General features: G+C 51.6%; 2 protein-coding genes across 2 annotated transcripts in view; one reads left to right on the plus strand and one right to left on the minus strand.

Annotated features, from left to right (window-relative positions):
• Positions 1-233: 233 nt before the first annotated feature.
• On the minus strand, positions 234-23,813 carry LOC132536394 (spectrin beta chain, non-erythrocytic 2-like). Its single transcript, XM_060184178.1, is given in 17 exon segments — positions 234-794; positions 796-1,048; positions 2,069-2,206; positions 5,342-6,180; positions 6,182-6,219; positions 6,334-6,487; positions 8,545-8,847; positions 9,323-9,481; positions 11,258-11,375; positions 12,441-12,628; positions 12,718-12,830; positions 14,235-14,350; positions 15,078-15,158; positions 15,295-15,386; positions 19,137-19,310; positions 20,280-20,431; positions 23,601-23,813. Coding segments are annotated over 17 exon segments (3,648 nt in total). The 5' UTR covers positions 23,785-23,813; the 3' UTR covers positions 234-248.
• A 37,284-nt stretch (positions 23,814-61,097) lies between these two features.
• The window catches only part of TOP6BL (TOP6B like initiator of meiotic double strand breaks), a 73,172-nt gene continuing 63,661 nt past the window's right edge, over positions 61,098-70,608 (plus strand). Inside the window, exons 1-3 of the mRNA XM_060184177.1 lie at positions 61,098-61,147; positions 65,780-65,921; positions 69,684-69,737. Coding sequence (XP_060040160.1) covers positions 61,118-61,147; positions 65,780-65,921; positions 69,684-69,737 — 226 coding nt within the window. The 5' untranslated portion in view covers positions 61,098-61,117. The remainder of the gene's footprint in view (positions 61,148-65,779; positions 65,922-69,683; positions 69,738-70,608) is intronic.

Genomic DNA, 70,608 nt, shown 5'->3' on the forward strand with positions numbered 1-70,608 from the left:
ATCTTTCTTTCTTTATTGTATAGAGATAGCCAGACACTGGGAGGAAGGGGGAGATAGGGAGAGAGATGGAGAGACACCTGTAGCCCTGTTTCACCACGGGTGAGGCTTTCCCCCTGCAGGTGGGGACCAGGGCTTGCGCACTGTAGCACGTGCCCTGGACCAGATATGCCATCACCCAGCCCCCCAGTTTGTCTCCTCAGCCTCTCCGCCGGCTCCCATTATCCAGCGTGCCCACCGCTGCCCGGGCCCTACCCCCTCGCTCCCCGCGGGGAGCTGCCCCCGGGTCTCACCTGGCGGCTGAGCATGCCCTCGGCCTGGCGAGCGTCGCGCAGGAAGCCCTGGAAGCCGTGGGCCTGGGCCAGGCGGCCTTGTCGGCTCTCCCACATGCGGCCCAGCTCCTCCCAGCCGGTGCCCAGGGCTTCCAGCCTCTGCCGCAGGAAGAGGCACTGGGGGTCGGCCTGGTCTCGCGTCACCTCCTCGCCCAGGGCCCGCAGCCGGCTGTACTCGCCCCGGGCCCGCTCCACCTCTCCCCGCAGGGCCGCGTGCTGGGCCAGCAAGGCCTCGGCCTCGGGCAGGGTGGCGGGACCCTCCTCGGAGGCCACGGCGGTCTGCGTGCGGCCCAGCCAGGCCTGGAAGTCGTCCAGGCTGCGCAGGAAGTCCTGCAGCCGCCGCGCTTCGCCCAGGGACTCCTCCCGGCGCCGCATGGTGGCCCGCAGGTCCTCCCAGCCGGCCTGCACCTCCGCCAGCCGGGCGCGGATGGCCGGCGCCTGGGCGGGGTGGCCGGACGCCAAGCCCCTCGGCCTCCCGGGTCAGCTCGCCCACGCGGGCGGCGATGGCCTCCAGGTCGCGCTCGGTGCCGGCCAGCTTGCGCTGCAGGGCCAACACCCCGGCCAGGTCGTTGCCCAGGCCCTGGGTGGACTCGATGACCTTGGTCTTTTCTCGCATCCAGGCCAGGGTCTCTGTGCACTCCAGGTGGTAGTTCTGAATGCTCAGCGCCGAGGTCAGGGCTGCCTTCTTGCCGCCCGCCAGGGACCGGAACTGCTGCCACCTGAGGCGGGGGTGGGGAGTGGGTGGGGTGCTAGTGTCTGCAGCTGCCCCTGCCCTGTCCAGGCATCTCAGGGGCCTTCTGGAAGCGTCTTCCCCTGTCTCTCTCCTTCCTCCTTGCTCTAGTTCTCCATTTGCTTCTGCTGTTTAGTTTCTCAGTGTGACTGTGTGTGTGTGTGTGTGTGTGTGTGTGTGTGTGTGTATACCATGCAAACCATGCACTCCACCACTGAGCTATGCCCCTGCTTCTGCTGTTTTTTTTTTTTTTTAAAGAGGCAACTCCCAGCACCCTCAATGTCTCTATTTATTTATTTTATTTTGTAGAGCCAAGGTCAAATGCATGGACAATTACACAGCTCCAGGTCACCTCCCCCCCCCCAATCTTTTATTTGTTATTTATTTTTTTATTTTTGAGAGAGATAGACACAGAGAGAAACACCAGAGCACTGCTCAGCTCTGAACCTGGGACTCCGGAGCCTCCGGCATGAGAATCTCTTTGCATAACCATTATGCTATCTACCCCCGCCCTTTTTTATTATTTATTTTTATTCCAATCTTTTGTTACTGGATAGAGAGAAAGTGAGAAGGGAGGGGACACAGAGAAAGAGAGACACCTGCAGCCCTATTTCACCACTTGTGAAGCTTTCTTCTGCAGGTGGGGACCAGGGGCTTGAACCCAGGTCTTTGCACACTGTACTATGTGTGTGCCCTTAACCAGATGCGCCACGGCCCAGCCCCTCCAGGTCACCTTCTCATCCAGATAGATGAAAAGCACCAGAGCTTCCTCCAGTTTATGGCGCCCCCATGTGGTGCTGGGGTTCAAAGTCAGGACTTCACGCTTGCAAGTCCTTTGCTCTAGCCGCTATGCCGCCCTCACCCCTTCCTTCATCACCTTCCAACATACGCCAGCTCTCTCTCTTTCCCGCCTCATTTTCAGCCTCCATTCTAAGACCTCCGGGACTCTCTGCCGGTTCCCCGCTGCATGCTTCCCTGCACCCTCCGGCCCCGCGCCGCCCTGCCTCACCTGTGATTAAGCTGCTTCTGGGTGCTGACTATGCTGTCCTTGCCGGGGGGGTTGGCCTCCAGCAGCTGCTCTGCGATGCTATTCACGGCGGTGACCCGGGCAGCCAGGGCGTTCATCTCGGGCTCCAGGGTCTCGAACCTGCGGAGGTGGGGCTGGTGAGCAGGAGCTGCGGGCAATTCCTCTCAGACCCCTGAGAGCACCTCTCACGAGGTGCATGCGTAGGAACTCAGCAGTTTTGAGCAACAAAGTATGTGGGTGGGATTTGTGCATCAAAGGGTGGCATCTCACCTCCCACTAAAGGAGAGAATCTGTTCTCTTCCACATTGTCGCGGCGTGTTTTTAATACAGAGCCAGAGTTCAAACCCAGGGTCTCCCGGCTCCCCACCTGCAGCGGGGAGTTGCTTCATGGGCAGGACTGCAGGTCTGTAGGTCTCTCTCTCTCTCCGTCCCTCTCTGTCCCCCTCCTCTCTCGATTTCTCTCTGTCTTATCCAACGACAACAGCAGCAGCAACAATAATAATAATGACCACAAGGGTAACAAGGGCAAGAAAATGGGAAAAATGGCCTCCAGGAGCAGTGGATTTGTAGTGCAGGCACCGAGCCCCAGTGATAACCCTGGAGGCAAAATAAATAAATAAATAACCAAAAAGATTCTGCACAGCAAAAGAAAACACTACCCAAACAAAAAGACCCCTCACAGAATGGGAGATTTTTACATGCCATACAGACAAGAGACTAATAATTAAAATATATAAAGAGCTCACCAAACTCAACAACAAGAAAACAAATGACCCCATCCAAAAATGAGGAGGTGATATGAACAGAATATTCACCACAGAAGAGATCCAAAAGGCCAACAAACTTGAAAAAATTCTTCAAGGTATTGACTGTCAGAGAAATGCAAATAAAGCTTCCCAGGCGTTGAAGCAGATCTGCAGGTGTCTGTCTTTCTCTCCCCCTCTCGGTCTTCCCCTCCTCTCTCCATTTCTCTCTGTCCTATCCAACAACAACAACAGCAATGACAACAGCAATAATAACTACAACAACAATAAAAAACAACAAGGGCAACAAAAGGGAAAATAAATAAGTATAAAAATATTTTAAAAGAAAAAAAAGAAATGCAAATAAAAACAATGAGATCCCACTTCACTCCTGTCATACAGAATGTCAGACATCAGAAAAGGGAACAGCAGCAAATGCTGGAGAGGTTGTGGGGTCAAAGGAGCCCTCCTGCACTGCTGGTGGGAATGTCAATTGGTCCAGCCTCTGTGGAGAGCAGTCTGGAGAACTCTCGGAAGGCTAGACGTGGACCTGCCCTGGGACCCCGGACACCAGAAGGGAGCACTGCGGATCGCAACCATGGAACTTTATGGGTGGTGGGATGATGCTTTGGTATCTCTTCCTCTCCCTCCTCTCTCTCTGTGTCTTCCTTTCCTCTATGTGGACAGGATTAAAAAGCTGAGGATGCCACTCGGCGGAACTGTATAAACACAAGGCTGGGAGTTGGGCGGTAGCGCAGCGGGCTAAGTGCACATGGTGCAGAGCGCAAGGACTGGCGTAAAGATCCCGGTTCGAGCCCCCGGCTCCCCACCTGCAGGGGGAGTCGCTTCACAGGCGGTGAAGCTGGTCTGCAGGTGTCTGTCTTTCTCTCCCCCTCTCTGTCTTCCCCTCCTCTCTCCATTTCTCTCTGTCTTGTCCAACAACGACGACAATAACTACAACAATAAAACAAGGGCAACAAAAAGGGAATAAATAAATATTAAAAAAACAAAAAAACACAAGGCCCTTGATTCATCCCCCCCCCCCCGGCACTGAATGAAAAATATAAGAAACAGACAACCAAAATCTATCTAAATGCCATCAAGGTGATGCATAACTTCTCCCCCGGGCATCTCACATTCTCACAGAGCAGAGACTGCACATGTTTCACATAAAGAGAGAGCCAGACGGTAGGAAGTCAGGCAGTGTGGCTCATACATTCTCTGTGGGAAGGATTCGGAGCTGCTGTGGTCTGCTGAAGCCACCGCAGACACCGTGAAAACAGGTGAATGGCTCTGTCCCAGTGTGACTTTATTCACTGAAACACAAGCTGGATTTGGTGCAAGGGTTATAGTCTGCCAACCCCGTCAAGAGAACTCTATTTTTTTTTTTCCCAGAGTACCACTGAGCTCTGGCTTATGGTGCTGGGGATGGAACCTGGGACCTCAGAGACTCAATCATGAAAGACTTTGCATAACCATTATGCTATTTTCCCAGCCCCATCAGATTATCTTGAGAACTAAAAAAATCTTTAGGGGTTGGGAAGTATTTCCTTTGGCAGAGCTCACATGGGTTCAAGCCCCTGGATAGCACATGGCAGCACCATGCAAGGGAAGCTTCATCAGTGAGGGAGTGGGGCTATCAGTTCCCTCCTTCTCTCTCTCCTCCACCCCTGTCTCTCACCCTGTATCTTTATGGTTCATTTTATTTTACCAGAGCACTGCTCACTCAGATCCTGCCTATAGTGGGGCAGGGGATTGAACCGGGGACTTTGATGCCTCAGGTATGACAGTCTTTGCATAACCATTATATTATCTACCACCACCCTCACCTTATATGTAAAAAAAAAAAAAAAGGAGGGGGACTGGGCTGGGCAGTGACAGCTACTTGAGCACACGTGTCACCATGCACAAGGACCTGGGTTCAAGCCCCTAGCCCCAACCTCTGGTGAAGGAGGTGGAAGTTGATGAGTGCTGGAGCAATGCTGCAGGTGTCTATCTGTCTACCAGTCCTTTCTCAATCCTGCTCTGTCCTATCAAATAAAAAAGAAAAACAAATATTCAAAAAAAAAAAAAAAAGTGTGGTCCGGGAGGTGGCGCAGTGATAAAGCTTTGGACTCTCAAGCATGAGGTCCCGAGTTCAATCCCGGCAGCACATGTGCCAGAGTGATGTCTGGTTCTTTCTCTCTCCTCCCATCTTTCTCATAAATAAATACAATGTTAAAAAACAACCTTCCCATTTAAAAAAAAAAAAGTGAGCTATTTATTGACTGTTCCGCATCTAGGGACAGAGGTCTCTGTTGCATCAGTTCCCACCTGTGAGCATTTTAACGTTTTCCATTTCCACAAAAGCCAGGCGACTTGAGACTGAGCGAGGCAGTGAGAGCAGGCCTGCGGGGCCCCTGGGCCACGTCTCAAGCTCAGTCTGGGCCCGGGCGCGGGGCGCGGGGCGCGGGGGGGCGGGGCGCGGGGCGCGGGGCGCGGGGGGGCGGGGCGCGGGGCGGGGGGCGCCTACCTCTGCTGCACCACCTCCAGGTCCTCCAGCCGCTCGGGCAGGGCCAGCCCGTTGAGCCACTGCTCCTTCTCCTCCACCCAGAGCCCGCAGGCCCCCGCCTCGCTGAGCATGGTGTAGAGCGCCAGGGCCGCCTCCAGCGCCCGCGCCCGCTCGCCCGCCCGCGCCCGCAGCTCCTCGTAGTGCCGCTCCAGGCTGGGCACCCGGCCCCGCACCTCCACCTCGGGGGCGCAGCTGGGCGCGGGCGGCAGGGTGGCGGCCTGCTCCCGCAGGGCGTCGAGCGTGGGCCGGTGGGCCCGGATCTCCTCCTCCAGGGCCCGGTGCTGCCGCGCCAGCGCCTGCGTGGAGAACTCGTCGCGGCCCAGCTCGGGGCTGGACACCAGGCGCAGCGCGTCCACCAGCCAGGCCTCCATGTCGTTGGCGTCGGCCTGGAACTGGTAGAGGCTGGCGGCCTGGGCCAGCCGCTGGGCCCGCTCCTCCGCCAGGGCCTCCAGCCGCTCCCACTGGGCCTGGAGCTCGGCGGCCCGGGCGGCGGCCTGGGCGGCCCCCGGGTGGCCCTCGGCCACCAGCCGGCGGCCCTGCTCCAGGGTGAGCCGCAGGGGCCCCCGGCGGCCGCTCATCTCGCCCCGCAGCGCCGCGTGCTTGGTGAGCAGCCGCAGGACGCCCGTCAGGTCGCGGCCCGCGTCGGCCGAGGCCAGCAGGTGCTGCTGCTCCCGCACCCAGGCCTCGGCCTCGCCCGCCTCCCACAGGAAGCGCCACAGGCGCCGGGACTCCTCCAGCCGGGCCCGGCGGGCGGCCGCCAGCTCGCACAGCGCCTCGTAGCTCCGTTCCAGGGCCGCCACCCCGCTCCGCCACCAGCTGCGGGTCGCACGGCTTGTACTCTGCAAGACACACAAGCCACGGCGGGCCGGCGGGAGGCTGGGGCGTCCCCCGGGGGCCCAGATGCGCCCTCGGGGCGGGGTGGGGGGCGCTCACCGTTCCCGCCTCGCTCTCACCTGTGCCCGGCTCGCAGAAGCGCAGAGCGGAGGCGCTGACCGCACGCACCCGCTCGGCCTGCACCGCGATGTCGGCCTCCACCAGCTCGTGCAGCTGCAGCAGGTCCTCCACGCCCGCCAGGTGCTTGCCCAGGTCCTGGGACTGCAGTCGGCCCTGCAGGCGTGGGCGGCATGAGGGGGCCCTCCCCTACTCCACCCTGCTCCCCGTGGCGTGGCCCCTGCGCCCACTCATCCTCGGGGCTTGTGGGTGTGGGTCTCCCCTCCGGAGCCCTGTGCTCACCCGGCCCCGGCCCCTGGGCTTATGCTCGGGCTGCCCACGGCCCTCCTTTGTGTGGGCGAATGGCCGCTACAAGAGCACAAGGCGCGGCTGGGGAGGTGACCCACAGCAGGCCACCTCGTTCGATCCCCACAGCAACAAAGACAAACAGCAGCAGAATGCCGTGGCAAAGAGTGGCGCTTTGTATGTGTAATTGCTCTCTCTCTCTCTCTCTTTCATGCTCACAGAGAGGGGGGACAAGGAGGCTCAGTGGGCAGAGGGCCTGCCTTACCAAGCATGAGGCCCTGGGTTGGAGCCCTGGCACTCACTACATGGGAGCACCCGTGGACTGAAACCAGAAGCAGCTCTGAGGACAGCAGAGCACTGCCGAGGTGTCTCTCCTCCTGTCACTTCTGCCTGTCGTTCTCTCTCAGAAAAATATACACTAAAGATTGGGCCAGGGAGTCGGGCGGTGGCACAGTGGGTTAAGCGTACATGGCGCAAAGCATACGGACCGGCTTAAGGATCCCGGTTCGAGTCCCCGGCTCCCCACCTGCAGGGGAGTCGCTTCACAGGCGGTGAAGCAGGTCTGCAGGTGTCTGTTTTTCTCTCCCCCTCTCTGTCTTCCCTGCCTCTCTCCATTTCTCTCTGTCCTATCCAACAACAATAACAACAATAATAACTATAACAATAAAACAACACGGGCAACAAAAGGAAATAAATAATAATAAAAACAAAATTGGGCCAGGAGGTGGCACAGTAGATAAAGTGATGGACTCTCAAGTAGGAGGTCTTGAGTTCGATCCCTGGTATGACATGTGCCAGAGTGATGCTCTGGTTCTCTCTCTCTTTCCCCTTCCACATCATTCATTAATAAAGCAATAAATAAATCTTCAAAAAAAAACTAAATCGGGCCAGGAAGAGAGCTCAGCAGTGTCACAGGTCGTAGGCCCTGGGTTCGGGAGGAATCAAGTCTCTTCTCCTTTTCAAACCCCTCCCCCATCGATTTCAAGGCTTTATGTTATAAAGAATAAAACCCAAGCAAACACTTTGCCCAGGCCCCACACGGGCTCTCTGCTCTCTCCTGCCAACCTGTCTCTGTCCCCTTCCCATTGGTAATGCCCCACCCCCACACACACATCCCGAGCACACTGAGCCTGAGCGGCCTGCTACTGCTCTTCCACCTGGAGTGTCCTGTCAGCCTCCTCAGAGCGTCCTCCCCGGGTCACCGCATGCCAGGGTGCTGTCCCGGCTTCTACAAGTTCTTTCACTGTGACTCAGGCAGTGAGACCCAGGCCTTGTGCACGCTAGACACCACTGAGCCTCCCTCTCCCTCCCTCCTTGCCCAACATCCATCCTTTCTTCCTTCTTTCTTGCCACCACATTCGTCGCTGGGGTTCAATGCTGGCACTACAAATCCATCGCTCCTAGAGGCTATTTCTTCCCCCCCCCCCCCTTATACTTGGTAGGCTAGAAATCGAGAGGGGAGGGAAGATAGAGAGAGGAAGATAAGACACCTGCAGACCTGCTTCACTCTTCATGAAGTGTCCCTCCTGCAAATGGGGAGTGGGGGGCTCAAACCCGGTCCTTGCTCACGGTGATATGTGTGCTTAACCAGGTGCACCTCACTCTTTTCTTCTTCCTCCCTCCCTCTCTCTCTCTTTCTTCCTTGTTTTCCGGAGACAGAGGGAAAGAGGGACACTACAGCACTGCTTCACTATCCTTGGAGCTCACCCCTGGGCTATCTCCATGGTGCTCCCATATAGTGCCAGGCCTCCAACCCGGGGCTCCCGGCACGGCACGGCCCGAGCTGTGCCTGGGAATCACCTCCTGCCCCCACCCTCTGCACAGATCCCTGGGCTGTGTCAGCAGCCTCCTCCAACTCGCACCCGAGCCCCAGGAGTACAGGCCCTAGCCCACCCCGAGTCCCTCCCAGGCCGGACGAGGGGCCAGACCTTCATCTCCTCCATCCAGTCCATGAGGTAGAGCAGGTCCTGCAGCACCTTGTGCACCTCCAGGCTGAGGAGGAGCCGCTCCCGCCGGGCGGCCACCAGCTGCCGCAGGAAGTCCCAGAGCCGCGCCACGTTGTGCTGGCGCGCCGAGATGCGCTTGATGTCGTGGTAGCGCTCGGCGGCCAGCTCGGCGGCCACCGCGTCCACCGCCTGCACGCGGCCACTGTAGGCCACGATGTCCGTCTCGATGGCCTCGTGCTTCCTCACCGCCGCCTCCACGGCCGCCAGCTCCAGCCCAAAGTTGTCCTGGGGGGGGGGGGCGGACATAGGGGGGGAAGGTCAGGACGCCCTGCAGAGCCTCCCCGACCCGGGCCCACCTCGGTTCTAGCCCCCACCCGGTGCTTCTCTCTCTCTTTTTAATATTTATTTATTTATTCCCTTTTGTTGCCCTTGTTGTTTTATTGTTGTAGTTATTATTGTTGTTGTTGGATAGGACAGAGAGAAATGGAGAGAAGAGGGGAAGACAGAGAGGGGGAGAGAAAGACAGACACCTGCAGACCTGCTTCACCGCCTGTGAAGCGACTCCCCTGCAGGTGGGGAGCTGGGGGCTCGAACCGGGATCCTTACGCCAGTCCTTGTGCTTTGCTCCACCTGCGCTTAACCCGCTGTGCTACCGCCCGACTCCCATGGTGCTTCTCTTGTCCCTTTGGCAGGGTCCCGGGCACGCCGCTCTCTCGCCCCCGCCTCTCTCCCCCCTGCCTGCCAGGAGCCCCCGGCACACCTGGGACACCAGGCGCTGGTTCTCGCTCAGCCAGGTCTCCCGCATGGCCGCCTTGCGGTCGAAGCGGGCGGCCAGCTGCTCCAGCTTCTCCTGGCGGATCAGCTCGGTGCGCAGGGCCAGCTCCCGCTCGTGCTCAGCCTTCTCCAGCCGCTCCCAGGCCTGCAGGGTGGGGTGGGGTCGGGGGCTGGGTGAGGGCTCAGGGGCACCTGGGTGGGGAGGGGTCACGGCCGGGCGCACCCAGGGAAGCTTGGTCTGCTGGGTCTCTGGAATGTGGGCGGACGCAGGAGTGGCAGGGAGCCTCGTGAGCGTGACACCATGACCAGGACACTGGCTGGTGACCGGGGACTGCAAGGGGGTGGGGTGGGGGCACTGGGTGCATCTGGGGGGTGGACAGACCTCATTACTTTAATTCCTTTCTTAAAGGAGGGAGGGAAAGACAGAGAGGAAGGGGGAGAAGAGGGAGAGAGACCACAACACCTCTCCACTGCTCATGACCGGGTCTGAACCCAGAGCCTCACACACGCTAACTGGGCCACCTCAGCTTTAGAATTATCGAATTATTTGATCACTTATTGTTAGTGTGTGAGCGAGTATAGCACTGTTCAGTCCTTCACCTTGTTATTATTATTACTGTTGTTGCCTCCAGGGTTAGTTACTGTGGAGGCTTGGTGCTGGCGCCATGAATCCACTGCTCCGGGTGGCCATTTATTCTTTTTTTATTTTTATTTTTGGATAGGACAGAGAGAAATTGAGAGAGGAGGGGGAGATAGAGACGAAGAGAGAAAGACAGACACCTGCAGACCTGCTTTACTGCTTGTGAAATGTCTCCTGCAGGTGGGAAGCTGGAGGCTCAAACCCAGGTCCTTGCACTGGTCTTGTACTTAGTACTATGTGTGCTTAATCTGGTGCATTATCACCTAGCCCCCATTTTGTTATTTTAAAAATCTTTTCATTTAATTTTTTAAATTTATTTATTCAGGAGGAGAAAGATCCAGAAATCATTCTGGTACATGTGCTGCCGGGGATCGAACTCAGGACCTCATGCTTGAGAGTCCAGTGCTTCACTCATCACACTACCTCCCAGACCACTAGAATGTTTATTTATTTATTATTATTAAAAAAATTTTTTTTTTCCTTCCAGGGTTATTGCTGGGCTCGGTGCCTGCACCATGAATCCACCGCTCCTGGAGGCCATTTTTCCCCCCTTTTGTTGCCCTTGTTGTAGCCTCGCTGCGGTTATTATTATTGCCATCGTTGACGCTATTCGTTGTTGGATAGGACAGAGAGAAATGGAGAGAGGAGGGGAAGACAGAGAGGGGGAGAGAAAGACAGACACCTGCAGACCTGCTTCACCGCCTGTGAAGCGACTCCCCTGCAGGTGGGGAGCCGGAGGCTCGAACCGGGATCCTTACACAGGTCCTCGCGCTTTGCGCCATGTGCGCTTAACCCACTGCACCACCGCCCAACCCCCATAATGTTTATTTATTAATGAGAGATATTTATGGCGTCACTCTGGCATATGTAATACTGTGTTGTGTTGTCTTTTAAAAATTTTTTAAAATGTAGTGCTGAGGAATGAGCCTATGGCCTCATGCATAAACAGTACCACGGAGCAGCCTCCTTGGCCCCATTTTTAAATTCCTTTAGAGAGGAGAGATGGTGAGAGGGACAGAAGGAGAAACACCACAGCACTGCTTCACCATCCAGAGTCCCCTCCCCGAAGCCCCTCCCCGCAGTTCGTGGTTGCCTCCATGTGGTGTCAGGGTTGGAGCCCTGGTCCTGACAGATGGTGGGGCTTGTGCTCCTCTACCCACTGAGCAACCTCCTGGCCCCATTCACTTCCCCGTGGCCTAACAGGAACAGACAGATGGGGCAGGGAGGGGGGCAAGGGGGCAGGGGGGAGGGGTGCTGGCAGCGGCTGGGGCAGGGGCGGACCTTGTTGATGTCGGAGATGAGCCGGCCCTCCCTGGGCGTGTAGACCTTCTGGTTGTTGGCCCGCAGTTTGCTCTGGATGGTAAACAGCAGCACTTCCAGGTTTCCTTTCTCTGTGAACCTGAAGCAAGTTAGCGTGTGTGAGGCTCTGGGTTCAGACCCGGTCATGAGAAGCAGATAGGTGTTGTGGTCTCTCTCCCTCTTCTCCCCCTTCCTCTCTGTCTTTCCCTCCCTCCTTTAAGAAAAGAATTAAAGTAATGAGGTCTGTCCACCCCCCAGATCCACCCAGTGCCCCCACCCGCCCCGTTGCAGTCCCCGGTCACCAGCCAGTGTCCTGGTCATGGTGTCACGCTCACGAGGCTCCCTGCCACTCCTGCGTCCGCCCACAAGGCCTCCTTATTCATCTGAATTTGTTTACACTAGAGCCCTGCTCAGCTCTGGCTGACGGTGGTACTGGGGACTGAACCTGGGACCTCAGGCAGGAGAGTCTTTTGCAGAACCATGCTATCTCCCTAGTCCTTCTCTTCCTCCTCCTTCTCCTCCTCTTCTTCCTCTTTAAATATTTTATTTACTTATTTATTTTAAATATTTATTCCCTTTTGTTGCCCTTGTTTTATTGTTGTAGTTGTTACTATTGCTGTTATTGATGTTGTCGTTGTTGGATAGGACAGAGAAATGCAGAGAGGAGGGGAAGACAGAGAGGGGGAGAGAAAGACAGACACCTGCAGACCTGCTTCACGTCTTGTGAAGCGACTCCCCTGCAGGTGGCGAGCTGGGGGCTCGAACCGGGATCCATACGCTGGCTCTTGAGCTTTGTGCCACATGCGCTTAACCTGCTATGCCACCACCCAGCCTCCTATTTATTTTTAATGAAAGAGAGATATACACAGAGAGAGAGAGACCAGAGCCCCTCTCAGCTCTGGTTTATGGTGGTGTTGGGGATTGAACCTGGGACCTCAGAGCCTCAGGCATGAGAGTCGTTTACAGAACCATTGTGCTGTCTCCCCAGCCTGGGTTATCTCTGCCTAGCGCAGTGCTCAGCTCTGGCCTCTGGCCTCTGGTGGTGCCAGGGATTGAACTTCTGAGAGCCAGGCCTGAGAGCCTGCTGAGCAGACCGCTGTGCTATCTCCCTCTTTACACTCTAAAAAGGAAGACTCCCCGCTTCGGCAGGCCCCCCGATGCCTACTTGGGGGGCTTCTCCACGGTGCGGTAGGAGTTGAAGGACTGCAGCTGGTTCTGCACGCCGCCCAGGGAGTTAGCCAGCTGCCGGTCGTTGAGGGTCACGATGGTTTGCTCGATCCACTGTAGCAGCTCGGAGGCCAGGGACTCGTACTTCTCCACCAGGTGCTCGGCTTCCATGGCGTGGTCCAGCACCTGTGGGAGGCAGTGCGGGGGTCCTGGGGCTCCACCCCCCACCCCAGGCTGCCTGGGGGGCCTCCGCATCTCCGCCCCGGGGGGAGTACCTTGCCAATCCTCTTGCCTTCCACGGCCAGGGCCTTCATCTTAGAGAAGTAGTGGTAGTAGGTGGCCACATAGGTGATGATGGACTTCTCGTCTGGCTGGTCCACGTTCACATCTGGGAAGAAAGGGCCCGAGCGGGCAAGCAGAGGGTAGAGGGCAGCCGGGCAGCACGTCACCTGCTCCTTCCACCCGTTACCTCGCCCGGGCCCTTCCCTTCCCACTCACAGTCCATTGGGACTAAGCAGCAATGACAGGTTACCTAGTTCTCAAATCCTTCTCCCTCCTCGGAACAAGCAGAGTGCAAACCCCAAACCACCCCTGTGCTGTGAAAGGCTCTGCACACTGTAAAATGTACTAATTTATTATCACTTCAATACGTGATTTACTTATTAATAAATACTTCACTCTGGCACATAGATTTCTGCAAATTGAACTCAGGACCTCATGCTTCCAAGGCCAGCACCCTACTCACTGGGCCACCTCCTGGGTCACTAAATTCACCCTTTTAAAAGCAGATCACTGAGTGAGGGATGCATTGGATCGACCTTCTCGTGGTGCATCCCGTGAGCACCCATTCACTGGGGAAACTGACGATCCTTCCTAGCCGACTGAATCCACATGGATCCCAGTCACTTTCAAAGCCAGCAACAAGCAGCTCCTGACAGCTTTCAACCTGACGCTGTTGACTGGCTACGGAAGAAGGGCAAACGCTAGAAGAAGAAGAACTGAGTGGCGGGGGTGGGGAGGGAAGATCCACCAGCACGTCAGCCTCACGACCCTAAGTCCAGGACCACTGTTTTTCTACCGCGGAGTGGGATGCCACTGAGCATGATAGTTCAATGTCCTTCTTTTTTCCTCCCTTTTTCTCTCTCTCTTTTAAAAAAGATTTTATTTCCTTTTTTTAACCAGAGCACTGTTCAGCTCTGGCTTATGGTGGTTGGGAGGATTGAACCTGAGACTTTGGAGCCTCAGGCATGAGAGTCTGTTTGCATAGCCATTATGCTACCTACCCTCCACCCTTTATTTACTTATTCTTGAAGATAGGAAAGAGAGAGAGAAAGAATCAGACATCACTCTGGTACATGTGTTACTGGGGATTGAACTCTGGACTTCATGCTTGAGAGTCCAGTGCTTTACCCACCTCCTGGACCACTCTTCCTCCCTCTATCTTCCTTTCTCCCTCCCTTTTCCCCTCTTTCTTTTTTCCTCCTTCCCTCCCTCCCTTCCTTCCTCTGACTAACACACAGGGAGAGGAGACACACCACAGTATCCATGGAACTCCCCCAGTGCCTCCTGGGTTCTCCCATGTGCTTCTGGGGCTTGAACCCAGGGCTTCATGCGTGGTAACACTCGCACTCTGTTGTGTGAGCTGTTTCCGGCCAGCACAGAGCATGCCTGTCCCCACCACCGCACAAAGGACTCTGGCTCCTGTTAACAGTCATGTCCCGTTCTCCCAGCCTCCCACACTTCTCCCTTTGTCTCCGTCTGTGGGTCTCTGTTTCCCAGTGCTCAGCCCCACCTTCCGGATCCAGCAGCTTTGTCAGGCCCAGCTCCTTCTCTGCCACATTGAAGGCGTTCTGCAGGTTGTAGTGGGCGTTGCACTTCTTCAGGGACTCGAAGTCCAGCAGGTCTGGCCTGGGCAGGGAGCGTGGACAGAGAAGACAGGATGGGGTGGAAAGCCCCAGTCACTTGGATCCAGTTCCCAACGTCACCAGCTCCTCTGGACAGAGCAGGCATCTCAAACCCAGGCCCACTGTACCACCCTTTCCAGATCTCGGCTTGTCCCTCCTGACTGGTACCACATAGCTCTGCTCATGGCTGTCCCTGAGGGTGCATGCCCTGGGCTCATGAGACCACCCCATCTTCTCACTGGTACTATAAAAACATTATAGAGAGTCGGGTGGCAGTGCAGCGGGTTCAGCACAAGTGGTGCAAAGTGCAAGGACGGATATAAGGATCCTGGTTCGAGCCCCCGGCTCCCCACCTGCAGGGGGGTTGCTTCACAGGCGGTGAAGCAGGTCTGTAGGTGTCTGTCTTTCTCTCCCCCTCTCTGTCTTCCCCTCCTCTCTCCATTTCTCTGTCCTATCCAACAGCGATGACATCAACTACAACAACAACTACAACAATAAAAAAAATAAAAAATAAAAAACAATAAAAAAACAAGGGCAACAAAAAGGAATAAATAAAAATTTTAAAAATGTATTGCACATGGAGGTAGTATTGAGAAAGAGGGAGAGGGAGAGATAGGAGCCAGAGCACCACCCTGGTACATGTGGCATCAGGGATTGAACCGGGAACCCCAGGCATTCAAGTCCATGTTCTAGCAGCTGACCTATCTACCTGTCTCCCCAGTGGTTCTCACCGGTGCTTGTGCACGATGGCGTTGAAGGCCAGCCCGTCTCTCCAGCTGGTGGTGAAGTTATGCACGTTGACATTGGGGTACCTGGAAGCAGAGGCCGGCGGCCGCCGGGGGCGACACTGACCCTCATGCTGCTCAACCGTGAACCCAGCTCCAGGAGGAGGAGAGGCCTGGGGCCCGCCGTGGGCGCCCGCCCGCCCGCCCGCAGAACCCGCCTCACCCCGCGGTCTTCATCTGACACCACAGCAGCAAGGCGTCCTTGGCTGACTTCTTCTCCTTGTTGTCTTCTGTCTCCACGCTGATGTCTTGAATCTGGGAGGGGAGGAATGAAGGAATGAAGGAAGGAAGGAAGGGAGGGAGGGAGGGAGGGAGGAAGTTCCTCTCTGAACAGGGGTCCCAGGAACAAGCAGAGATGCTGAGAGACCCACACAAATGATGCTCTATCGCTCCTGGAATGGTGATGGGGAGGGGGTGGGGGTGGGGGTCTGTGGACAGAGCCTGGCATGCTTCCTCCTGGGCTACAAATCCTGGGGCCATCACAGGGGTCCGAGGCAGCAGAGTGGGGCAGGAAGTTAGGGATATGGAAGAGACTCTGAAAAGAAAGAAAGTTGGTCCCTCCAGGACCTGAGAGCATTGTCTTAAGCACTGGTTTTTTTTTTTTAATTCTTTTTCTTTTTTTTTTAATTAATATTTATTTATTCCCTTTTCATTGCCCTTGTTTTTTTATTGTTGTTGTAGTTATTATTGTTATTGATGTTGTTGTTGTTGGATAGGACAGAGAGAAATGGAGAGAGGAGGGGAAGACAGAGAGGGGGAGAGAAAGACAGACAGACACCCGCAGACCTGCTTCACTGCCTGTGAAGCGACTCCCCTGCAGGTGGGGAGCCGGGGGCTCGAACCGGGATCTTTACGCTGATCCTTGCGCTTTGCGCCACCTGCGCTTAAAGAGTTGGGTTTTGAAGGTGAAGACGACAGGCTCCTCTCAGGACTAGGGGGGTGGGGTGGTTACAGCCCGACGGGAAGGGGGCAGCGGGAGAACCGTGGCATCTCTGTGAGCTCGGTCTGGCAGTGCTCACGGTGCTAGAAGGAGCAGGGAACGTTCTTCGAGTGAAGTGAGCAGAGAAACCCACGCCGGGGGTGGGCCGGTGACCCGTTCTCAAACTCTCTGGTGCGGAGGAGCAGTCTGTATAACTAACTTCCAGCACTGGCGTGGGAAGGTGGCTCAGTGGGTAGAGGGCATGGATTGCCCGCAGAAGCCCCAGACTCAAGCTCTCACACCACACTGGATGGACCAGAGCCCTGTGCTGTCTCTCTCATAAATATAAATAAATAAATAAATAAATAAATAAATAAATACGGGGGCGCGTGGTGGCTCACCTGGTTAAGCACACCTACCACCATGCACAAGGACCCAGGTTTGAGCCCCTGCTCCCCACCTGCAAGGAGGACACTTCACAAGCAGAGAAGAAGACCTACAGGTGTCTTTCTCCCTCTATCTCTCCCCTCCCTGCTCAGTTTCTCTCTATTTTTTACACACACACACACACACACACACACACACACACACACACACACACACACACACACACACACACATTCCCTCTTGTTGCCCTTGTTGTTTTATTGTTGTAGTTACTATTGTTGTCGCCGTTGTTGGCTAGGACAGAGAGAAATGGAGAGAGGAGGGGAAGACAGAGAGGGGGAGAGAAAGACAGACACCTGCAGACCTGCTTCACCGCCTGTGAAGCGACCCCCCTACAGGTGGGGACCTGGGGGCTTGAACCAGGGTCCTTAGGCCGGTCCTTGCGTTTTGCACCACTTGTGCTTAACCTGCTGCGCTACCGCCCGACTCCCAGTTTCTTTCTATTCTATCCAATAAAGTAGAAAGGGGGGAAAAGTGGGAAAGGGGCCGGGCCTCTGGGAGCTCTAGATTTCTAGTGCTGACACCACTGATAACCCTGGTGGCGATAATACATAAATAAATAAATACATAAATAAATAAATAAATAAATAAATACGGGGCAGGCGGTAGTGCACCTGGTTGGGTGCACATGGTAAATGTGCAAGGACCTGGGTTCAAGCCCCAGGCCCCTACCTGCTGGAGGGGAGGCTTCACAAGTGGTAGAGCGGTGTTGCCAGTGTCTCTCCCCCTCTCCCCTTCTCTATTTCTCTGTCTTTGCCCAATCAGTAAATAAACAACATTAAAAACACATTACAAACAAACAAAAAACAACAGCCCGGCTGGTCCCAGGAAGGCCAATATGCGGCTCAGTGGCATGTGATCCGCGTGAAGGACACAGGGACAGGAGTCTGGCCAGGACAGGAGCGGCCTCCCTGTCTCATGGGGACAGGCTCCTCTTCAGAGGCTCTGGTTGTGCAATGCCTGCGAAGTCTTCCCTGCAAGTGTCCCTGGCCCGGGACTTGATGCTGGGCCTCTGATGAACCCACCAGCATGAGGTTCTGAGCGGAATCCCCAGCAGCACATGTGCCAGAGTGATGCTCTGGGGCTTATGCTCACCCTGTCCCTGTCCCTGTCCTTCTCCCTCTAGAAAAAAAAAAAATTAACTTAAGAAAAAATATTCAGGGGAGTCAGGCAGTAGCGCAGCGGGTTAAGCGCACATGGCACAAAGTGCAAGGACCGGCATAAGGATCCTGGCGGTGAAGCAGGTCTGCAGGTGTCTGTCTTTCTCTCCTCTCTCTGTCTTTCCCTCCTCTCTCCATTTCTCTCTGTCCTATCCAACAACGACATCAATAAGTACAACAATAAAATAACAAGGACAACAAAAGGGAATAAAAAATAAATAAAATTTAAAAAAATGTTCAGGGGACTGGGCAGTGATGCACATAGCATGAAGTGCAAGGATGCGGAGCCAGCCCCCGCTCCCCCCCTGCAGCAAGGGGCACTGCCCAAGTGGCAAAGCAGGTCTGCAGGTGTCTCTCTTTCACTCTCCCTCTGTCTTCCTCCCCTTCAACTTCTCTCTGTCCTATCCAATCAAAAATGAAATACATGGCCGCCAGGAGCAGTGGATTTGTTGTGCAGGCACCAAACCCAACTGATAGATAACCCCGGAGGCAAACAAACAAACCAAAAATAATAAAAAAAATACGAATTACTTGACAAAGGAAACCTACAGGCTGTGTGGCCAAGTACTTGTGCGCTTGAGGCCCCGAAGTCAGCCCTGATACCACATGGGCCTTAAGTGCATCAACAATCACATCTTTAAAAAAAAAAAGGGAGGATAGAGGGGTGCGCCAGTCATGGCTGAGCCCACACAGTACCATGCACAAGGACCCAGGTTCAAGACCCCGCTCTGCACGTGCAGAGGGGAAGCTTCACAAGTGGTGAAGCAGGTCTGCAGGTCTTCCCCGCCCCCACTGTGTGTGTGTATCTCCTCCTCCCCTCTCCATTTCTTTCTGTCCGAGCAAATAAAATAGAAAGAAAGACAAATAAGTGAAAATGGCCGTGGGGCCGGGTGGTGGTGCACCTGGTTGAGCGCACATGTTACAGTGCACAAGGACCCCGGTTCGAGCCCCCGGTCCCCACCTGCAAGGGGAAAGCTTTGCGAGTGGTGAATCAGGGCTGCAGGTGTCTCTCTGTCTCTCTCCCTTCCTTCTCACTTCCCTCTCAATTTCTGGCTGTCTCTATCCAATAAATAAATAAAGGTAATAAAAAACTTTTAAAAGGGGCGGGGGAGACAGCATAATAATTATGCAAACAGACTCTCATGCCTGAGGCTCCTAAGTCCCAGGTTCAATCCCCCGTACCACCATAAACCAGAGCTGAGCAGTGCTCTAGTGCTCTGGTATTTCTCTGTGTGTGTGTGTGTGTCTCTCTCTGCATCTCTCTCAAAAATAAAATTAATAAAATAAAATTTAAAAAAAAGATTAAAAAAAAAATGGCCATTAAGAGTGGTGGACTTATCATGCCAGCACCTAGCCCCCTAGGTAACCCTAGTGGTAATCAAAAAAAAAAGGGGTGGGGGGGTGTAGTGGACTGGAAACTACTACACAAAGTTCCTGGAGCCTGGCTTTGGTCCCTTGGTCCAGCTGAGGGGCGGGTACCTGGAAGCGCAGGATGATGGTCCAGACCAGGCCGAGCGTCAGCCGGTGGTTCCCGTCCACGATGTCGTGGGACCCCATGTTCTCCAGGTGCACCTTCTGCTCCTTCAGGAACTGCAGCGCCTTGTCCACGTTCTCCAGGCAGTGGATCCGCATGCGGCCCTTGGTGGGTTTTGGCTGCGGGGTGAGGGGAGGCAGGGGTCACAGGTCACACTCTGGCCCCGCAGCCTCCCTGGAGCTCTGGGCAGGGACAGCAGAGCTGAGCTGGAGTCCCTGGAGTTGGGGCGGATTAAGATTCCCAAGGGAATTAGGAGACCCTGAGCCAGGGCACAGGAAGAGAGACTTTGAATGGGACCTCTGTCCCCAAATCTCTAAGGATACACCCCCATTTATTATTATTGTTGTTGTTATTGTTATTATTTATAAGTAAATTTATTTTCCCCTTTTTGTTGCCCTTGTTTTTTTTATTGTTGCTGTAGTTATTAATGTTGTTGTTGATGTCATCGTTGTTGGACAGGACAGAGAGAAATGGAGAGAGGAGGGGAAGGCAGAGAGGGGGAGAGAAAGACAGACACCTGCAGACCTGCTTCACTGCCTGTGAAGAGACTCCCCTGCAGGTGGGGAGCTGAAGGCTCAAACCGGGGTCCTTCAGCCAGTCCTTGTGCTTTGCGCCTCATGTGCTTAACCCGCTGTGCTACTGCTGGCCCCTGAGTCCTCCACTCTTTAAATACAAGGTCTTCATCACTGACTTTTTAAAAATCTTATTTCTTTCCTTTTGTTGCCCTTGCTGTTGTATTTTTATAGCTATTGTTGTTGTTATTGATGTCGTCGTTGTTGGATAGGACAGAGAGAAATGGAGAGAGGAGGGGAAGACAGACAGGAGAGAAAGACAGACACCTGCAGACCTGCTTCACCTGTGAAGCAACTCCCCTGCAGGTGGGGAGCCAGGGGGCTCGAACCGGGATCCTTACGCCGCTCCTTGCGCTTTGTGCCATGTGCGCTTAACCCACTGCGCTACAGCCCAACCAACCGCTTTCCACAGCCCTTGCTCAGTCCACACACACACACACACACACACACACACACACACACACACCCCGTTTCCCAGACTTCTCCCACCTCCCAGTCGCCGCAGCCACAGCTCACCAGTGTCTCCCCAGAGAGCACCTCGAGGAGCCGCAGGAGGTTCCGGCCGTCCCGGAGGTCGCTGTACAGGTCCCCCACGCGGCAGGTCACTCGCGCCAGGTGCGAGTTCACCCACTTGGTGAAGGTCTTCTTCTGCACAGCCTCCCGCTCATCTGTGCGGGCAGCGGGCGACAAGGGGTCATGGCTACCCTTCTGGTGCTGGGGCACCTGCTTCTAAGTACCAGTGGGGTGGAGGGGCGCCCCAGAGGCAGAGTTAAGAGCCTATAAGAGACTGGGGGGGTGGTCCGGGAGGTGGCGCAGTGGTAAAGCTTTGGACTCTCAAGCATGAGGTCCTGAGTTCGATCCCCGGCAGCACAAGTGCCAGAGTGATGTCTGGTTCTTTCTCTCTCTTCCTATCTTCCTCATAAATAAATAAGATCTTAAAAAATAATAATATGTTTAAAAACAAACAAACAAAAAAGACTGGGGGTAGACAGGGAGGGGACTCAGTGAGCAGTGTGCAGAAGAGAGAGCACAGCTGGTGGAGCGCAGGGCTTGCATGCCCACGGCTCGCAACTGCATCCCCAGTGCTGCATGTGCCACAGTGGTGCCCTGGCATCTCTCTCTCTCTCTCTCTCCTGTGAAATTCTCTGTCTCATGGGAAATAAACACTTAAACACACACAGATGCAAGAGGCAGAGAACTGGTTCTGAGAAGGAAGGTTGGGAGAACTTACAAGCACTGAGGATGGGAGAGGAGAACTAGCTCAGCAGATCAGAGCCCTGGTACCACACTGGAGACACTAAGGCACTGGGGGAAGCCCCAGTGATGTGGTAACGCTCCCTCCCTCTGAAGGAAAATGCAGCCCAGAAGTGGTGAGATCATGAATATCTGAGGCTCTGGATCCACAACCAAAGAAAGAGAAGAAAGGGACAGAATGGAGGCTGTGGACACATAGGAAGGGCTGGGGCCTGGGGTCAGGCCTCTGGAAATGAATCGCCGTCGCTTCACTGGTTCAAGCCTCACTTTCCCCATCTATAAAGTGGGCACATTGCTTTCCACTTGCTGGGTCACTGTGTGAGTGAGCTACCCATGAGGGACTGTTCTCCTGCCTCCACGTGGCCTCACCCTCAGGCCAGCTAAGCCTTTCCGCTTCCCCAGGAGGCTGAACAGAGGGTGTGGGCCCAGATGACACCGGCCAGTGGTCGTTAGGAGGCCCTGACACTGCGAGGCTGCAGGCCTCCTGACTCAGCTGGCTCTCCTGGGGCTGAGCTGCCTCTGGGCTCAAGTCACTGACGCAGTCCTTGGACACCAGCATCCCCATGCTAAGCAGAAAAAGGATTTACAGACATGGTGTGACGGGGACTAAACCCACGGCCTCAAGCTCGCATAGTAGCACTGCTGAAAGCACATTATAAATGATTTATTTCTTAGAGTGAGAAAGAGAGGGGAGAAAGAAATCAGAGAAAAGAGAGGCACTACAGCACTGCTCCACCATCCAATAAACTACCCCTGGTGCCAGGAATCGAACCCAGGGCCTCGTGCGTGAAAGGCACTCTAGAGGGTGAGCTGGCTCCGGGTCCCGTATAATCTGGAAAATTGGGACCAGGGAAAATAGTTCTTTTTTAATTTAAAAATTTTTTTTACTGTATATATATTTTTTAATTTATTTTCCCTCTTGTTGCCCTTGTTGCTTTATTGTTGTAGTTATTATTGATGTCACTGTTGTTGGACAGGACAGAGAGAAATGGAGAGAGGAGGGGAAGACAGAGAGGGGGAGAGGAAGACAGACACCTGCAGACCTGCTTCACTGCCTGTGAAGCGACTCCCCTGCAGGTGGGGAGCCAGGGTCTCGTACCGGGATCCTTACGCCGGTCCTCGCGCTTTGCATCAGGCGTGCTTAACCCGCTGCGCTACCGCCTGCCTCCCCGGGAAAATAGTTCTTATTGGTACTGGGGTGAGCTCACCAGGTAGGGAGTCTGCCTTGCCAAGCGCCCCACCCTGGTTCGAGCCCCAGTTCCACATATGGTGCAGTGATGCTTTGGTCTCTCTTATAAAACAAAATATAGATTTTAAAATTCTTAAAGATTTTTATACTATTTAGTTAATGATTTAATGAGGAGCACTACAGAGAATGAGGGACTAGAGCCCTGCTGAGCTCTGGCTTGTGGTGGTGTTGGGGACTGAACCCAGGAACTTAGGGACTTAGGTATGAGAGTCTTTGGTGTAATGAGTACGTTATCTCCCGAGCTCTATACTTTTAAAAATATATATATTATTTATTTTTAGTGAAATAGAGATACAGAGAGAAAGATACACAGAGACAGCTACCAGAGCACTGATCAGCTCTGGCTTATGGTGGAGCTGGGGAACTGAACCTGGGTCTTTGGAGCCTCAGGCTTGAAAGTCTTTCGCATAACCATTATGCTATCTCCCCAGCCTTTGTTTTTAAGTGAGAACTTGCCCTCTTTCTTGGTCCACATGAGCTGTGGATGAAGGAATGCTTTTAGAGTCTAGAGAAAAACTCCAAATTAACAGTGGTGCACAATACAAGATGTAGGGCAGCCCGGGCCTCAGGAGGGTGTCACCACACGCCAGCCAGCAGCCAGCCGTGAGCCACCAGGCCCAGACGCCTTCCTGTGCATCCAGACCAGCATCTCAGAAACCCAGGCTCACCCTTAATCTCACATTCCTGTACCCCTCACCCACCAGACTCTGAGGCATGCCGGTGACTGTTCCCGGCACCCATCCCTCCAAGCCCCTGCTCCCTGGGCCAAGCTGGGGTGGGGTGGAGGGTGGAGGCAGCGCCCAGGAAGGCAGGGGGGACACCCAGACCCTGCCAACCATGACTGTATGGAAGAGGCAGGGGGGTCTCTCTGCTGCCAGTTATACAGGGGCAAGGCAGGTGTGTGGGCAGAAGGCCCCAGCCAAGCACCAGAGGTCAAGTGCCGATTCCCAAAGTGTCTCCCCAGTAAGTGGCCCCCAGAAATGCAGAGAGCTCTGAGCCAGAGGGGTGGCACACGCCTGAACTCAGCCACCACTCGCCCAGCCTCCTGGCACCTCCACACCAGCTCGGGTCCGGAGCCTCCTGTCTCTCCTTGGGGGGTGGGGGGGAAACCTCACCTCCAGGCCCAGCCAGACCCCTGCTTCCCTGCTGGCCCGCACAGATGCAGCCAGCCGCTGCAAGGGCCCCATGCGGCTGCACTGCGGGGACAGGCATGACACACACACGCGGCCCCAATCCCACCGGCTCCCCCGTCCCACTCACCCCTCGCCCCGTCCCTGGTCACTTCCTGGGCCCCGGGTGGCAAGAAGCAGACGTCCCCCGGGAGCTGGGCTCACCTTGCAGCTGCTTGAAGCGCCCCTCCAGCACGCTGGCATACTGGGCCGGGTTGATGAAGGCGGCGGGCGAGAGCAGCAGCCCGGCCGGGTGCTGAGCACCCTCCAGGGCCTCGTAGTGCAGCTCGCCCGCCCCGTCCAGACCCAGACCGGCCCTCGGCGCCCCGCTCAGCGCGCCCCCATTCATGGTGCCCGCTGCGCTCAGTCCATGCCCTGCCGGCCGGCCCGGGCACCAGCTCCTGCTCCCCGAGAGCCTGGGGAAGCCCGTGCAGGGTGAGGAAGGGGGCTGCGGGGAGGCGGCTCTAGGGCGCCAGAAGGTTCCAGAAGCAGGGGAGAGAGTTTCGGGGCGTGCGAACTCCCGGGCTGCGGGACCAGTCGGCCGGCACACCTGGCCCGCGGACAGACACAGGCAGCGCCAGACAAACAGGTCGGACGGAGCCGGGGGAGGGGGGAGGCGGGGCGGCGGCGGGCAGGGCGCGGCGGGGAGGGCGCGGCGGGGAGGGGGCGGGCCGCCCGGCCCAGCCCCGGGGCTCCCACTGCAAACCCCTCCTCCCCAGGTGTGGGGGGAGCGAGCCGGAGGCCCCCACCCCGTGACTCCAGGGGTCCCCCTTCAGGGCGAGTCTAGGACCTGCAGCTCAGCAAGCGGAGAAACGAGGGAGGGGGAGCTCTTCAAAGAGATCTGAAGGCAGTCCTGTGGGGGGGGGCACTGCCAGCCTCTCTCCTGCCCCCCCTCCCCCCCCCCCCCCCCCCCGTCACCTCCCACTCAGCTCCTTCCTTGTCCCCAGCCACTGGTACACCAGGCCATGCGCCCGCCCTCCATCTGGGAAACATCTGCCCACTCTTTCCATCACTTTTTTTTTTTTTTGGGGGGGGGGGCTGGAGGTGAGGGGGGTAGATAGAAAAGGAAGGAGACTGTGGTCTGGGAGGTGGCACAGTGGATAAAGCACTGGATTCTCAACCATGAGGTCTTAGAGTTCAATCCCTGGCAGCACATGGACCAGAGTGATGTCTGGCTCTTTCTCTCCTATCTTTCTCATGAATAAATTCTTAAAAAAAAAAAAAAAAAAAGAAAGAAAGAAAGAAAAAAGAAAAGGAAAGAGAGAAACCTACAGCCCTCCTCCACCACGCATGAGACTTCTCCCCTGCGGGGTGGGAGGCAACGGCACCAGGGGTTTGAACCTGCCTCCTTGCATGTGGTAACACGTGTGCCCTACTGAGTGAACTCTCACCTACCCTCCCTTATTTTCTGACCAGAGCACCACTTAGCTCTGGCTGTGGGTGGTGCTGGGAGTAGACTCTGGGGCCTCCTGCACTGACTCCCTGCCCTGGCTTGGGCTCTGGCCGCCCACACCCTGTTCTAGGTTCACTAGGCCTACAGAGGCCTCCGCAGGACAGCTCCAGGCTGCGTGTGCCCAGACGTCGAGGAAGCCCTGCATGTAGACCTCCGGGTACTTCCAGAAGGTCTGTACACACCCCACATGGGGCTACGAGGAACTTTCCCCAAAGAGACAGCCTTGCCCAGAGCCCAGTTTCTGTGTGCAGAAACTGACAAGCGTGGTTCACAAGCCAGTCTCCAGGCCCAACCATGACAAGAAAATGACAAGAGGTCCCCGGTTGCTATGGCTGCCACACAGGGGCCCTCACATGGAAACTGGGCTACACTGGGCTTGAGCCCCAACACCGCAGAGGAGCACCGTGGAGGCACTGGGAGAGCTCTGGGATGATGGGGTAGTGTTGTGGTGCCTCTCCTCTCTGTCTTCTCTCTCTCTCTCTCTCTTTCTCTCTAAAAATAAAAGAATGCGAACACACTGGTCCAGGGAGGCCACTTGGTAATGGTGCATGTGCAAGACCCTGGGTTCATTTTCTCGGTGCCAGGAAAATAAATACAAACTAGCAGACTGGAAAGTGGAGGCTTCTCGGCAGTAGCATGCATGCCCAAGGTCCGGGACTCCTCCCCCAGCACCGCCGAAAAGCAGAATAAAATGGCGGTCCGAGAGATGGCTCAGTACATGAGGCATTGGACTCTCAGACGAGGGGTCCTGAGTTCGACCCCCGGCAGCACAGTGACGGAGTGGTGTCTTGTTCTCTCTCTCTCTCACCGCCTATTTATTTATTAATTGTTTTGCCTTCGGGGTTATTATTGGGACTCTGTGTCGGCATTACGAATCTAGTGCTCCCAGTGGCTATTTTTTCCATGTTATTGGATAGGACAGAGAGAAACTGAGGAGAGGGGGAGACTTAGAGAGGGAGAGAGAGACAGGCACCAGCAGATCTGTTTCACTGCTTGTGAAATGTCCCTTCTGCAGATGGGGAGCTGGGGGCTCTTACACTTAGTACTATGTACACTTAACCGGGTGTGTCACCACCCAGCCTCCTCTCTGCCTATGTTCTTCATGAATAAATAAAATCTTAAAAAAAGAAAATGAAAGAATACCCATAGAAGATAGAAAACACTGTATGTGGAGGGTCAGGTCTGGGGCCGGTCGGGGGGGGGGGGGGGAGCTGCCTTCCTCTGAAGGGCTTCCACTGTGACTTTGCCCCCATACCAGCCGGCAGGCCATCAGGTCAGTGGAAAGGATGAGGGAGGGGTGCCAGGCTGGGTGGGTGGGTGGCCGTGGAGTGAGGGGGTGACTCAACCCCATGGTGGTGTCAGGTGGCAGCCACACTCATGTTGCCATGCCAACACCTCCCTCTCGCTAGAGGCCCGTCTGACTGGTTCAGAGCCCAAGAAGGGGAGAACCCAGGCCGGAGGGCAGGGCAGGGGCCAGCCAACAGAGAGCAAAGGCGGGAGGAGGCAGGGCTGCGGAAGCCACTCGGAACCCAGCCAGCACGGAGGGGACCTGTTCTAGGAAGATGAAAGGCTGGGCGGGACAGGTGGCAGGTGGAAGATGGGGGCGGGAGGAGGGAAGAGAGAATAATTGATGGACACAGAACAAGCCAGGAAATCCAGGAAGACTCAGCATGTGGCTGGGGAGGTGGGTAGGGTGCAGGACTGGCATGCATGGGGCTTAGGCTGGATTCCTGATATCCTGTATGCCAGAGTGGAGTGGCGCTCTCTCCAGACCCTCTCTTTTTAAAGATACAGACAGAGCTGTAGAGGCAGAGGGGGAGGGGAGGAAAAGAGGGGTGGGGGTGGAGGGCTGGAGATAGCATAATGGTTATGCAAAGAGACTCTCTTGACTGAGGCTTTGAAGTCCCAGGTTCCATCCCCTGCACCACCATAACCCAGAACTGAGCAGTGCTCTGGTCAAAAAAAAAGAGAAAAAAAAACACCAGTACTGAAGCTTCCTTCGATTCCGTGGGGGCCAGGCTAGAACCTGGGTATGCCCGTAGAAAAACAGGGCACTAAGTGAGCTGTTTGATCTCTAACTCATATAAGAAAACAAACAAACAAAAACAAAAGGGGGAAAAGACAGGCATCTGGGGAGATAGTTCAGCTGGTGGCCTTGCATGCCTGAGACCTCCGGTTCAATTCTTGGTACTTGACCTACTGGAGGGTGCTCTGATTCCTTCCTTCCTTTCTCGTATTATGTGCCGTTCTTTTTGTTTGTTTGTTTGGCCTGTAGAGTTATTGCTGGGGCTTGGTGCTAACACTATGAATCCACTGCTCCTGGAGGCCTTTTTTTTATGTTTTCATTTTACTGAATAAGACAGAGAGAAATTGAGAATGGGAGGGGAGATAGAGAGGAAAAGAGACAGAGAGACACTTGCAGACCTGCTTCACCGCTTGTGAAGCGACCTCCCTCCAGGTGGGGAGCCAGGAGCGGGGGAGGGGGAGTGTTGAGCCGGATCCTTGCGCTGGTCCTTGCGCTTCATACTGCGTGCACTTAGCCTGGTGCACCACTGCCCCCATCAATAACTGTTGAATTAATTACATAAATAAAATAATTGTTTCCTTATGGAGTCAGGGCCTTGCGCATGCAAGATTTCAATACTCCCAGGCTGCTGTTTTTTTATCCCAGTAGAATGAAAGAGGGAGAGATACCACAGCATTCATCTTCCCCTGGTACCTCAGTGATGATCTCATGTGCTGCGAGGGCTCAAATCTAGGCTGAGTGCGTGATGGCCAGGTGACCTGCCAGTGAGCGAGCTTTCTACTCACCTGGATAAATTATTTTTAAAATAAATCATGCCAGGAAGTCAGCTGGGTGAAGAGGAGAGTGCCACCGAGTCTCCGGCTTCTCTATTATGTTACCTGCTTCACCCAAATATTTCTTCTTCCTCTTTCTCTCTCTCTCTCTCTCTCTTTCTTTCTTTCTTCATTCATTCCCTTTTGTTGCCCTTGTTTTATTGTTGTAGTTATTATTGATGTTCTTGTTGGATAGGACAGAGAGAAATGGACAGAGGAGGGGAGACAGAGAGGAGGAGAGAATCCACTGCTCCTGGAGGCCTTTTTTTTTTTTTTTTTTCATTTTACTGAATAAGACAGAGAGAAACTGAGAATGGGAGGGGAGATAGAGAGGGAAAGAGACAGACACTTGCAGACCTGCTTCACCGCTTGTGAAGCGATTCCCCTGCAGGTGGGGAGCCTGGGGCTGAAATCAGGATCCTTAAGCCGGTCCTTATGCTTTGCACCATGTGCGCTTAACCCACTGGGCTACCACCCGACTCCCCCCCCTTTTTTTTTTTTTTTAACCAGAGCACTGCTCAGCTCTGGCTTATGGTGGTGCAGGGGATTGAACCTGGGATTTGGAGTATCAGGCATGAGTTTCTTTGCATAACCATTATGCTATCTCTCCCGCCCTGAGTCTCTGGCTTCTCCATGCTTCAGGGAAGGGAATCTAGAGAATGTTTTGGATTGCATGGTGTTTAGTATTTTTAAATATATGGGTCGGAGTGCCCAGAACCCTCCTCTGCCCAGTTAAAAAATTTTTTTTTGGATCTATTATTTTTATTGCCACCAAGGTTATCAGTGGGGCTCAGTACCTGCATGACAAATCCATTGCTCACAAGGACCATTTCTTTCTCTTTCTCCCTCTCCCCCCCCCCCCCGTTTTCTTTTATTTGATAGGATAGAGAGAAATGGAAAGGGAAAGGGAGGGGCTGGGTGGTGGCACACCTGGTTGAGCGCACATGTTACAAAGCAAAAGGACCCAGCTTTGAGCCCCTGGTCCCCACCTGCAGGGGGAAAGTTTCACGAGTGGTGAAGCAGGGCTGCAGGTGTCTCTCTATCTCTTTCCCTTTCTATCACCCCCTTTCCTCTCAATTTCTGTCTGTCTTTATCTAGTACACAAATAAAGATTTAAAAAAGAAAGAGAGAGAGAGAGAAAGGAAAGGGGAAGAGAGAGAAAAAGATACCTGCAGACCTGCTTGTGAAGCTTCCCCCTTCAGGTGAGAAGCAGGAGATTGAACCTGGGTCCTTGTGCAAGGTACTGTGTGTATTCCATTGGGTGCACCACCACCCACCCCCAGCCTAGTTTTTAAAAAATTCAAAATCAAAAGAGAGAGAGAAGGACCGGGAGATAACTCAGGCGGCAGAACACACACATAGTCATGTGTGAGGACGCAGGTTCTAGCCTACATCCAGCACATGGGAGCAGCTGCGCACAGGAAGCTCCATAAGTGGTGGCGCAGTGCTGTGGTCTCTCTTCTCTCTCCCTCTTACCCTTCTCTCTCTTCCTCTCTGTTTCCCAGCTCTATCTGGAAGAAAAAAAAAAAGTGCTGGGAGTGGAGTGGTGGTAGAGACAGAAAGAAAGAGAAGGAGAGACACCTCAGCTCTGCTCCACCATCCCCAGAGCCTCTTTCGTGCTGTCACGGTGCTTCCCTGTGGTGCTGGGGATGGAACCCAGGGACCGAGGTGTGGCGTGGCATGCATTCATTCCCCTTGCTGAGCCATCTTGTGGCCCTGCCTGAAGTCTGTTCTTGAGGCTGGAGTTGGGGAGCAGGCAAGGGTGGAGCGGGAGGATGTGGACTTCTTAGAAGGGAAGCTGGTCTCCCCGGTAGGGCAAGGACTGCGGGATAAGCCTCCCTCCCGGCTGGCTCTCCACCCGGCCTCACCTGCCAGGGCCTTAATGCGGGACCGCTCGAAGAGGCGGGCCGAGCTGCTGTCATTGTCCCAGTCGGAGTCGGGCAGGTCCCAGCGGTTGTTGATGTCGCTGTACTGGCCCTGGATCTCCAAGCTGTCAAAGTCCGTGGGTGACAGAGTGCTGCTCATGGTGTTGAGTGACCTTCTGCTCCTGCAAAGGCGGGGGAGATGGGGGCGGTGGCAGGTGAGGGAACCCACTCTAGGAACCCATCAGCCATGTCCTTCCAGCCACCAGCCTCCTGCCCTAAGTCTGCTGGGCTTCAGACGACCGAAGGGTATAGAGGGATGAGTGGGATGTACTTTCTAGATTCTCAGGCCAGAGCAGGGACAGCAGACAGATCCAGGACTGGTGACTGAAGGTCCCTTTGACAACAAGAAGAAACCAGAGGCCTTCAATTCATTCCCCCGCCTCCCCAAACTATTCTGAGCCCCTCCTCCACTCAGGGTGGCATCCAGGACCCCAGACTCTGCCCGCAAGCTCAGCCGCCCGGAGAATACTAACAGGGCGACACTCTGCGCTGAGTACAGTTCCAGCTCGCAGCAGGACGCAGCCTGGCTCTCTCCCCTTTGTCTCCTTTTGTCTGTTCCAGGGAGTCCTTGACAGGTGCCCATAAATGCCAGCTGGGAGAGGCGTCCCTGCCATTTACAAGCCCCTGAGGGAGGAAGGCCCAGGCTACGGTTCAGAGGAGGAAGCCGGGGCACAGTCCAAGGTCACGCAACTGGAAGGAGCAGAGCTAGAGCAGGCTGGCTTTGTTTCTCTTTGACCGCGAGCTCTGGCGGCCACCGGAATGCTCCCTGGGATGAATCGCATGCAATCCCTATGTGCTGTTGCTGCACTATCTCCCTGGGTTCAGAACCCGGCTTTCAAAGGAGGTTCTTTCTGCCTCTTGCTCACAGTCGTAACACACTGTTGGGTGCTTCCTGGAGCCCCTGAGAATCCTCTGGACAGATGAGCGCCCACCTAGTCCGTCAGGGCACTCAGCCCCAGGGGAAGGAGGGCCACATGTGCATGTCAGCACGACTCAGGATGCTACTTGCGGCAGAAAGCTCTGCTCTTCTCAAAACTAACACAACGTGCTTCGAATTAGCTGCTACAGATAAAACAAGGAACAAAACCAGAGCAAAACCTACTAAGTGCCCAAAGTCCTCTTCCTCGAGGTCCTTTAGCACTTAGCCACCTTTCGAGAAGATCTGAACCCCTGGGGTCCGGACTTTGTGGGAAGGAGGTAAGGAGGGTCTCCTGCGTGTGATTTGGAAGAAGGAAGCCGGGCTAGGAAGGGGGGCTGTGTCCGGTGGAGGCACGGAGACGTCCCCAGGAGCACCTTAAGGCTGAACTTGGTTCCTGTCAGGATCCCTTCTCTGAAGCAGAGCAGAGCTCACAGAAAGACAGGGTTGTCCGCCCCGCCCCTTCTCCAAAAGGGAAGCCCCGCCCAGGACCGTCTGGGGAGGAGCTCTGCCAGGGTCCCAGGAGCTGAGGTCTCACTCAGAGTTTCTCTTTCCCAGAGCAGAATTTCCACTAGACTTAGGACTCCTCTCTCATGACAAAGGCATCTTTCCTCATCCTCACCCCACCCCCCAATTGACTCTTTGCTCTGTAAATATTTATACAAAAACACATTCTGGGGCAGAGTTGAGCCACCATGAGCCAGGGCAAGGTATGAGCAGAGCTAGGATCACGGAGCACTCACACTGGACAGGACCAGGACTCCCCGTCGGCAGGGGCCACTTCCAGTCCTTATGGGTACCCGCTAACATCCTCCAGGCAAATTCCCCCTGGGCCATGCCCATGGCAGGTCCACCCCAGTGAGCCTCAGGCTGACTTCTTTATCTTCTTATTTCAGTTGGAGAAGGAGGAGAGAATACCTCCTACTATCTGTGGTGCCAAGGTTTGAACCCAGGACTTTGCCCATGGTACAGTGTGCTCTCTACCAAGCAAGTCATTTTCCAGCCCTCAGAAAGCTATTGAAAAAGAAAATTTGGGGGAGTGGAATCCAAGATAGCTTCACCAAGTAGAGTGTGTATCTTACCACACACAGGGACCCAGGTTTGAGGCCCAGCACCATCTGGGAACACAACAGAAGCTCTATGAGTGGTGGAAGAGTGCTGTAAGGCCTCCTCTCCCTCCCTCTCTCTGAAACAAAAAGAATGAAAAAGTCAACTCAGGAGCAGTAAGTAGAACTGCCGATGTGAGCCCCCAGCACTGCAGATAAACGAAACACACTTTATAGATTTTTTTAGTGGAGCTGTTTTTCATTTCTTTCTTTCTTTCTTTTTTTATACAATATTTATTTATTTATTCCCCTTTGTTTCCCTTGTTGTTTTATTGTTGTTGTTATTGATGTCATCATTGTTGCATAGGACAGAGAGAAATGGAGAGAGGAGGGGAAGACAGAGAGGGGGAGAGAAAGACAGACACCTGCAGACCTTCTTCACCGCTTATGAAGCGACTCCCCTGCAGGTGGGGAGCCGGGGGCTCGAACCAGGATCCTTATGCCGGTCCTTGTGCTTTGTGCTACCGCTGGACTCCCCTGTTTTCTCTTTCTATCATCCATTAATGAGAGAGGGAGGGAGAACTGGAGCATCACTCTGGCATGTGTGAGTGTTCTCCCCCCACCTCCCACCCCGTCACCGTCACCGTTTTATTTATGAGAGTGGAACACCGGTCAACTCTGGCATATGCAGTGCTGAGGATGGAACCTGGGGCCTCGGGGATGCATGTTCCAGGCTCTACTGGTGAGCTACCACCTGGGACCACTTCCCAGAGCTGTCACATCTTTTTGTTTTCTTGATTCCAGAAAGGTTTTCAAACTCTACTATACATTTTAGTATTTCACAGAGACAAAATCTCATGAGGCCGACTGTCTCACCCTGACTCCAAATTACTGTGTCTCCCTGGGAACCCTGCCAACTGCCCCCAAATCTTTTGGTGGTCCAACTGGAATCTCCCAAGGGAGCCTGTGGGAACCCAAGTATGGGACCCAGACCTTCTGGAAGCATTTGGTCATTGAAACTCCTCATGGAGTCCTGTCATTTTGAATAGAAAGTATGGGACTAGAAGCTTCCCTTTCCCCAAACAGAAATTCAACCACCTAAATGAGTCAGATTTGACATACTCATGCTTTGTGTCCTGCATTTCTGGAAAAATTGTCCTAGAGAGGACTGGGGGGCGGGGACTGTAGATACAATAATGTTATGCAGAGACTGTCATGCCTGAGGCTCCAAAGTCCCAGGTTCAACCCCCCACACTACCATTAAGAGCTGAGCAGTGCTCTGGGTAAATAAATAAATAAATGCTATCCTAGAGATAAGGAATAACATGGCATCTACATCCTCAACACAGAGCCCACAGGACAGCCATGTTGGAGCCTCAATGTTTATTCTCAGGAAGTCACATGTGAACAGTGCTCTCTGGTGAAATACCTGTGTGTTGCTGAGCTTGAGTTCTGTGAACCTGGCCTTGTAGGACAGCCGTGCTGTGTTCCCTACTGCCAGATTCCCGAGTGTTCTTTCTTTTTGCCATTTATTTATTTATTTATTTATTTTTGTAGTGAGGATTGAACACAGAAAGACTGCCCTACCACTGAGTCACCTGCTGGAGCCAGATTGCTAGTTGACTTTCTCTACATGGGTCCCTCTCTGGTTTCTTTATTTAAAAAAAAAAACAAACTTTTTTATTATTATTGCCACCAGGGTTATTGCTGGAGCTTGGTGCCTGCCTACACAACAAACCCATTGCTCCTGGAAACCATTATTTCTTTTCTTTTTCCTTCTTTTTATTTAATAGGACAGAGAAATTGAGAAAGGACGAGAAGATAGATAGAAAGAAATCTGCAGTAAGGGTGGGGGTAGATAGCATAATGGTTATGCAAAGAGACTCTCATGCCTGAGGCTCTGAAGTTCTAGGTGCAATCCCCTGTACCACCATAAGCCAGAGCTGAGCAGTTCTTCTTTTTCTAGCGTTTGTCCTTCTTCCATAGCCAGTGAACAGCGTCAGGTTGAGCCTGATGTCAAGTTTCAAGACCTCCTTTGAATCTGGAGAGGTGACAGTCATTGGTGTTTCTCTCTGTCATTCTCTCTCTGCATCTCTCTCAAAAATAAAATAAATAAAATACTTTATAAAAAGAAAGAAAGAAAGAATGAAAGAAAGAAAGAGAGAAAGAAAGAAGAAAATCTGCAGTACTTGCTTCACCTCTTATGAAGTTTCCCCTCATAGGTGGTGAGCCGGGGCTTGAACCTAGGTCCTTGCACATAACCAGGTATGCCACTGCCTGGCCCGAGTTGTGTGTGTGTGTGTGTGTGTGTGTGTGTGTGTGTGTGTGTTTAAGATGTATTTATTTACTATGAGAGAGAGAGAGAGAATGGGCGAGAGGTTGGAGAAAGGGCCAGGATGTTGCTCAGCTCTGGCATGTGGACATACTGGGTGTGAAGCTGTACGCTGAGACCTCAGGCCTGCACGTTTGGTGCTCTCATGGGCTGAGCTGTCTCCCCAGTCCCCCTCCTCTGACTTCTCTTCACTGAGCTTATCATCTATGACTGGGGTCTCCACGATCACCTTTCCTTAGTGAACTTGCTCCACTGCCCCGCCCCCAGCCCCATGATCCCTACCTCTCTCTAGGGCCAGAGAACCATCACACTTGTTCTCTGTGGGTTCCTGAACTCTGGCGAAGGGGGGTGGTGCGGTCACTAATCCAGATTACAGTCACGGGCACCTTATTCTTAACCGCTGACCTTGAGGCCAGGCCCAAGTAGCTTACACTGTTCCAGCCGGAATAAAGCCAGCCCCGACCAGACGCAAGCCTGGGGGTCCTGTGGGAGTCTCCACCCAGACCCTGCTGCATGCAGACTGCTCAGCCTCAGAGCTCCTGCCCCGAGGCCCTCCCTCTCCCAGAACCACAGCACAAAGCTAGAAATCCTATCCTCCAGGCCACTGCCTGGCTTGTATCCTAATTCCTCCTCTCACCACATCCTGCTCCTGATGAATTCTTTACCTCCCTTGGAGAGCAGCTCACTCCCTCCTTGGGGCTCCCACAGCACTTGCTCACGGCACAGCTATTATTGAGCTGCTCACGTTGTGTCCCAGCTGGTTGTTTATGTGTCTCCCTGCCCACTGAGGACAAGGACTCATGTATGTGTCCTCTCCCAGCCCCGTGCCACATACACATGTACGTAGACAGACAGATATTTTTCTTTCCTGCCATTGAATCAACGTCTTTCTGAGGATCAGAGAAAAGCTCAAGGGAAGAATGAAATAGGGTGAGAAGCCCCCACCACCAAGAGTCAAACCCACAGTTCAGCACCAAAGAGTCTTGAACTTGTATGAATCACAGTTACTGAGAGGAAAGAAAGCACAGATCCCTGGGACCTGGACCCCTGGACCCTGCAACACTTCCCCTCCCCCTCCCCCACACACAACGAGGTTCTGATTCTGCATGTCTGGAGCAGGGCCTGGGAACCTGTTTTCCCACTCCAGTTCCTGGTGTTGGTTTCTAGTCTGAGGATCACACAGATGGGCTCACTGGTGTCCAAAGACGAGAAGCGGTTAGGATTAATGATAAGAGTTGCCTGGACTGAAATGACATAGTCGTGTGTGTGTGTGTGTGTGTGTGTGTGTGTGTGTGTGTGTGTGTGTCTCCCAGGCTTAGCCCTTGGGTCAGCTCAGGCTCCAGTGAGAGCAGAAGGTGAAGACGGAACAGGGTCCTGGTCTAAAGAGGTGCATGGGGTAGATCACGGATGCAGCGAGTGAGGAGGAAGAGGAGGAGAGATTCGATGGGGAGGAATGGAGAGAAAAACAAACAAACAAACACCGGCAGCTGGGGTGAATAATAGATGAAGAGAAGCAGGGACTCTGTTGAAGTGAAAAAAAAAAAAAAAATAGTGATCTTATTTGCCTCCAAGTCTGAGCAGACCAGCAGGGGCATCACTGGAGGAAGAAATCACAAACACCCGCTGGGGAGCCGGGAAGGCCAGGGCGGGATGCTCCGGAGGCAGCTGGGGACCAGCAGAAAACCTTCCGGGCCGGTTTCCCCAGCAGCTCTGTTCCCAGTACAGCAGGGGCATTCTCCCCCAAAGAATTTAGGAGCCGGCTGGAAGGGGAGAATGAATTTTTGTCTCATTTTCTTCTCTTCCTCTTCCCCCGACACTGAAAGCAGGATAATCCAGACCGGTCCTCCTCCTCCGACCCTCTGAGGGGTGGGGTACCGAGACTTCCCTGAGGCTGGCCTCCGAGATCCCTCTAGGTTTCCCTCCCAAGCCTGGGCTCTCCTGGATCCAGCAGCGCCTCAAGCAGAGACACATACCTGGAGCTCACTCTGCCTCCTTCAGCTTCAAGAACTGGTTGTGGGTCCCCTGCCCATGCCTAACCCGACCAGCTCGCCCTGGGAGGTCCGCAGCCAGACCCGGCCTTGCAGGCAGCACCAAGCAGGTTTGGGCAGGGGCGAGCCTGCTCCTCCAGCTGGCAGTGCCACCGGGGGGAAGTGGGGAGCTTGGAGCTTGGCGGATGGGGAAGCCGGCTGGGTGGCACTGGGCACGGAACACCCCAGCCCCCAGCCTGGAGGCCCCCTGGGCTCTTCTGCGCGGGGGTGGGGTGTGGGGGTGGGGGTGGGGGATGGACCCCAAGCCTTCTGTACCTCCCAGCCTGCATCAGCACTCCCCAACACCTGGAGGGGCTTCAGCCTCCTCCGGCCAATGTCCCCCACCCCTGAAGGGGCATGGAGCAGCGAGGCCAAAAGGCGTGGGGGGGGGGGAGCCCACCAGCTGGGAGGGGACCCCGCAGGCCAGCGGAGGCACATCCGCAGCATCTGGCCCCGTGCCGGCGATGTCACCCACGCTGCCAGCCGGGCCACCCGATCCGTGACGCGTGGGCCAGCCCCAACTCTTCCAGACTCTTCTCTGGGCTCCAGAGGCCAGAGATCCCCCCCAAGCACGCCACCCACCCATCCACCCACCTACCCACCTACCCACCTACCCACCATCCTGGGCCTCTGCTCGCGGGTACCTCTCCCTCCGCGCGGGGACAAAGCGACCGGTGACAGGAGGACAAAGCGGCCGGCGGGCACCTACCTGCGGGGGTCGCGCCCTCCGGGCCGAGGGGCTGCGGGGCTCGGCGGTCACGGGCGCGGCGGCGGGGGCGCGGGCGCGGGCGGCGGGATTGCGGCGCCGCCGAAGAAGGACAATAGCCGCCCCCAGCCGCAGGCCGCCGGCTCCCGCGGGAGGCCCGGGACCATCTGGAGCTGGCGGCCCCGCAGGGCCCGGGGCGGGGCCCGACCCCCTCCCCGCGCGGCGCCCGGGCAGCCATGGCAACCGCGGCCCCCGGCCGACCTCCCCCGGGCCTGCTCCTGAGCCCCCCAGCCCTTCCCTCCGGTGCCCCCCGGAATCCTGCCTCCGCGTCCTCGGCGCCCCCGGGGCACCCCCACCCCCGGCGCGCACACACTGGGGGCTCCATCTCCTGCCCCCGCGGCGTGGACACCCCACCTTTGTCCCCCCTTCCGCCTTGCACCCCAGATCCGGGTCCCCGCAATGAGCCGCGCAGTGCTGTCAGGACGCTCACCGCGCAGAAGTGTTCCCCGGATTCAGCCTCGGTTGGCCCCCTCAAGTCTCCCCCTCCGGGCACCTCCTGTCCACCGCCCTCTACGCATCTCCCCGGCCCGGCCGCTGCGGCTCGCGTCCTCCTCCTCGGGGCAGGTAGGCCGGCCACCTCTGCCCGAGCGGCTCCATGGCACATGGGGTGCAGATGCGCCGCCTCGCAGCTCAGCTTCTGCGAACACTCATCCCCGCAGCTCCTCTCAGCGCCTCTCATTGATCAGCCGGTGGAATTCAGCCTACTCACTGTCTTGGGGGGCGTGGGGGTGGGGAGGACGGCTCTGGGCCTGCCTGGCACAGGAGGCAGCTCCTGGGTCCATGAGAGGTTGAGTGGGCTCAGGGCTAAGTTCATGGAGCGGAGCAAGCTGTCGTCTGCATAGGAGAGGCAAGGATGAGACCCCAGTGATAACAGTGCCTGGTTGGTGCTGGAAGGGGGTGCCCTCATGAGACCAGCCCCCCTGCACCCCTACCCCACCCCCAGCTCTGAGAGGCAGAGCTGTGCTTCCAAACCAATTGGGAGATGAGCTAACCACAGACTGGCCCGCTGTAGGGCCAGCTGAATTTAACCTTCAGCCACACTGCCCCAGAAGGCGGGGGGCCCAGCCTGCTCCTACCAGCAAGAGAACAAGCCTGGAACAGTGTAGGTGAGGGAGACGTCTTCAAGAATGGACTTTACACCAGTGCTTGGGTTCAAGGTTTTATTTGAGGATAGGTAATGGAATCTGAAGACTTCACTTGGGTGGGAGTACATAGCATAATGGTCCTGCAAAGAGACTCTCATGTCAGATGCTCCAAAGACCCAGGTTCAGTCCCCTGCACCACCATAAACCAGAGTTGAGTAGTGCTCAGGTAAACAAACAAACAAACAAAAAACAACTTCACTCCTCTCTGAAAAGGTATTATGCACACAGAAACAAATACTGGTACTAACCAGACAAGATTGGAATTGATTTGCATTAAAACTGTGTGAACACACCTTTTCAAGGTTAAAACAGGGAGTGGGGCGATAGCACAGCGGGTTAAGCGCACGTGACGCTAAGTGCAAGCACCGGTGTAAGGATCCCCACCTGCAGGGGAGTCGCATCACAAGTGGTGAAGCAGGTCTGCAGGTGTCTGTCTTTCTCTCCCCCCTGTTTTCCCCTCCTCTCTCCATTTCTCAGTCCTGTCTAACAACGACGACATTAATGACTACAACAACCAACAACAAGGGCAACAAAAGGGAAAATAAATAATTTAAAAAAAATCAAGGTTAAAACAAAACAAAAAGTCCTACCACCAATCCTAACTGGTCTTTCTCATTCACTAGGCCTCGGCTTTCCTGGCCTCTACAGTGGGCTGGGAAGCGCACTAAATGATGACCTGGAATTCCTGGACAGTGAACTTGGCAGGTGCATTTCACCACCAGTTGTAATTAACATTCTTTGTTACCTTCCTCTGAAAAATCCAGTTATTTCCACGAGAGAGAGAGAGAGAGAGAAGTCGGCACAGGAGAGGTGGTACAGTAGCAAGCATCCTTGTGGTCCTGGGGATCAAACCCAGAGCCCGAGGCTTGGTAAAGCACATTTCTACCCACTGCAACACCTCTCAGGCTCCCCTGGAGTTTAAACACGAATTTGTCCACCTACTGACCTCAGACCAGCTGCCTGATCCCTCCCCAGGATTTAGTTTCATCGCCTGTAGCATGATACCATAATTTGGGGATTAGGTTTGAGCGAATAGGAAGCCCCATAATTTGGGGATTAGGTTTGAGCGAATAGGAAGCCCCCTCCCAGTGTCAGCCATCACTATTCTGTCAGATTGCCATCCTCCCAGATCGCTTCCTGATTTGGGAAGGAAGCATGCTCAATAGAGAGAACACTGAGATCGCTTGTCACAGCTCTGCTGCCAAGGAGTTGCTGTGGAAACTTCCTATTTTGCTCTTGAGTGCGTCAGCACGGTGGATGATGAAGAAGACGTCAGCTTTCTTTTTACTGGAGTTGCAAAAACGAATGGAATATGTCCACCCAGCATGTTGAACTTCTGGGAGAATCCCAGTGTACTGCTTATGTTACCAAGATTCGTGAGGTCTTGCAAAGTACCAAACCTACAGACACAGACAGACTCTCAGCTCTCATCCTTGTGACATGGAAGAGGAATCCCTCCTTCTGTCTGAGGCGGTATCTTCTGGTTCCTGCCCTGAGTCCCATCCCCTCCCATGGCCTCATGGCTCTCACTCCTTCTGGTAAACTTCCTTTCTCTGGCTTCTTCCCACCAGCATTTAAACTGGCCCGACTGTCTGCCAGCTTAAAATAAGTGAGAGGGCTCAGCAGGTATTGCACAGACCTTACTTACTGTGTGTGTGGCCTGGGTTTGAGCCTCAGCACCACACGGGAGCACCATGGAGAGTGGAGCAGTGTTTTGGTGTCTTTCCTCTCCCTTTCTCTGTCTCTCTCTTTCTTCCCCTTCCCTATCTCCCTCCTTATGCGGACAGAAGAGAGAGAGAGAGAGAGGAAACACACACATACACAACTGGGCTGGGGAGGCTGCTCAGTGGTGTTATGCACTGAGTTTGCTTCCTGCCACTACAAAAAGATAAATTGGTAGTGGCTTGGGAGGTGGTACTGTGGCTAGAGAACTGAACTTCAGAGTATGAGGTCCTAAGTTTGAGCCCCAGTATTGCATGTGTAAGGGTGATTCTCTGGATCTCTGTCATATTCATAAATAAATTTAACAAAGATTTAAAAAAAAAAGTGAGAGTCAGGCAGTAGTGCAGCAGGTTAAGCATACATGGCACAAAGCACAAGGACCGGCGTAAGGATCCCGGTTCGAGCCCCCGGCTCCCCACCTGCAGGGGAGTCGTTTCACAGGCGGTGAAGCAGGTCTGCAGGTGTCTGTCTTTCTCTCCCCCTCTCTGTCTTCCCCTCCTCTCTCCATTTCTCTCTGTCCTATTCAACAATGATGACATCAATAACTACAACAATAAAAAGGACAACAGAAGGAAATAAATAAAAATTAAAAATATATAAAAAAGTGAGAAACCCAGACCCTTCCCCATGCAGTGACTTTACTCTCAGGATCTTCTGGAATCCTGTGAACTCACTGGGTTCGCTTCCTTACCTCCTGTTCAGTCAAGCGTTCATTCAGTACTACCTGGCTGATGCCAGACCCTGCGCTGTACCTGGGCATCTAGTGATGAAAACACAGGCACTGTTTTAGACCCTTGGAGCTCAACGGGCTGGTGGTATTGACAGACATGATGAAATAGCCCCTCAGACACATAAGCATAAAGTATGTGTAAGCTGCATGAATGAAAAGTTTGTGACGCGAGGTCTGGGAGGTGGCGTAGTGGATCAGACACTGGACTCTCAAGCATGGGGTCCTGAGTATCCCTGGAAGCTCATGTACCTGAGTGATGTCTGGTTCTTTCTCTCTCTCTCCTCTTATTGTTCTCATGAATAAATACATAAGATCTTTTAAAAAGAAAAAGAAAAGTTCATGATGCCAGGTGAGAATTTAGCAAAGTCTTAGCCTGGCTAGGGCATGGGGAAGAAGGGTTAAGAGTGATATCTCTCTGGGGACAGGCAGTAGTGCAGCGGGTTAAGCGCAGGTGGCACAAAGCGCTTTGCAGGGACCCACTTAAGGATCCCGGTTCGAGCTCCCCGGCTCCCCACCTGCAGGGGGGTCACTTTACAGACGGTGAAGCAGCTCTGCAGGTGTCTTTCTCTCTCCCTCTCTGTCCTCCCTTCCTCTCTCACTTTATTTCTGTCCTAACAACAACAGCAATAACAACAATAATAAAAACAACAATGACAAACAATAAGGGCAACAAAAGGAAACAATGGCCTCCAGGAGCAGTGGACTTGAGTGCAGGCACTGAGCCTCAGCAATAACCCTTGAGGCAAAAAAATTAAAAGAAAAAAATAGTGATATCTCTCTCTCTCTCTCATAATTTGAACTTAAAATATGAGGAGGTATAACCAGGCAGAGAGTAGGGAATAATAATAGCAGTGACTAGCACCAGTTGGGAACTAGATTTGCAGCACTTTATACATATACATATATATATATCATTTATATACATATCATTTCACTTTAATTATTGTAACAATTCCAAGAAGTAGAGATTAGCTCTGTCTTACAGAAGAGGCAGTGGGAGGCAGCGAGCTACTAAGTGCCTTGTCCAGAGTCATTGAACCTGGCAGGGATAGAGGCGGAATTCCAACTCAGTCTGATACTTGCGCCATATTCTTAGCTGCAGGGGCACAGGGTGGGTGGACTCCAGGCCTGGTTTCCATGGTATATGTGAGAAAAAAAGAGGACAAGGGAAGGGGAAACAGGGCAAGGGAGGGCGATGGCCCAGTGTGTAGAGTGTGAGCCTTGCCGCACGAGAGGCTTTGCCTTCCCTTCCAGCACTGCATGGAAGCACCACGGACAGCACCAACAAGAGGTCCTTGGATGGTGGAGCAGTGTTTTGGCATTTCCCTCTGTGTGTATAGAATTAAAGAAAAATTTAAAACCAGGGACAGGGAATATTCTCTCTGGGAAAAGTAGGCCAGAGTGAGGTCATGCAACTCTCTCTAGGCCATTTAAAGAACCCGGTTTCCATCATTTTCTGGGTGGTCATTGAAGGACTTGAAGCAAGGACGTGGTGGGGCTTGCTTTTTACGCTACTCCAGCTTCCTTGTGAAGAATTGGTTGGAAAGGGAGGGACATCGATGTGAAAGGCCAATTAGCAGTCTCCCATCGTGGTTTCTGGAGAGAGAGAGGACAGTAGCTTGAAAGAGGATGTCGGCGGCAGTGAAGAATGAAGACCACAAAGGTAGAAAGACAGGACTCGGGGCCAGGTGGTGGCGCACCTGGTTGAGTGCAGGTGTTACAACGCTCAAGGACCCAGATTCAAGCCCCCAGCCCCCACTTGCAGGGGGAAAAGCTTCACGAGTAGTGAAGCAGTACTGCAGGTATCTCTCTGTCTCTCTCTACTTTCCCCTCCCTCCCAATTTCTGGCTGTCTCTATCCAATAAATAAAGATAATTAAAAAATTAAAAATAAAAAAAGAAATATAGGACGCAAGATGGCCATGGGTCAGAGCTGTGGTGGTGAGGACAAGGGGTTGTCATGAGTGGAGTGTGTAACTGGAGTCTTGGAAGTATCATTTGCTGGGAGAAAGCCTATTGGAGGAAGACCAAGTCTGTGTGAGGGAGCTGGTTGTTTTTGGAACATGCTCGGTTTGTGTTATCTTTGGATCCACAAAGTAGAAACAGGGAGTATTGTATCTGAGTGTGGAGCTCAAAAAGATCTGGATTGGGGGTCGGGCGGTAGCACAGTGGGTTAAGCCCAGGTGGTGCAAAGCGCAAGAACTGGCGTAAGGATCCCGGTTCAAGTCCCCGGCTCCCCACCTGCAGGGGAGTCGCTTCACAGGTGGTGAAGCAGGTCTGCAGGTGTCTGTCTTTCTCTCCCCCTCTCTGTCTTCCCCTCCTCTCTCCATTTTTCTCTGCCCTATCCCACAACAACAACAACAACATCAATAACAACAGAATAACTACAACAATAAAACAACAAGGGAAACAAAAGGGAATAAATAAATGTTAAAAAAATAAAATAAAAAGATCTGGATTTAAATAGATGTTGGGAAGCTATCAGTGTAGACAGGTGCTAAGTGAAGGCAAGAGGTGAGCATTGGTGCAATTGCTTATCCAAATACAATCTAACTCCCTACTTCTCTAGAGTTGCTTTCAACTGGGTAGTCTGTAACTGATGGCTAAGCCCATGCTAATTTCCAGTTACTGTCTTGCTGTTCTCGGCAGTGGTTGACTGTAATTAATGCTCTTCTCCTTGGAATTTTCTTCCTTTGGTTCCGATTGTCACTCTTTCCTGCTTTCCCTTTAGCCCCCACGGTGTTTCTCCTTTGTTTATTCTGCTAGAGTTTCTTGTCTGCCTGTCACTTAATTTTGCTGTTATTGTTGTTGGTGGCATTTTGTTCTGGGCCCTTCTCACACTCTATACATTCTTTCTGGGCCACCTTATCTACCACTCTGTGGCTAGAAAGGTCTTTCCAGTACAACAAATGCACAGATTCACCTCTGTGGAAAAACACTCCGGTGAGTGGCTCTCCAGAGTCTTTGGGATAACGTCCAAAGTTCTTGGCAGAGTTGACAGACCCCTGCCGACCTGCCCACCCTCATTTCACTCTCCATGTTCTCAACAGATGGAATCTCTTGGAGCTTTCCCAGCATTTTTGTGGGATTTTGAACATATTCTTTCCTCTGTCTGGGAACTCGTTCCTTTCCATTTGCTCAGGTCAACTCAGCTTTTAGTTCTCACTTTCAGGCAGCACCTCCTCTGGGAAGCTTTCCGTGTGCTGCAAGTTTAGAATCTTCCTGCAGTGTTCCATGCTGGTCACCGCTGGGACACGATTGTCTGTGCCTCCTCTTAAGAGCATGAGCTCAGTGAGTGAAGAGATGCCACCCATTTCACACTTGCGTGCCCAGCGGGACAGTCACATAGGGATCTGTGCGACAGAAGTGAATGACGGGACCTTGGGAGAGGTGTAAGTGGATGGAACTTCATGCCCTGGTTAAACAATGTGCTTCCCGTTTCTATTCTCCGTCTTCTCAGCAATAGCAGCAAACACTGTGTAGATGCCCTGCCCACTGCACTGAGAGAGTACAGAAAGATCAGAGTCAAATTCTTTAAATTTTTATTTTATTTTCATTGGTTCCAGGAAATAAATCCAAATAAAACCTCACACATGCATGGCTCTGTTGGGTGGCTTCTCTGCTAATTTTTTTTGTCTCCCTCCAAGTAATCACAAGGCCTGAAACTGCTTAGTTTCCAAGATCAGACAAGATTGGGTGTGTTCAGGGTGGTACGGCTGTACAGTGTGCTCGTTTTTTTTGTTTGCTTGTTAAATTCTATACACTGGGGGTGGGAGCGGTGAGGAGAGAGGGAAGCAGAGAGAAGATAGGAGGAGAGACAGCAGAACACCACGCCACCGTCCGTGGAACTCTCCCTGATACCGTCCACGGTGCTCCCATGTGGTGTCAAAGCTTGGGTGTAGATTCCCAACACATGGGCTCTGATCCCAGCCTGGAGTCTTTCTTCATTTAGTCTCTTTAAATCTATTGCCAAGAACATTTTCCAACTGAGGCAAATTTGACATAGAATCTTATGTTAGCTCCAGAAGTACATGATAATGTGATATTATGGTGGCACACCTGGTTGAGCACACATGTTACAAGGTACAAGGACCGGGGTTCAAGCCCCCAGTCCCCACTTGTGGGGGAAAACTTCACAAGTGATGAAGCAGAGATGCAGGTGTCTATCTGGCTCTCTCCTTCTCTAGCTCCCCCTTCTTCTCAATTTCTGGATGTCTCTATCCAATAAATAAATAAAGAGAATTAAAAGAATTAAAAATGTGGTATTTATATGCCATATAGTATGATCACCGCAGGAAGTGACCACTTCATCAACTGTAATAATGCTCTCATCATATACAGAGAGACCCTTCTTTTTCTTCTTGTGATGAGAAGTTTTAAGATTTTCTTTGCCCTTTCCAAAAACAGGACTTGGTCTCTTGGCAACACTCACAGATGCAATGCAATTTTATTGACTATAATTGCCACACTGGACAGAACATCCCAGTGACGTATTTATTTTAAAACTGACCGTCTCCACCTCTTTTGACCCCATTATCCATCTCGTCGGCCCCTCCTTTTCCTGGGGCTACTGCCATGAGAGAAGATGTCAAAAGCTCCGGTTTTTAAATGGTAAGAGTCCGGTGTTTGAGAGATTTTTTTTTTCTCTGCAAAATCTTCCTTTTAAACTCCAAGAGACAGAATGCAGTAAGCCTAAAGCTCAGAACTTATGCCACCAACGGTTGAATTTGGAAGAACATATGTGCTTCCCCTCCACATGGAAAATATCATCTTTTTTGAGCCTGGAGCAGAATTGGAATGGATTGTGAGAGAAGAACAAGTTAAGCCCTCTAGCTGGAATCCATCTTTCCTGGGTGCTCACTATGTGACCTAGGTTCCCGTGTACTATTCCTGCACAAGGAAGTGGTGCCATAGTGGTGGGTGGTAGATTAACAGGCCCATTGTATCTAGGCAGGTACCAGAACTTTCCATTAATTAATTATGCTATGTAAGGTGGCCCCTCCACTGTGGGAAGCACCAATCTTTCCCTGTATTTTAGTAGGAACACTAAAGGAAGTGGTGTAGATAAAGGGGGAAACGTTTCTTCCTCTTGGAGTCACCTAAACAATTTCGCATTATTGGTATTGCTTGTTCCATCATAATCAATCTTACAGAGTGCAGTGCAGGTTTAGTCATTACTTTTATTATTGGTCAGGCTCTGAGCCTGGCCATAGGTAGACTATTAAGACCACACAGAGCTTAATCCCAAGCCCTATACATGGCAGAAGGCAAGATGGTTTCAGTTTGGCCTGGAGAGTCCAGCTGTGCTGAACTTCCTGTGAAGCTGGCATCGTGTCAAACAGCTCTGCGCCAAGCATACCTGTGGGGGGGTTGCTGGGTCTGGAGATCCCAGGGGAGAGGATAAGGGCTGAGTAGTCCAAGCCAGGGAACAGTTAAACATTCACTGGTACTAGAAAGCAGTGATGTAGGAGCCACCAGCCTCCCCAGGAAGCAACTGCCCCCTTTCCCAGACTGCGGGTCTGTCCACCCCCCCTTGTCACGTGAGAGCAAAATGGTCTCCAGACCATTTGTCACCCGGGGTGGGGAGAGGTCCCCAGTTGAGGGCCTGCTGGCAGGTCCAGGGAATTCTGGAGCAGATACAAACAACATTATGATCAATGTCTAGGAAAGAAGTGACATTTTATCAGCTAGGCAAGAGAAACAGAAGATGACTTTAATTTTTTAAACAATTATCTTTATTTATTGGATAGAGACAGCCAGAAATCGAGAGGATGGGTAAGATAGAAAGGAAGAGAGAAGGGGCCAGACGGTGGCACACCTGGTTAAACATACACATTACAGTGTGCAGGGACCCAGGTTCAAGTCCCTGGTCCCCACCTGAAGGGGAAAAGCTTCATGAGTGGTGAAGCAGGGCTACAGGTGTCCCCCTGTCTCTCTCCCTCTCTACCTCTCCTTCCCCTCTCAATTTTGCTTTGTCTCTATCCAATAATAAATAAATAAAAGATTTTAAAAAGAAGAAGAGGAGACAATATTAAGAATTATGAAAAAAGAGAAGAAAAAGGAAGAGAGACATCTGAAGCCCTGCTTCACCACTTGCAAATCTTTTCCCCTGCAGGTGGGCATCAGTGGCTTGAACCCCGGTCCCTGCACATTGTAACTTGTGCACTCAACCAGGTGCACCACCACCCATACGCCAGAAGATGACTTTTGACCTTAGAACCCCTTCCTCAGTGTCAGAGAGATACACAGGGGCCAAGAGATAGCTCACACAGAATGGCACATACCTTCCTGCTTACTGGGCCCAGTTCGACCCCTGCACCATTGACAGCTCCAGAGAGTGAGTGGTGGAGTGGCACTTTGATATTTCTCCTCTCTGTGTTTGTCTCTGTCTTATTTCTGTCTTCTTCTCTCCTTTCTGTCTCTCTCTAGATAAAAAAAAAAAAAAAAAAAGGGACGAAAATGTGCCCAGCTCAGAGGGTGTTATTTATATATTATATATGAGGCCCTGGACTCACTCCCGGCAGTACATTAGATAAACGAAGAGAGGGGTCAGAAGGGTCTGAAGAGCAAAGTATGCTGACTTGTGTCTCCCTCTCCATCTCTGTCTGAAATGAATAGGAAAAAAGGAGCACTCTCCCAGAAGAAGTGGAGTGACATATGCACGAGGCTCCCACTGCCAAAAATAAGAGAAAAAGAGAAAAAAAGAGAATTATAAATAAACTTCAGAGGAGAGTACCATGAAGAGAAGGGAACTGGGAGGAGAATCTTCAGACTGAACTTAAAACTTGAAATGATTGAGCTGTTTTAGGTTGGTGGGTGTTTGGACAGGGGAGATGGCATCATTATGAGAAAAGACTTTCATATCTGAGGCTCTAAAGTTCCCTGTTCAATCCCCCTGCATCACCAGGAACCAGAGCTGAACAGTGCTTTGGTTTAAAAAAAAAAAAAATGGGGCTGAAGAGAGAACTTACGAACAAATCACATTTCCTCACCTGGGAGTGTGAGTTGAGATGCTGGCCGAGAGGCTGCTGCCGGAGAGTAGTTCAGGGGGATGGGCTTGCAAGGGGGAACTCCAGGACCTGACGGAGATCGTCCTAATTTCAAGGGTCTCCTATTGCAACACCGGCTGTGAGCTCGGTTTGCCAACAAGGATCATGTCTTTGGAAGCAAATGTCTTCTGAGAAGCCAAGATGACATCTCAAGTTTGGATGGTGGGGTAGAGGGAGGTGGGGCAGAGGGCTGCCGGAGTGTAGGAGAGTCTGGGGTTTTCAGAGCCCTGAGGGACAAGGGACATGCTCTGAGCTGACCAGCTGTGAGTGCAGGCCGTGGGTCACTGAGCTGGAGACACTGGAGCTGATTTGAGGACACGGAAGTATGACATCCATTTATCTCTGTCCAGTGTGAATTCAAAACCGCACTTATTTCTGGACTGTCCCTCCTGAACTATTTTTAACTTTCGAACCTGAACACCATGAAAAACTGGGTCTAAAAACCCGTCCAAATGATCCCCATCCATCTCAGGGCAGTCTGGAACAAACCAGGATTCTCACCAATTAGATTTTCGTCTCTCTGTAGTGAACCACTTCTTTCCCCTAAGAAGTTTGTGCCACAAGACCTCTGGGACTACAGATGCCCCTTAAAATGTCTGACGACACTGCTGTGTCTAAAATAAGTTCTGGTAACCTCTGCTTAAAACTAGTGACTGAGAAGCCAGCTACAAGGGAAGGCTGTTCCTTCCCAGGGCCCCAGATCCAGAGCTATCACCCCACCTCATTACCGTTCTCTCTCTCTCATCAGAACCAGGGCCTCATTCACGTGCCTCTCTCACTCAGAGACAGAGATGGAGAGATATAGAAGGAGATCTCCCTCCAGTTCCATGTCATCTCCTGTGAGGTGCAGGGGCTTGAACCCAGACTGTGCACCTGGCAATGGTCCTGCCTGGTCAAGCTATCTCTCTGACCAACTAACCACATCTTTTACACTGCTCATAACTGGAGGAGATTTGGGGATTCATTGATCAGATCGTGCTGGGAAGTGTCAACTGTGTGGAGAAACCAACCTACGGTAGCGGGATCCTGAATAAGGAGGCCTGGTCTATGGTTGAGTGCCACAAGGATTTTCCAGGTCAGCCCAGTGTCGTACTTGTCACCTCCTGGTGGCTGCGACTCTGAAGCCTTTGGCCTGCTTGTAATCCTGGTCCTGTACTTATTAAATAATAATAATAATAATTTACTTCTTTTTTTTTTTTTTTTTTGGCCTCCAGGATTATCGCTGGGACTCATGAATCCTCTGCTCTTGGAGGCTATTTTTCCCCCTTTGTTGTCCTTGTTGTTTATTGTCTTGTCGTTGCAGTTGTTATTGCTGTTGTTATTGTTAATGCTGTCGTTGTTGTTGGATAGGACAGAGAGAAATGGAGACAGGTGGGGAAGATAGAGAGGAGGAGAGAAAGACAGACACCTGCAGACCTGCTTCACCACCTGTGAAGCGACTCCCCTGCCGGTGGGGAGCCGGGGGCTCGAACCGGGATCCTTAGGCCCGTTCTTGCTCTTTGCACCATGTGTGCTTAACCCGCTGTGCCACCGCCCAGTCCCCCTAATTTACTTATTCTGAGTAAGGAGGGAGGGAAAGAGACCGAGGGGAGAGCAGAGCTCTGTTCAGCAACAAGTGGTCCTGAGGAAGGAATCTGAAACCTCTGGGCCTCAGTCATGGGCTGACAAGTGCTCTAACAGGCTGAGCGCTCTCTCTGGCCCTGGTGCTTGCTGACATGTGACCTTGGACATGTGGCCTAACTTCTCTCTCTCTCTCTTTGCAGAGCTAATACTGGGGTTCAAATCTCTCTCTCTCTCTCTCTCTTTGCATATAATGCTGGGGTTCAAATCCCGGCTTCAGGCTTGGCAAGGAATGCGTCCACCTGGGCTAGCTATCTCTCATACCCCATGACTGGGGTTCCTCTCGTGCTGGGGCAGGTGTAACACGTGTTGCAGGAGAAGGGTCTAACATGCTCACGGCTATGGCCCTCACCACTGACTGGCTTGTTTTGGCTACAGTCAAATGTTGCCTTATGTAAACCTGAGGGTATGAAAACCTGGATTTGCATAAGCCAGCAGGGGAGGCTATTTCTATCACAAAAAGGTTCTTCCGTGTATGAAAGAGTAGGTGCCAGAGTTTCTTCTCAACAGCCGGCTTCCCATTTGACTCACATGCAATGATACAGTGTTGGAGCAACAGGGGGGAGGCTCAAAGCACAAGGCATCAGCCAGGCCTAGCCTGGTGGCAAGTTAACAATACTGTTCCCAGGGGTTCCCCACTCCCCATTATGAAGGGATTAGAGAGGGACTCTGTGGCAGAGCTGGAACCAACCGGTGGACGGTGCTGTGGGAGAGATCCTAGGTCCACATACTGAAGATCTCTCTGCCTGGTAACACAGCTGTCCAAAACGGAAGTGGCATACCCCATGAAGTAGTAACTTCCCCAGCACGGGATGTTTCGGTGAAAGCTGTTGGTGTGACTATTGCATGAGACAGGGAGGTGAGTCAGGACCATGTTGCCTCCGACCAGAAATGAATTGCTTGGGAAAGACTGGATTAAATTACTTCTAAGATTTCTGCTAATTTAAAGACTCTGACACTCTCAAATTGTTTCACAGATGTTATTTTAACTATATCCCTGGGAGAATTTTCTTATTTTTAGTGGTGGAAAACTAGAGCATAGCACCTAAAGTGGGTGGGGAAGTGGGAAAAAGATTCAGACATCCTGACCCTTTTAGACATTTAATCCCACTGTCTCTTCTTATCTAGTTATTTTGTACAAGTATCTATTATTTATTTATTGCCTCCAGGGTTATTGCTGGGGCTCAGTGCCTGCACCATGAATCCACTGCTCCTGGAGGCCATTTCCCCCCTTTTATTGCTCTTGTTGTTGTAGCCTTGTTGTGGTTATTATTGTTATTGTTGATGTTGTTTGTTGTTAGAGAGGACAGAGAAAAATGGAGGGAAGAGGGGAAGACAGAAGGGGGAGAGAAAGACAGACCCCTGCAGATCTGCTACACCTCCTGTGAAGTGACTCCCCTGCAGGTGGGGAGCAGGGGGCTTGAACTGGGATTATGCCGGTCCTTGCACTTTGTGCCATGTGCGCTTAACCCTCAGCGCTACAGCCCGACCCCCTTTATTATTTATTTTTGTGAGCGAGAGAGCAGCCAGAGCACGGCTCTGTCCTAGGTGGTTCCAGGGACTGGACCCAGGGCCTTATGCATTTGAGACATGCACTCTACCCCCTGGGTTACCTTTTTTTGTTTTTTTTTTTTAAGATTTTAAAAAATGTTAATTTATTTATTTATTCCCTTTTGTTGCCCTTGTTTTGTTGTTGTAGTTATTATTGTTGTTGTTATTGATGTCGTCGTTGTTGCATAGGACAGAGAGAAATGGAGAGAGGAGGGGAAGACAGAGAGGGGGAGAGAAAGACAGACACCTGCAGACCTGCTTCACCGCCTGTGAAGCGACTCCCCTGCAGGTGGGGAGCTAGGGGCTTGAACCAGGATGCTTATGTAGGTCCTTGTGCTTTGCGCCACCTGCACTTAACCCGCTGCGCTACCGCCCAACTCCCTGAGTTACCGTTTTAAAAATATTTTTTTATTTATTATTGGATAGAGACAGAAATTGAAAAGGGAGGAGAGAGAGAGACATAGAGACACCTGCAGCCTAGTTTCACCACTTGTGAAGCTTTCCCTCTGCCGGTGGGAACCAGGGGCTTGAACCTGGGTCCTTGTACACTGTAATGTATGTGCTTAACCAGGTGTGCCCCTGCCTGCCCCCCCCCCCAGCTACCTTTAGTGCTGCCCATACCTTCTCTGTAATTAATAAATTTTTAAAATGTTGGGAGTCAGGCGGTAGCGCAGCGAGTCAAGCACAGGTGGCACAAAGCGCAAGGACCGGTGTAAGGATCCCGGTTCGATCCCCCGGCTCCCCACCTGCAGGGGAGTCGCTTCACAGGCAGTGAAGCAGGTCTGCAGGTGTCTGTCTTTCTCTCTCCTTCTCTATCCTCCCCTCCTCTCTCCATTTCTCTCTGTCCTATCCAACAACGATGACATCAATAACAACAACAATATCTACAACAATAAAACAAGGGCAACAAAAAGAAATAAATAAAAAATGTTTTCTTTATTTATTTCACAAGTGAGAACATTTTATATGCAAAAGAGAGAAAGAAGCAAGTCAGAATGTTGGCCTGGTACATGCAGTACCAGGGATCAAACCAGGAACCTCAGGCATGCAAATCTTGTGCTCTATCAGCTAGACTGGTTTTCCATCCACATATTTATTTATTTATTTCCACCAGGGTTACTTCCGGGTCTCATTGCCTGTACAGTGAATCCACTGTTCCTGGCAGCCATTTTTTTCCAGTCTCCCCCCCCCCTTTATTGGATAAGACAGAGAAACTGAGAGAGGAGGGGGAGAGAGAGAGAGAGAAACAAGAAATATCTGCAGACCTGCTTCAAAACTTGTGAAACTTCCCCCCCTTCAGGGGAGGGGGTTTGAACCTAGGTCCTTACACTAGGTAATATGTGTGTTTAACCGGGTGCACCACTGCCTGGTCTCCTACATAAATTCTTTTTTGACTGGTGAGGATGAAGATTGGGGAAGCTAGAGACAGAATTGGCCTTAAGGCTCGAGCAACTGAGAATCCCGTCAACTTCAGAAACTAGTGACAAAGCAGTTGAACTCAGTCTCCTTATTTACTTCTAGAAACCCTGTAATGCAGCATCCTGGGAAAGTACTTTGGCCATTTAAAAGATGGAACCATGACTGACCATAAGGTGGTAGAATCTTCTTTAAAGGGAAACAGCCTGGAAAGTGGTGCAGTGTCTAGAGCCTTGGACCCAAGCACATGAAGTCTCAAGTTTGATCCCCAGCATCACATGTGCCAGAGTGATGCTCTGGTGTCCTCTTCTCTCTTTCTCCCTCTCTCTCTCTTCCATTTTATTGGATAGGACAGAAAGAAATTGATAGGGGAGGGGAAGATAGAGAGGGAGAGAGAAAAATAGACACCAGCAGACCTGCTTCACCACTTGTGAAGCAACCCCCCTGCATGTGGGGAGCCGGGGGCTTGAACCAGGATCCTTGTGTGGGTCCTTGTGCTTCATGCTATGTGCACTCAACCAAGTGCACCACCAGCTGGCCCCTTCTCTCTCTCTTTCCCTCCCTCTCCCCTTTCTTTCATATTAGTAAATCTTTCAAATATTAAATAAAAAGACTTGCAGAAAAAAGAATATTTATCCTAGCTAGCCTACTTGTTTTTTTCAAATAAAGCTGATCATCTGGCATTCAGATCAGTCTATTTCAACTGATAACACGTGGGCAGATGACATGGCCACCTCCAATTCCCGCCGTATCTATGCCACGATGGATACATTCGGCTGGTCAGACAAACCTAGCCCGGCCTAAAGAGAAAGTAGGAAGCCTTCACACAGCACCAAACCTCTTAGTGCCAGAGGTCTTATGAGCGATCTAGGAAGGGGAGAAATCAAACAGTGAGAAGGAAAGGCTAAAATCTCCTGGGCTGGCCCTGGAACCTCAACTGGTAGAGAAGACGTCAGAGACTATGAGCCGGAGAGAGCAGGAAGCCAGATGTTCTGGAAAGGAGTGAAAACACGCTGAGAAAGAGGAGAAAGAGGAGGGGGAACAGAAAAGGCTCCAGTCACACATTCGTTGCTGTTGTCCCGGGAGCGAGTGGTAAATCGAGCCTTTGTCCTCAAGGAAGAGCAAATGCCCTGGGTTAGAATTGGCACAAAAGTCAGCACCATACTGGCCTCTGGTGCCCCGTAACCCGACCTTCCTGGGCGGAGAGGCTCTCCCCGTGTGTGTGATCCCTGGCGGGAAAGCAGAGGGAGGGGAATCATGAAGCTGCTCCAGATTCTGTGCTCCAGGTGGAGAAGGCCTCCGGAAGGTGAGGGGATAAGCTAATCTGAGCGCCATGGCCCCGTTTCCAGGGATGTGATTAGTGGAGAGGCACTCGAGACCTGCTCCACTTCGGGAAACCCGGTTATGGGAGCTGCTGGGGGGCAGACTCAGCCGGGACCCCAGAGCAGCAGTTAACCCTTTTCTCTAGTCTGGATGGGGAATCATCTCTTTTATTCCCTTCCCAGGGGAACAGAATCTCCTCACCAGGGTGAGCTTTGCATCGGTCAGACCAGGAAGGATTGTTTTTATCCCCTGCACCCAGTTTCTTGGGATCAGTCTCTTGGGGGTCAGGGGTCTTTGAATACTCAAATGCATTTTTTTTTTTTGCCTCCAGGGTTACCGCTGGGGCTTGGTGCTAACATTACAAATTCACTGCTCCTGGCGGCCATTTTCCCCTTATTTTATTGGACAGGACAGAGAGAAATTGAGTGGGGACAGGGAGATAGAGGAGAACGACACCTCTAGACCTGCTTCCCCACTTGTGAAGTGTCGCACTGTAGTGGTGCGACACTTCACAAGTGGGGAGCCAGGGACTCAAACCTGGATCCCTGTGTGAATCCTTGCACTTCGTGCTATGTGCACTTAACTGGGTGCACCGCCAGCCGGCCCCCACAAATGCATTCTTTAGGGTGTTCTTTTAAAAAAAAATTCCTTTTTTGTTGCCCTTGTTTTTTATTGCTGTAGTTATTATTGTTGTTGTTATTGATGTTGTCATTGTTGGATAGGACAAAGAAATGAAGAGAGGAGGGGAAGACAGAGGGGGGAGAGAAAGACAGACACCTGCAGACCTGTTTCACCGCCTGTGAAGCGACCCCCCTGCAGGTGGGGGAGCCGGGATCCTTACGCCGGTCCTTGCGCTTTGCGCCACCTGCGCTTAACCCGCTGCGCTACTGCTGGACTCCCTCTTTAGGATGTTGTATTATTTCCAGCCCTTGGCTTTGTATCAGCATAAACTTGGGGTTCTTTGGTGGGATCTCTTCTAGACAGAGAGGGAATTTCTTTTTAGGATAAACGGGCCGTGAGATGGCCAGGAGAAAGCTCAGTGGGTAGAGTGCACAGCTCAGCTCCGGTGGGACCCTTGGTTTTATCCCCGACACCGCTACATGGGCACACTACAGACTGCACCAAGGGAGCTCCGTGGAGGGTGGATCAGTGCTCTGGTGTATCTTCTCTCTCTCTCTCTCTCTCCCTTTCTCTCTGCCTCTCTCTCTCCTCTATTTCTTGTCCTCTCTCTAAAAAAAAAAAAAAAAGAATGGAAAAGTTGTGCCTGGGAGGTTCCTTAGCAGCACTGCGTATGTGTGAGGCCCTGGGTTTGAGCTCACTACTGTGTAAAACAAACCAAAAACAAAGCAGACTGTTACGCCCAGAGGTTCGAGTCCCGATCTCACGCAAAGAAGACCAGAATCACATGCAAGAGCCTTTATGAGCAAGCTTAAGCTTGGGCCGCCGACACCCTTCTACGCAAGGGGAGAGTCTGCGACCCCGATCATTTCTCATCCCACCTTTTTATAGTTATCACAGGGTGGGCACAGGTGGAAATATTTACGCGGAACAAGGAACAAGGAACAGTTGGTTTCGGGTTAACGGCTGTCCTCAATATTCGGGGCTTTTCTCTAACCTCCACACAGACATGACACATGAAGTCAAGTCAATTTCCTGAACGAAGATGAGCGTGACATCACGTCTAAGGACTGGGGAGAACAGACCCTGGAAGACCCTGCACGCCAAGGCTGTAGGTGGCCAGAGCAGCCTCCAGGAGTCACTGGGTTGACCTGCTTGATAAGGGTCACCTTGGACGGGTCACTTTGTGCTTTGTACCTGGGATGCCTGGATCCAGCCTGGGTCACGGGGTAATATCTACAGTCCCTTCTGGCTCCCTCATTCCATCGCTCTGAGGATGGAGTGCATGGACCCCAGTAGTCCACAGGGTCCTGGGTCTCAAACGGTCTGGAGCACCCACTGGCAGGTAAGAACAGGGCTGGGGGACCGGGCCCATCGAGTTTGAGGAAAGTGAGGGCATCTGAGTTCACTGGCTCCTCAGCGTCTGCTGGGATGGGGAGGCTTCCTTTCGCACAGACAGGCACACAAGCAGGCCCCACCCATGGGTGCCCTGGGGAGCTGTGGGGCAGGTTAAGGAGGGGCTGAGAGGTTTCTGATTCTGACCCTGCCAGTCACTGGTGGAGTGACACACAACCTTTTACCCAGCCTCCTTTTTTGCCTTGATTTATTTTTACATTTTAAGATGTTTATTTGCGCATTAGAAGATACGCATGCTAGTTATTAAAATAATTGAATAAAAAAAGCAGTACTCTGATGAAGCTGTATTTTGCAGCCTGTAAGGCACCTTGAATCAGCTTGGCCCCACCCCGCCCCCATCCCACCCAAGTGTGGTATCTGGGAGTGAACCCAGGTCCTTGCACCTGTGTGACACCACCACCAGGCAGCCTCCTCAGCCCCAATTTTTCATCCCTTATTGTTTTTTTTTTTTAGAGTATCTAATTTTGTTGTTGTTGTTGTTATTGCCAAGACTTCACCACCATTCTGGGATAACTTTTTCAGAGAGAGAGAGAGAGAGAGAAATTCACATGAGAGGAAGAAACCAAAGAGTCACTTGAATACATGTGGGACTGGAGATTGAACCTGGGAACCTCAGGCATGAAAGGCTGTTTGCATAACCATCATGCTATTTACCCTCCACCCTGCACAGTCACTGTGACTCGACCCAGCCCCTTCACATCTTAACACCATCACCCAGCTCAGAGAAGTGAAATGAGAGGACAGTGTGAAACACCAGTGTGTGTGGACAGCCTTCACTCCATCCTGACTCGCCTGCAGGCGTCTTCTGTCCTCTGTGGAAGCTGGCAGGTCCTTTCTCTTGTACTCTATTGCCTTCGTTTTCGACAGATTGGATTTCTCAGTCTCTGCCTTATCATCATTATTATTCTTTTTATTTATTTATTTATTTTTTAATTTTTTTTTTATTTAAGAGAGGATTAATTAACAAAACCATAGGGTAGGAGGGGTACAACTCCACACAATTCCCACCGCCCAATCTCCACAACCCACCCCCTCCCCTGATAGCTTTCCCATTCTCTATCCCTCTGGGAGCATGGACCCAGGGTCATTGTGGGTTGCAGAAGGTGGAAGGTCTGGCTTCCGTAATTGCTTCCCCGCTGAACATGGGCGTTGACTGGTCGGTCCATACTCCCAGTCTGCCTCTCTCTTTCCCTAGTAGGGTGGGTCTCTGGGGAAGCTGAGCTCCAGGACATATTGGTGGGGTCTTCAATCCAGGGAAGCCTGGCTGGCATCCTGATGACACCTGGAACCTGGTGACTGAAAAGAGAGTTAACATACAAAGCCAAACAAATTGTTGAGCAATCATGGACCCAAAGCTTGGAAAAGTGGAGAGGAAGTGTTAGGGGGGTACTCACTGTAAACTCTAGTGTACTTCTGCTTTCATATTTATTTATTTATTTATTTATTTATTTATTTTTTCCTCCAGGGTTATTGCTGGGCTTGGTGCCTGCACCATGAATCCACCGCTCCTGGAGGCCATTTTTTTCCCCTTTTGTTGCCCTTGTTGTTGTAGCCTCGTTGTGGTTATTATTATTGCCATTGTTGACGTTGTTCGTTGTTGGATAGGACAGAGAGACATGGAGAGAGGAGGGGAAGACAGAGAGGGGGAGAGAAAGACAGACACCTGCAGACCTGCTTCACCGCCTGGGAAGCGACTCCCCTGCAGGTGGGGAGCCGGGGGCTCGAACCGGGATCCTAATGCCGGTCCTTGCGCTTCGCACCACGTGCGCTTAACCCGCTGTGCTACCGTCTGACTCCCTTATGTTTGTTTCTTAACGTAGCGCCAGGGAATGAACCCAGAACCTGTGTGCACACAGTATCACTCAGTGACTTCCCTTGTCCTATTTCTCCATGGCTGTTCGTTTTTTTTCCTGGCCACTGGGGCTCCACCACTTCCAGAAGCTGTTTTTTTTTTTCTTTTCTATCTTTTTTTTAATGAATTTTTTTTTTTAACCAGAGCACTAATCAGTTTTTTTTTTTTTTTTTTTAGAATTTATTTATTTATTCATGAAAAAGATAGGAGGAGAGAAAGAGAAAGAACCAGACATCACTCTGGTACAAGTGCTGCCGGGGATGGAACTCGGGACCTCATGGTTGATAATCCAATGCATTAGCATCCACTGTGTCACCTCCCGGACCACTCTACCTTTTTAAAATTTTTTTTTATTTTTATAGAGGCTTGAGGGACAGAGACATAGAGAGGGAGAGAGAGGGAAAGAGATTCAGAGAGAAGACAAGACACTCGCTGCACTGCTTCACCACTCTCAGGGCTTCGTCCTGTCAGCGGCGACTAGGGCCTGAAACCTAGGTCCTTGGGGACAATGACGCGGCCACTGGGGATGTATACTCAGGTCCTTGCAGATGACGGTGTGTGCGTTCTACCCAGTGAGCTCCCGCCCGGCCCCTCCCCTCTCCTTCTTTTAGAGAAATGGGGTCAAGAAATAGAAGAGCGACATCACGGCCCTGCTCCGCCTTCCACAGAATCAGCTCTTGTACAGACCGTGGGGTTTCTATGTGGTGTGGGGGACTAGTTTTTGGTTTTGTTGTTTTATTTATTCCATTTGTTGCCCTTGTTGTTTTACTGTTGTAGTTGTTGTTGTTGGATAGGACAGAGAGAAGTGGAGAGAAGAAGGAAAAAACAGAGAGGAAGAGAGACAGACAGACACCTGCAGACCCACTTCACTGCTTATGAAGTGACTTCCCTGCAGATGGGGAGCCGGAGGCTTGAACCGGGATCCTTACACCGGTTCTTGCGCTTTGCGCCACCTGCGCTTAACCCACGGCAATGGCAAACTATTTTTGTTTCTTTTTATTTTCTTTTTCTTCTTCTTCCCTTCCTTTCCCTCCCCTCCCCTCTCCTCCCCTCCTCTCTACTTCCCTCACACTGCTCAGCTCTGAGTTATGGTGGTGCTGGAGTCTGAACCTGGGACTTTGGAACCTCAGGCATGAGAGTCTGTTTGCATAACCATTATGCTATCCCCTCTGCCCCTGGCCAACTATTTTCCAACTTGGGTCCTGCTTTTTTGTAGAAGGGACACCTGACACAGCAGAGTGAGTGAACAAGGAAGGCTCCTATGATTCACTAAATGCCAGCTCTTCAATTCTGAGATACTATCAAGAAGAACTTTCCAGAAAGAAAAGCTACCTTTTCCCAGTAGGTGTAGCAGAGAGCCACCGAGACGGGAGGGAAGAGACCCTGGTGCTCGAGCAGGGGCCTTGGAAGCTATGATTCAGGTTGCAGGAGACACTCCGGAGCAGCACTAAGCCTGTGTGCCAGCACCCGGCCCGTTCTGTCCAATCCTGGCTTCTTGGAGCTGAGTTGGAAGAATTTTCCCTGAAGGAAAGCAGCCAACACCCTGTCCCACCTTTCTCCTTGGGCAACTCTTGGCCAGGCAGGAATGTCTTTTACCGGCTTCTTTTTGTCTGATGAAGAACGAGCTCTACCGGATCGTGGGACTGGGCTTGAATGCTGCTCCCCACGCTCAACCAAGGCTCCCCGAGCCCCGATCTGCAGCAGCACAGCCCAGCGCCTTCCTTCCAGCTGGGAGAGCTCTTGGAAAACCCCAGAGCTGCTCCCCTCAGCTGGAGCCCTGGAGAGCCAGCTGCTGCCCTGGGCTTGTCTAGTGCAGCGTCCAAAGTGCGGAGAGCCGGCTTCCCTTCCAGGCACTACTTGGGCACGCTGGCGTCAGGCTTGTTTGGGTCAGGTTATCGTAGAAAATACAGAATGGGGGCTGGGTGGTAGCACATCGGGTTAAGGATCCCGGTTCGAGCCCCCGGCTCCCCACCTGCAGGGGAGTCACTTCACAGGCGGTGAAGCAGGTCTGCAGGTGTCTGTCTTTCTCTCCCCCTCTCTGTCTTCCCCTCCTCTCTCCATTTCTCTCTGTCCTATCCAACAGCAACAATAGCAGTAACAACAATGACAACAACAAGGGCAACAAATGAGAAAAATGCCCTCCAGGAAGGAGCAGTGGATTCATAGTGCAGGCACTGAGACCCAGCGATAACTCTGGAGGCAAAAACAAAAACAGAAACAGAAACAGAATGGTTGCACGGTCTGGGAGATGGTGCAGTGGATAGGGCTCTGGACTCTCAAGCATGAGGTCCTCAGTTCAGTCCTCCACAGCACATGTACCAGAGTGATATCTGATTCTTTGCCTCTCTCCTCCTATCTTTCTCATTAATAAAATCTTTAAGAAAAAAAAGAAAAGAAAGAAAGAAAATACAAAATGTCCAGTTTGGGGGACCTGTTTGTTTTACTGCCTGTACTACCACCCCCACTCCCCACCCCCGGATGTTTTGCCTTTTTTTTTTTTTTTTTTACCAGAGCATTACTCAGCTCTGGCTTATGGTGGTGGTGGGGAGGGGGGGTTGAACCTAGGCCTTTGGAGCCTCAGGCATGAGAATCTGTTTACATTATCATTATGCTATCTACCCCCACTCCCGCCCCTGAATGTTTAGATGAAGGAATAATACTTTTGTTTTTGAAAATGCTGTGGGGATGGGGATGGGGGTGGAGGTGAGGGAGGCAGGGAGGAACCCCAGGTTTTTACTTTGCTGTCTGGGCCTTTATACAAGTGTGATTCCACTGCTCCCAGAAGACGTTTTCATTCCAAGCTACCAGCCCACCGCCCATAAAGCTCCCATGTGCTACCTGGGCTGGGCTTGAACCCAGGTTCTTGTGCATGGTGGTGAGGTATGCACTCTCCTAGGTGCGCTGTCTCTTGGCCCTATTGGTTTCTTGGAGGGGGGGCCCTGCCTCTGGCATCTATGAAACACCCACGTGGTGCTGAGGCTCCAGGCAAAGGCCCCACACACGACAAGGTGTGTTCTCTATGGGGGAGCTCTTTTGATCCCCGGCCAAATTATACATATATTTTAAATGGGGGTGGTTGGAACATTCTGTTTTTTTTAAAAAGTTTTCTTAAATTATCTTTATTTATTAACTGGATAGAGACAGCCAGAAATCGGGAGGGAAGGGGAAGATAGAGACAGAGATACCTGCAGCCCTGCTTCACCCCTTGCAAAGCTTTCCCCCTGCTGGTGGGGCCCCGGGGGCTCGAACCTGGGTCCTTCATCACTGTAACATGTACTCTCAACCAGATGCGCCACCACCGGCCCCTCCAAATAATATTTTAGAACAAACATATCCTTGGGATACGTCATTATTGTACCTGAACTTCAAGCACAAGTGTCCACCGTGTTTGTTTGTTTTTTTTTATTGAAATTTTTCCCCAGAGCACCGCTCAGCTGAGGCTTCTGGTGGTGCTGGGGGATTGAACCTGGGACTTTGGAGCCTCAGACATGCGAGTCTGTCTGCGTAACCAGGGAGGTTGGTCTGGGGCGGCTCTGGCCAGCGCCGAGGCTGCTAGGATGCGGGGCCGCCCCTCGGCGGGGCCGTGGGAACGAACGTCTCTGGCGGGGGAGGAAGGCGGAGCCGTGGCCTGGCCTCCTTCCCGCCCGCCTCCAGCCTGGGCCGCCGCCCACGGGGCCCGCGGGGATGGGGCGGCTCCCGAGAGCGGCTGGGGGCGGCCGGTAGCCAGTGCGCAGGCGCGGCAGACGTGCGGGCGGGACCGCCTGGTGGGCGGGGCTTCGGCGAGAGCGGGGCGCGGTGGGTGGGCGGAGCATCGTCGGTGGGCGGGCCCTCGGGTGGGCGGGGCGTGCTGGCGGGGCGGGGCGGCGCTCGAAGGCGGGAAGCGCGGCGTCGAGCGTCCGGGCGCTGACGGCTGCCGTCGCCGCCGCTCCCCACGAAGCATGAGGCGGACGGCCGAGGCCGTGTGCGAGGTGACACGGGAAGGAGAGCCCGTGGGGAGGCGGGCCCTGGGAGCAGCCCTCGGAGGCCGCCGGGCGGGGCTGAGGTGGAAGGAGGCGGGGCGCGTCCCCCGGAGCTCGAGGCCGCGGGGAGGGGCTGGTTGACCCCGCCTGACCCCGCCCGGTTGGCCCCGCCTGACGCCGTCCGGTTGGCCCCGCCCTGTTGACCCTGCCCGGTTGACCCCGCCCTGTTGACCCCGCCTGACGCCGTCTGGTTGGCCCCGCCCTGTTGACCCTGCCCGGTTGACCCCGCCCGGTTGACCCCGCCTGACCCCGTCCGGTTGGCCCCGCCCAGTTGACCCCGCCTGACCCCGTCCGGTTGGCCCCGCCCTGTTGACCCTGCCCGGTTGAGCCGCCTGACCCCGTCCGGTTGGCCCCGCCCTCTTGACCCTGCCCGGTTGACCCCGTCCGGTTGGCCCCGCCCTGTTGACCCTGCCCGGTTGACCCCGTCCGGTTGACCCCGCCTGACCCTCCCTGGGGCGCCGGCGAGTGGCAAGATGACGATAACAGTAGTGGTGACAGTAATTGGCTCGAACACCAGATGAATTCGAGTTTCAAGATGATGACTGTAATAATAATAGTAATAGTACCACAAACACGGGGTGCGAGATGAATTCAGGTTTCAAGATGATGATCGTAATAGTAATAATACCACAAACACGGGGTGCGCAGTTAGAGTTCGGATTTCAAGATGATGACCACAATAGTAAGAGTAATAAGGATAATAATAATAATACTACAAACATGGTATGCGCAGTTGAGTTTGGATTTCAAGATGATGACCGTAATAATAACACCACAAACATGGGGTGCTCAACTGAGTTCGGGTTTCAAGATGATCATAATAGTAATAGTAATAATAATAATACCACATACACGGGGTGCGCAGCTGAATTCGAATTGCAATATGATGATGATAATGTGGGCGAGGAGATAGCACAGTGGTTCTCTAAAGAGACTCTCATGCCTGGGGCTCCAAAGTCAAAGGTTCAGTCCCCCGCACCACCATCAGCCAGAGCTGAGCAGAGCTCTGGTTAAAACATAAATAAATATGTGGTCCGGGAGATGGCGCAGTGATAAAGCTTTGGACTCTCAAGCATGAGGTCCCAAGTTCGATCCCCGGCAGCACATGTGCCAGAGCGATGTCTGGTTCTTTCCCTCTCCTCCTGTCTTTCTCATAAATAAATAAAATCTTTAAAAAAAAATAAATAAATAAATAAATAAAAATAAATGTGGCGGGAGTCGGGGGGGTAGCGCAGCGGGTTAAGTGCAGGTGGCGCAAAGCACAAGGACCGGCATAAGGATCCAGGTTTGAGCCCCTGGCTCCCCACCTGCAGGGGAGTCGCTTCACAGGCGGTGAAGCAGGTCTGCAGGTGTCTGTCTTTCTCTCCCCCTCTCTGTCTTCCCCTCCTCTCTCCATTTCTCTCTGTCCTATCCAACAATGACAACAATAACAATAAAAACAAGGGCAACAAAAGGGACTAAATAAATAAATATTAAAAAAGAAAACTTAAAAAAAACAAATGTGGCACAAACATGGGGTGCACAGTTGAATTTGATTTTCAAGATGATGATGATGATGATACTAACAATGTGGGCAGGGAGATGGCACAATGGTTCTGCAAAGACTCTCTTATGCCGGAGGCTCTCAAGTCACAGGCTCAATCCTCCACACCACCATAAGCCAGAGCTCTGGTAAAATAAATTAATTAATTAATTAATTAATTAATATAAATGTGGCACAAACACAGGGTGCCCAGTTGAATTCAGACCTCAAGTTGATGACGATGACGATGTGTGGAGGTTAGAGAAAAGCCCCGAAAATTGAGAACAGCCGCTAGCCCGAAACCAACTGTTCCTTGTTCCTTGTTCCGCGTAAATATTTCCACCTGTACCCACCCTGTGATAACTATAAAAAGGTGGGATGAGAAATGTTCGTGGTCGCAGACTCCCCTCTTGCGTAGAACTGTGTCGGCGGCCCAAGCTTAAGCTTGCTCATAAAGGCTCTTGCTATTGCATGTGAGTCTGGTCTTTGCGTGAGATCAGGACTCAAACCTCTGGGTGTAACAGATGATCATGCGGCCCAGGGTGGTTCTCTGCTCCGACAGCCGCACTGGTCCATGTCTGTCCACCCTTTCACCCAGGTCCCACCCTCCCCAGCTGCCCCCAGGGCCATAGCTCCCGATCCTGGGTGGGAGGCTGGAACCCGGGGCCGCTGCCACAGGGATACCCTCCCTGGCGCCTCCTGAGCGACCTCTCAGCCTCCCTGCCTCCCGGCTTATCATCAAAGCGAGCTGGGGCTTAGCTGTGTCGGGTGACAGCACCCAGGACAGGAGGCAGGGCTCCCAGGTCCGTGTGTTCCCTCCGCCCTGTCCTGTTTCCCTGCGGTGGCTGGCTGGTCCCAGTCTGCTTTGCTGAAGAATGGAGCCAAAAACAGTTTCACTCTGAAGTGGCCTCATCCAGATGGAATGCTTCGTGAACCCTTAAAGTAGGCCAGTGCACCACTGAGCTGCTTAGTTCCGGCATGACCGTGCTGGGGATCAAACCTGGGGCGGCAGGCATGCAAACCCTGCGCTTTCATGCTGAGATAGCCCCCCAGCCCCTAAGGTGGAATGTTTTAGCCAGACATCTTGGAGACCAGTTTAACTTAAAGACAAACAAACAAACAAACAAAAAACCAACTGTGCACAATTCTTACTGCAGATGAGCCTGTTAGAAGTAACAGCCGCCGGGAGTCGGGCAGTAGCGTGGTGTTAAGCGCAAAGCGCAAGGACCAGTGTAAGGATCCCTGTTCGAGCTCCCCACCTGCAGGGGAGTCACTTCCCAGGCGGTGAAGCAGGTCTGCAGGTGTGTCTGTCTTTCTCTCCCCCTCTCTGTCTTCCCCTCCTCTCTCCATTTCTCTCTGTCCTGTCCAACAACGACATCAGTAACAACCACAATAATAACTAGAACAATAAAAAAAAATACAAGGACAACAAAAGGAAATAAATATTAATAAAAAATTTTTTAAAAAAAGTAACAGCCGCCATGCTGTGGGCATTTACGGCTTGCCTGGCTCTGTGGTGAGTGCTCCATAATGCTATTTGGTGCCAATCCAGCAGCAGCCTTGCATGGTAGGCAGGGGCTGGGTGGGTCAGAGGGAACCAGAGCGTCACTCTGGCACATGTGATGCTGGCAATTGAATTCTCAATCCACGTTTTGAGAGTCCAGTACTGGGCCACCTCCCAGGCCCAAGTTTTGTCCCCATGTCTGTAAATCTGGAAGCTGAGAGACAGAGAAGTTGAGTAACTTGCCGAAGATCTCATGCTAGAATTTGTCCCACGACAGCATCAAACCCAGTCATCTCTCTGCCTCCAGGAACAGTGCTCTTCGTTGTTTTAACCCTTAGAAAATGTTGATTTAATGGAAGGTAAATCTGAGTCATAACTCAATGCCATTCTAAAACCTTCATGCTGGCTCTTATTCAGGGAGAGACAAAAGGAAATAGGAACAAAAAAACACATACATTTTCCAAATTATTTATTTCCAGGTGAACTTACCCTTTGAAAAAAGCAATGTGTTGTCTCCATTTCCTTGTTTGTTGGGTACTGTGTTGCATTTCACTGTCTCCTATTTTATTTTATTTTATTTTATTTTATGTCATTCCTTTAGCTACTTAGTCTGTTTAGATTCAGTGCTCTATTCTGAACTAATATAAACCTGACATTTTACAAGCAAGAATACTAGGTTTTTTTTTTTTTGTTTTTTTTTTGCCTCCAGGGTTATTGCTGGGCTCAGTGCCTGCACCATGAATCCACTGCTCCTGGAGGCCATTTCCCCCCTTTTGTTGCCTTTGTTGTTGTAGCCTTGTTGTGGTTATTGTTGTTGTTGATGTCGTTCGTTGTTGGATAGGACAGAGAGAAATGGAGAGAGGAGGAGAAGACAGAGGGGAAGAGAAAGACAGACACCTGCAGAGCTGCTTCACCACCTGTGAAGCGACTCCCCTACAGGTGGGGAGCCGGGGGCTCCAACCGGGATCCTTCCCCGGTCCTCGCACTTTGCTCCACGTGCACTTAGCCCACTGTGCTACCGCCCGACCCCCAGAATACTAACTTTTTTGTCATTCGAATTGTTGGGGCCGGTAGGTAGCTCACCCAGTAGAGCACTAAGGTTCGGATCCCCAGCCACCACACAGTGGAGCAGGGCTGTGGTGCCTCACCTCTCTGTGTCTCTCTCACCCTGTATTAAAGTAATAAAAAGTCCGGGGCCAGATGGTTACATGTTACAATGCGCAAGGACCCAGGTTCAAGCTCCCAGTCCCCACCTGCTGGAGGAAGTTTCAGAAGCAGTGGAGCAGGGCTGTAGGTGTCTCCCTTTCTCACTCCCTTGCTATCTTCCCCTTCGAGCTCGACTTCTCTCTAGCCTGTCAAATGAAAAATAAAATTACAAGTCTGGTGAGAGTGTTGGGATCATGCAGGCACAGAGTTCCAGCAAATGACGGATGGCAAGAAAAAAAAAAGGAAAAGAAATTGTTGATTTAACTATGTTATACAATTGTATTATGTTGTGATCTCCTTGTTGTTGTTGTTTTGAATGTTGCATTTTTAAAAAAATTTTTCCTTTCAGATCTTGAAATACTTGATCATTCACTGGAAGTGTGGAGCGGCAGATGTTTCAAAGGGAGCCTTGCAAGAAGGAGAGATCATGATTTCCATAGAAGCAGTAAATGCTGAGCGCCAGGCCAACAGTCTACATTGTGTAACGACTAGTAAGTGAAGAGAAAAAAGCTGGTCTTTCTGTATTTGTTTCGTCATCATTATTGTTACTGTTTATTACAATTCATCATCTAATTGTAATCTTCTATCACTGTTACTCTAAGTTTCTACAATAACTTAAATGATTATGTGATATGTATCTAGTGATAGATTTATGAATGCATTATACAGAAACGGGGAGTAGAATGATTCTAATCACAGATTTTTTAAAAAATTGTTTTTGTACTGATGTGTCAACAACTGTACTGTAATGATTAACCACCCAATAATGGGAGAAAATTTTGTCTATTTTCTCCTCTTCATTATTATTATTATTTTGTCACCAGGGTTATTGCTGGGGCTCACTGCCTGCACAAGGAGTCCACAGCTTCTATTGGCCATTTTCCCCACTATTTGACAGGGCAAAGAGAAATCGAGAGAGGAAGAGAGATGGAGAGACAGAGAGGGAGAGAGACAGAGAGACAGACATCTTCGGTACTTGCTTTACTGCTCATGACGGTTCCTCCCTGCAATTGGGGAGTAAGGGCTCAAACCTAGGTTCTTGAGCTTGGTAACGTGCACATAATCAAGTGTACCACTGCCCAGCCCCCTTATTATTATTATTATTATTACTCTTTTATGAGAGCATTGCTCAGCTTTGACTAATGGTGGTACAGGGGTTTGAACCTTGGACCTTGGAGCCACAGGTAAGAATGGATTTCGCTGGGAGTCAGGCGGTAGCACAGCGGGTTAAGCACACGTGGCGCAAAGCACAAGGACCGGCGTAACGATCCCGGTTCAAGTCCCCGACTCCCCACCTGCAGGAGGGTCACATTGCAAGCGGTGAAGCAGGTCTGCAGGTGTCTATCTTTCTCTCCTCCTCTCTGCTTTTCCTTCCTCTCTCCATTTCTCTCTGTCCCATCCAGCAACAACAACAGCTATGACAACAATAACAACTACAACAAGTACAACAACAAGGGCAACAAAATGGGAAAAATAGCCTCCAGGAGCAGTGGATTCATAGTGCAGGCACCCAGCCCCAGTGATAACCCTGGAGGCAAAAAAAAAAAAAAAAAAGAATGCGTTTCACATAATCATTATGCCATCTTCTTGGTCTTCATAGATTCCTTACTGGCTTACTTTAAAATTGTTGTCAAACATTTTCTCTCTTGGTTTTAACATCTCTTTCACAGCAAAATTACACTGAAATTTTACCTCCTTTAATTCCTTCATATTTAGCCTTTGGTACTTAGGGAAAAGCATTCAAAGCCGAGGGTTGCGTAACAAAGTGCCACAAACTGGGTGACTTACTGCAAGGTGATTTACTCTCAGTTATGGGGGGCCAGAAGTCCAAAATCAAGGCCTTTGATGTGCTTGGTTCTCTGGAGACTCTTTTTTTTTTTTATAATTTATTTCTTTATTGGGGAATTAATGTTTTATATTCAACGGTAAATACAATAGTTTGTACATGCATAACATTCCCCAGATTCCCATTTAACAATACAACCCCCACTATGTCATTCATCATCTTTCATGGACCTGTATTCTCCCCACTCACCCACCCACCCCTCTCTGGAGACTCTTAAGGGACAAACGTGTTTCATACCCTCTCCCCTACTCTTGGTAGTTGCAAGCTCTGGGTATTTCTTGGCCTGTAGATGTTATGTAGAAACTCCAGTTTCTGCTTCTCTTCCTGTGATCAGAATAAACATATTCTTCCCTGTGCTTATCTCTGTCTGTCTTTACTTGCATTCTTGTGAGAATACCGACTGGATGTGGGACCACCGAGCCCAGTATGACCTCATCTTACTGGGATTAGGTCTGCAAAGGCCTGCTTTCCAGATAAGGCCATAGTCACAAGTGCTAGTGGTTAGTTATTCAAAATATCTTTGAGGTGGACAAAATTCACGTAACAACAAAGCAAGTTTTATTACTGGAATGATGTAGGGGATAATGCAGACTGTTAGTTTTCTTTCATTGCTCCTATTGCTCATTAGAAGGCTTTCCCAGTGTTCATTGCAGTGTTCCCCAAACCGTGAACTATAGGCTGTTAATCAGCTATGAGCACCTGAATTTGGGAAATGGTGGTTAAAACCAAAGGTTCTCTTTAAAACTGTTTCTGTGCCAGCATGAACTGTGATTCCTTAAAAATGTGCCCTATCAGGGGACCAGGTGGTGGGACACCTGGTTAAGTGCACACACTTCAGTGCGCGAGGACCTGGGTTCAAGCCCCTAGCCCCCATCTGTAGGGGAGGAAGCTTCATGACTGGTGATGCAGGGCTGCAGGTGTCTCTCTCTCTCTCTCTCCCTATCTCTTGATGTCTGACTGTCTCTATCCAATAAAGAAATAAAGATAATAAAAATTTTTTTAAAAACTGTGCCCTATCAGGTAGCATCTTTTAAAAAAATTAAGAGGGTGTTCCAGGAGGTGGCACACTGGATAGGGCACTGGACTCTCAAGCATGAGATCCCGAGTTCAATCCCTGTAGCACATGTACCAGAGTGATGTCTGGTTTTTTCTCTCTACTATCATTTCTCATGAATGAATAAATAAAGTCTTTTTAAAAAATTAAGAGGCAATTTCAGGGAATAATGTTGCTTTAAAAATATTTGTCACGGGTAATTGGGCGGTAGCACAGCGGGTTAAGCGCAGGTGGCGTAAAGCACAAGGACCGGTATAAGGATCCAGTTTGAGCCCCCGGCTCCCCACCTGTAGGGGGGTCGCTTCACAGGCGGTGAAGCAGGTCTGCAGGTGTCTGTCTTTCTCTCCCCCTCTCTGTCTTCCCTTCCTCTCTCCATTTCTCTGTCCTATCCAACAATGACGATGTCAGTAACAACTACAACAATAAAACAATAAGGGCAACAAAAGGGAATAAATAAATAAATATTTAAGAAGATAATTGTTACACAAATAAATCTCTACATCATCTGTATATGGGGATGATGGCACCTTATTGTTGTTACTATGGGAACACTAGATTTCAACTGTGGGTATATTCCATTTGAAAAAAATTGAAAAATTCAAAATGTTCAATTTGAAAAAACAAAACAAAACTTAGTTAAAATCATTTTCTCCTTTAGATCCCTACTTCCTCCATCATCATCTTCCTTGGAACTACTCTTTAATGTTCAGATTTAAAGCTATGGATACAGAGAATTCTTAACCGATAGTCTTATATTTTCAAATAAGGAGTAAATTGATTAAAAGGTGTGCCAACCATTTGATCTGAATTCTAATGAAATATGGACTATTCACATGATACACACTGTCTCCTGCCTATAGTTTGCAGCCTCTCTGAAGTAATTTTCTATCAGGAATAGTGATAGTCAGAGTTAGCCTGTAGTACTGAGTATACAGGTAAAAAGGCCTTCTATTGGGTTCTTACCTCCAAGAAGTTACTCTGCTTCCAAGCAGTTATATGTTCATAACATTTGGGTGCCTTCATTTTATGGAGTTATTATTCATTGATAATGGCCACCTTTTAATATGTCCTGTAAGAAGTGATTAGGGATCCCATTGTTTTTTTTTTACATAATTTTTAAATTAATTTTAATGAGAGGTAAATAGAGATAGGTAGATAGATGCAGAGAGAAAGACCAGAGCACTGCTCAGCTTTGGCTTATGGTGGCTCTGGAAACTGAACCTGGGACTTCAGAGCCTCAGGCACAAGAGCCTTTTGCAGAACCATTATGCTGTCTCCCCAGCCCAGGACCCCATTGATTCTTTAAATAAAAACTAGTGTTTGTGATATTTCCATGTATTCTGTTTCTTACAGTTTCTTCTGCAGGAAGCATTTGTGGTGGTTTGATCCCTAAGAAGTTCCTCAAAGGTAAAGAATTACCCTTCTTCCATAAGAATGATTCCCCCACTAATTTAGTACTTTAAAAAAAATTTTTCTTTATTGGGGAATTAATGTTTTACATTCAACAGTAAATACAATAGTTTGTACATGCATAACATTTCCCAGTTTTCCATATAACAATACAACTCCCACTAGGTCCTCTGTCATCCTTCTTGGATCTATATTCTCCCCACCCACCCACTCCAGAGTCTTTTACTTTGGTGCAATACGTCAATTCCAGTTCAGGTTCTACTTGTGTTTTCTTTTCTGATCTTGTTTTTCAACTTCTGCCTGAGAGTGAGATCATCCCATATTCATCCTAATTTAGTATTTTTCTAAACAGATTTTTTTATCAATCTTTTTAAAGAAAATTTTCCCTTTTTGTTGCCCTTGTTGTTTATTGTTGTTGTTATTATTGTTGTTGTCGTTACTGTCATTGTTGTTGGATAGGACAGAGAGAAATGGAGAGAGGAGGGGAAGACAGAGAGGGGGAGAGAAAGACAGACACCCGCAGACCTGCTTCACCGCCTGTGAAGGGACCCCCCCCTGCAGGTGGGGAGCCAGGGACTTGAACCAGGATACTGATGCTGGTCGTGTGCTTTGCACCACTTGCACTTAACGCACTGAGCCCCTGCCCAGCTCCCATCTAAACAGATTTTTATCGAAGGGCAGGGTTGCCAAATACAGATTCTCCCCACTATGTGAAAGTAGACTGTTCCTATTTGGTGTAATTTGGGAAGCTATTTTTGGGGCCTGGGAACAATCAAAAATATTTGCACATAAGTTAATAGTAGTAGCATTCCCTGACCCTAAAGTAATGTAGCAGTTCACACCAGATAGGAATATTCTGGTGTGTGTG

Source organism: Erinaceus europaeus, unplaced genomic scaffold, assembly GCF_950295315.1.
Source record: "Erinaceus europaeus unplaced genomic scaffold, mEriEur2.1 scaffold_264, whole genome shotgun sequence".
Taxonomy (NCBI): domain Eukaryota; kingdom Metazoa; phylum Chordata; class Mammalia; order Eulipotyphla; family Erinaceidae; genus Erinaceus; species Erinaceus europaeus.